The sequence below is a fragment of the Pinus tabuliformis genome, chromosome X, assembly GCF_031772625.1.
Source record: "Pinus tabuliformis cultivar Carrire ecotype Pingquan chromosome X, CPIR1, whole genome shotgun sequence".
Lineage (NCBI taxonomy): Eukaryota > Viridiplantae > Streptophyta > Pinopsida > Pinales > Pinaceae > Pinus > Pinus tabuliformis.
The window spans coordinates 944,106,921-944,179,009 of NC_142308.1; positions in this window are offsets into that span (position 1 = coordinate 944,106,921).

The window sequence follows — 72,089 nt, forward strand, 5'->3', positions numbered from 1 at the left end:
TATGGGAGGAAGAACAGTGCGCAGAGAACCTCTAATATTGGTTGTTTCTGATGAAGCCAGGGAAATTTTAGCTCGAGCCGGGTGGATAGCATACTTTACGAGATTTCAACCACCCAATGAGGAAATTGCCATCGAATTCTTACGAAATCTACAGAATGGACAATCCATGGTAAGGGGTAGGCAAATCACTATATCAGACGTTGTGATAGCAGAAGTATCCAAGTTACCGGCAGAAGGACCAGTGTGGGCTGGTAAGCAGTTGAAGCTGCATGACGCTATCGAAGCTTTCAAGGACGAAGGACAGGAATTGGTTAAAAAGGGCAAATGTGTTTAGCCATCTTCTCTTGGAGAACCATGGGGATAACTAGCAAGAATCATTCAAAACTACATTACATGCGACGAACGCAAAGACGTGGTAAGGCTGCATCAACTCAAACTCTTAGCAGTTCTAAAACGAAAGTGCTCTGTTAATTTACCTGCATTATTGAATTCTTTACTGCATGACACCGCCGAGAGGCTAAGATGGTCCCAACACATAGAAACCATAGTAAGCCACCACTGTTTGATCAGGATAATAGTTAGCTATAACCTCGCCCAGCAACAATCAAGCTAGGATGAACTAATATTAGCTCTCGAAGGAGGTTTAGCCCTACTTGCACCTAACGTTGTTCCGAAAATGAAGAGGACTACCCTTGCTAGGAACATACCTCAAAAGCGCAGATGATCCACAAGGCTGAGGTAAAAATTAGGAGCGGCCAAAGATACTCAAGGCAGTATCAGTCAACCTATAGAATTATCTAGCCCAGTAAGTGAACAATACTTGCAGCTAGAGTTAGAAGGCTAGGATAACCCTGAATCAGACCATGAGGAAGGGATAGGGCATTCTCGAAATGAACAAAGAAATGAATCAGGACTTCCCTCAACACCAAGCACGAGTCCCCAAGGTGATTTGTTGCACGATTTTGAATTGGCCCAGGTCTTGGCCAACATGAATGATTACATGTAGCCTGAAAGCCCGCTCAATCTTAATTTAGGAGAAACCCAATCTCTTGAGAATTCTGGCGATGCCAGAATTCTATCTCCCTCAAAAGATGCAAGCCATGAAGTAGAAACAGATGTAGAGGCCGTTCGGGAAGCAGAGAACCAATCTAGTGACACGCTCCCAGTAGAAAATAGCCAGGTAGGCCTAAGCATAGAGAACATAGGCCAGGAAGAAGAAGTAGAGACAAATTTTCTTTGGGAAGCCAATAATCAATCAGGAGACGCGGTCCTCTTAGAATAGAGCCAGGGTGAGCAACTAGGCTCTTTAGAAGTAGAAACTATTAACGAGACTGTCAGTAGAACAGTTGCTCCTCCAAAATAGTATAGAGCCAAGTTGAAAAAGCTTAGGGAAGAACAGCAGAAGCTTCGCAAAATAGTAAAAAGGCTCAGAAGAAAAATAAAGGAAATCACAGCGGGAAAGGTCCCGGACAAAACCCCAGAGATAGCAAACGTGGTTGTACAGACAGAATCATATGAAGGGAGGGCTACAGGGACTCAAACTGAGCCCATACCCACTCAACCAGTCATCATTCAAGAAGAACAGCATGCAATTTTCATAGATGTAGCTACTCAGACAGAGGATGTACCCTCTTATAGCATGGCTACTCAGATAGAGGCTTGGACCTCCCATAATAAAGAGATTCAGACAGAAAACATCCTTTCTCATAGCATAAGCACTTAGACAAGCATACAAGCTAAAGACATCATGACACCCAATGACCCCATTATACTGAATCTTCAGGAAGAATTAGCATAGGCTCGGCTCGCGTTAGAACGACTTGAACAAGAAACTATTTCCCAGCAAAAATACCAAGAGTTGCAGAGGCAGCTTCGGGAAATGAATGCAACAGAGAGCGAGACCTTTGACAGATACAAAAAAGCAGAAGAGAAAATAGAGAGAATCAAGCTCAAATTAGATAGGGTCATAGCTCAGACAGACACCATATGCTCATTATATACAGATGTCTTGGCATGTAGGGCTCCCGCCACTAATTATGCCTTGTTTTTGTTAAAACGATATTTGTTGTTGAAAATTAAAGCCGTGAGATCTGGAAAACCAATTGAATTAAACATTTGAATATTTTATAAATTGTTGCAAATAGCATGGCGTAAAGGTTCAAAGGTTGCTTTGTGAATTTTACCTACACAATTTTGTATTAGAGGATGAGGTGGAAAAGAACCCTAACCCTTTTGTGGGAGATGTTCAATTCCAAGCCTTTATCTCAATCAACTTAAATGGTTCAAAGCTCATAACGCATTCCAAAGACAAGAGCATGGATTGGATATTTGGGTAAGAAGTGAACCCAAGCACCCTTTGCAAATGCTTGCCAACCATAAGAGTCTGATGACAAGGGAAGGGGTGATTAAAATTTTAGGGCCTATTCATAAGGAGATTGTACAAAATGGAGTATCATATTTTCAATCCATTCAAGAAAGCTCTCTAGCTGCATCCAAGCTCAGGTGGACGGTCTCCACTAGTAGTGTGCAGGATAGGGAGCCATTTAATTACAGAAATTTTAAGGCAGCTGCAGCCCGTTTTGTCACCTATAGCAACCTCATTTTAAGAGAAGGACCCTATTGGTTAGGATGTTAGTTTCATAGCCCCATCATTTGGTATCCTCCTGAAGGTTACAAGGCCATCTATGAATTGCTTGAAGGAAAGGAAGGGCCCACTTTTGCGCTCTTAGCTCAACATCATGGTTTCAGACCAATTTTTGATGCTCCTTCTCCAGCCTACTCTTTAACTGCACTCCATCAGAATTACTTACTTTTCATGAGGACATGAAACAGGGTAAGCAGGGGAGTATGTTGAGTTACGAAATGGGTATGTATTTACTATTAATTTCATCATTGTTTTCCTTGATTCTTATCTTTTTCATATCTTAATGCGCTAATATATTGAGGAATTATGGTAAGAAATGAAGGAATTATTTGCAGTTACAATTTAGCTAACTTTTACCCTTCTTTATGTAGGAAAGCAACAAAAGGAATGATTGTTATTCCCTGACGTTGGAACAGCAAAATCCGACAAACAAAGGAAGGAATGTGTTAGTTGCGGACAAGGATGAGAGCTAATCAGAGGGATTAGAGTGAAATAGGAAAGGTGTATGAAGTTAGAAATTGGTTGCGAATCCCTCATGATCTCCCTCACATTTACCATTTACCCTTTACCCCTTTCTGATTATAAAAGAAAGCGATTGTAGGAAGAAAGGGGAGGAATCTCTATTATTTTTCAAGTTGTAAATTTAATTACAGACTTGCACTGTTGGAGAATGCGATTATATTGTAATGCTACTTAAGTTTGATGATTAATATATAATTGAAGTTGTTGTTCCCTTGCATTATCTGAAGTAGCTTAGCAGTGTTCGTTGGCAGCTAAGGGCCCGGCCTCTGGTGGATTTAACTGCTTTCTTGTGTTATATTTCTGATTCTTCTAAAGTTTGGTTGGTTTGATAATTTCCTGTTTCTGTGAGTTTACTTTATTCACTGTTTATCACTTTCTTGTATTGAAGTAGTGTATGTTCTGTTTATAATTTACAGTGCTGTCATTTGATTTGAGTTATGTTTATTACAGAGTAAATTATCTAGATAGTGCATCGCATTGATTTAATCATCTGTAAGAGTTTGATTATTGCTATTAGACTCTCAGAATTGATATCATTTCCATTTTGATTGCTTTATAGAGATTGAGTATAGTTTAGATTGAATCAGCTAAGAAGAGGTGAGTTATTGTTACTGTGCTCTCAGCTAATGATGTTGTTACTTGAACTGTTGTAAGATTTGATTTCAGTAGAGGATTGAGCTTTGATATTTCCTTTAATCATTGCAATTGGAGTTTATTAGATGCATCCATTTATTCTTGTGTCAAGATCTATACTACAATTTAGGAAACATTACTCTCTGAATTAATAGCAGCCACATACTATGTACACTCTTGAAATAAGAGGACTTGCCTGGGTTGATGATTAATGTGGGATAACTAGGAGTTTTAAAAGGCACCTTTTATCACCCAACAGTTGGTCTACCACTGAACCGGTGTCACATGATCAACTAAACATGTCGTCAGAATTAGGAGTATAATGTTGTCACTTGGTCAGTGTTAATTGTGCTCAATCTACTACTGAAAGTATTCTTACTTTGACAAAACATGTCATCGAAAGACAAACATACATTATTTTCTCTCTACCGACACCCCCAAGGATAGGATTCCAAAGAGAAATGGTAAAGTTAGTGTTGGTAAATTAATGACAGGTGGGTTTTTTGCGACAAATGTGCTATATCTTCAACATTAATAATCATCACAATTTCCATTGTAAAATCAATGAGTAGCATTCAACGACTATCGTAAGACCAATGAGTATATATATATTTTTAAATATTTAAAAAAATTTCTTCCCACATGTGACTTCATATCTCACTTAAAACATCAACAAGACTAATGGAATTTACTTGGTATTTAAATGTGATGATGGTCAAAAATGAAGTGGACATAGGAAATAAGAGAGGCTCTTGCCTCCCTCTCACTTAAGTAGTCCTTGCATCAAATTTTGTCAAGATTTTTCCAGCACGAGGACATCATGCTTATGGAATCCAGTAGCAAGGCGGTGACAATTTGGTGTAGAGGCAAGTCCAAGGGCCTCTAGTGTATCACATGGGTGCAATTGTGAAGGGAGTAATTTAATTAGTAATAGAGGTTCAATATTATTCAAATGAAAAAGTTTTCTAGTCTTGTTTCTGTCTCTAATTTGTTAGATTTTCCAACCTAGATGCCCAATTCCCTCTCTTTAGGTTTGTTGTTTCTATTTTAGCATTTTGAGGTCTATCCAACTTCAAGGATTTCCACCTATTAAAGTCCATAATCACAGCTATTGCATAAAGGCAAGGGCCACCAACTATATGAAACTACTTAGAACATGTTTACGGAGTGTTGACAATAGGTCCAATAGTAGAAGCTTATATAAAATTTGTTCTTTCTCTACTCATAACATTGTAATCCAAGAAAGAAAGAAAACTATTACATTGAAATAGCAAATAATTTACTACAGAGGAATTCTAGTGCCACAATTATATAATCCCATAATAAACAAAACTAGTAAATAATCTTTAGAGAAAACAAAGGAAGAATTGTAGAGGTTTCAAAAAAGAGTTTAAACGAAAATAAAATATCATGGTCTCAAACATTCTAAATTCAATTTGTATTCAAGGGAATATACTCTACAAGTATGGCCAAGTGTGCATACAACTTAGGTAGAATATACAACATGCAAGGAACTTACACCTTGAACCCAGCTTTACATATACCATAACTAAGAAATCACATTGTAGTAGTATTTTTCCTAATTATCACAAGCATTCTATCTAGTGACCTATTGTGGAAAAACAATAACCCCCCATTTATAATAATGGAGACCCTTTTAATTTTCTTTATGAATTTTTATATTATTCTTTTTTTCTATATAAAGCCTTCTTTTATTTGAAAAATCCTTTAAAAACCCAAGAAATTAGAAATTATTTTATTGGCCTTTTATGCTTCTAAATGAATAAAGTCAAAACTTTATAAGTATTGGAAGGCCTAAATGCCAAGAACCATCGGAGGTGATACATTGTAAAAATAAATATATACCTTTTTGTATAAATGAACTTGATTTATTTAAGGTTCTACCTAAATGATTGTCTGGTCCCACTTGACACATAGCCTTGGAAGAATTTCCCCAACGTTTTCACGAGCATATCCTCTCAATTCACCTAGGGTTTTATCTCTGAGATGATCCGAGTTGCCACCTAAAATGTTTTGTGGGTCCCTTCTTCCATGTGGTCTCCCTCTCCTTTTGATTTCTTCTTTTTCTCTTACATTTTAACTCATAACTCCATAATAGGCTTCTCTAGAGATTTATTAAGCCACACCACTCAAAAGTGCCAAGGTTAAACTCCTAGGATAGATTCTTTTCACATTCAAAGATGAAAATTCCCTTCATTAACTATTCTCGTCTTAGAGGTAATTACCCTGTATTTTTTTTCCGTTATGAACTTTTTTATAAACTATGCGACAACTCAGCAATATACAAGGAAAAATTTAATGTGCCACATGTTATATGGGTCCCCCTTGCATGTTTTTTCATTGGGTTTTGGCTTTTCTTAATGTCCACATCACCCTGGAGGTATTCACCTTGGAGGTTTAAGTAGGTGCTTCTTCATTTATTCCTTGGATTTTATTCCTGAGGTGATTAACTTACTTATGTGACATCCCCTTCGTCGAGTGGCTCCTCCCATTTTCCCATGATAATCCCGCATATCATTGACTTCCACATCAACCCGGAAATCCTTACTCCATAAAACTTTATCTTATTGCTTGAAGTAGCTTGTCGAAGAAACCTATTGAGGTGAGGAGGTCTCTTGAAGAATTACTCTTGGTGGAATGGCTTTGGGAGTTGCATTTCAAAAAGAAGCTTTTGCATGGAATGGATCCTAGAATTCTTAATGAATACTTTGTTGAAGAAGCTAAGCTTGTTCTTCTATTGGATTTTTTGTGTTATCATCCTCATCTCGAAGCTCAACCTAGTATGAGATAGGTAGTGCAAATGATTTCAGGTGATAAACCACTTCCTGTCCTACCTTATGATCCTCCCTCAGTAGACTCATCTCCATTCTGCAAACCTTTCAAGGATTTCATTTTTTTATTTTCTTCATACAATGATGGTTCTTTAAATACTTTCACTATTCTACTAACCATGATAAGCTTAAATACCATAGAGCTCTTGTTATACAATGTACCAAGCTTAAGTTGCTTTGGGAATCACATCAATGTATGGGATTCATTCATATTACTAATAGAGCTATAACGTATACGAATCTTAAGCTTCTTTGGGAATCACAACAATGTATGGAATTCATTCATATTATAAACACAACTATCATGTAAGATTCATATAAGTAACTTCTATGATTTCATCTTCTCATTATGTTATTAGTAATAGATAACAATGATATAATTAATGCAGCTTAATATAACTATACATATTCAGTACCCTGCTTGAATTTAGGTTTTTTCTCCTGAGTAACCAAATCCCTTTTTTTCATTGTTATATTCTTCAAAATCTACACTAGTCCAACAACTAAAAAATGTTCGAGATCATAACTTTCTTTCATTTAGAAATGTACACTCATACATTTTAGAAGGCTATTTTAATTGTAAATGTTATTTCCTTAAAAATAATATGACGCTCATAAATACATTGGAAATCGGTGTTAGGTCCCTTTTGAGGATGGGATATGACATTGATTTCGAAGATGCCCATCTACCAAATATAGAAAACAAAAAAAAGTAACAAATATACCATAAACTTTCCTTTGCAAAGACTATGAAAATGAGACCATAGAAGTAAAAAATTCACAAAGCTAAGATGGTGGGTTGTACCTGTCTAAGCATATGTTTTCCATTCTACAAAGAGGAAATAATACAACAAACTGAGGAAGTTTTATTTTTTTCTAGACAGAGACTATAGGGGCAAGTGCTTTGATTTTGTTTTCACGTAGACTAGAAGGGAAATTACGGATTTCCATCATAATGTTCTCAACAACAAAAAAATATTTTAACCCTTGTTTCTAAATCATTTAAGTATTCTTTATTTCTTTCTCTTGTATCTTGCACAAATACTTTGTTCCTAATTAATCTATTCATATCATACATAGGCCAGCTGAATTGAAATGAATTTTTGAGAAGGTATAGAAAGAAAAGGGCCACATATATATTAGGGAAATAAAACATGGATAAAGATGGATATGGATCTTAACCAAACACCAAACTGGGATATCCAACATGGTACTTGATCCAAGAAAATTGGAGCTTCCAATACATTAAGTCTTTGATGTGTAAAAGGTTCAAAAAAGGCCTTGATTGTTGAGAAGAATTTATATTCTTCTATGTAAATAAATTGTAATTTCCAGGTTGGTATACTTCATGAGTTTTATAACCAATGAGACATTGTTTTAGAAAATCTACAAATAGGTGAGATTTTTTCCATAAGGATAAATCTATTTTTCCTTGAAAAGCTTGAGGGATTCTAGGTATAGATTGGGCGATTTTAGGATTTAGGAAAATCTATTTTCTGGAGTGATTTATGGAGTTATTTTAGGATTTATAAACGCTATTTCATTTCTTAATTCTACTTATTGTAATACCATGGGAAGTAAGAACTAATGGCCAAATGAATGTAGAATTAAGCCAGAGGAGAATAGAACAAGATTTTTATTATGTATGTACAATCCTAGTGTTTATTAATGAGAAGAGGAATTAATTAATTGTTGGGCTTTGATTTTGTGTGTTTGTGCATGAATACATGGATATATAGTGGATGTTTAGATTATGTGAATGATTACTTATTACTGTACATGAATCCTGATGGAAGGAAATCAAATTAGTGTGAATGATTGTAAGAGAAATAATGAAGTGCTAATTTGTTTAGCTTCGTATAATTCCAATTAAAATCAAGATAAAATTTGGGTAGAACCTACATAGGTTCCAAATTCTGTAGAAGTCTCCATGACTTAGAAGAATTTGGTGAGGAATTATGGATTTCATTGTGAGTAACTCTAGAGAACAAGTAGGAGACTTGTTTTTTTCAAGAATTATCTATATGTTGATTAAAGGGTTGCAAGATGATAGACTTTTCCTGCATCCAATGGTATTAGAGCAAGATATGTTGTTTGGGAAACATAGATCTAAGTGAGTATGTTTTTTTGTAGCAACATAACACATAGAAGGTTATGCAAAGGATGGAAGAGAATACCTATTGAGATCTAATAGGTTATTGGTCTTGTTTTTTTTTTTACAATTAATTAATGTGCAGGTAGTATCCATTACAATTGTAATATTATGAAAAAGGGAGAAGAAGCATACAAATATCTCAAGTGAAGAAATTTGTGATAGAACCCTAGCAGTAAATTAACATTGCTGAAGAGGAAGAGGACAAGCGAAATTTCTTAATAAGTAAGGTATACGCGACAACCAAGAGAGCAAGGAGTGCTTAGAAAGAAGGTTCAAGTGAAGTGAACCAATGACCAAGTTTAGAGGAGATAACTTGGTGAAGTGTTGGTAGATTTCATCTCACAAGTTGACAAGGAGAGTTCACACAAGAAGTGGCAGTGACTACTGATAGTCATGTCAAGGGTTTAGTGAGAAGTCACAATCAGATAAAAGAAAATGCCAAAGCAGTTGGCATGAGGAAGATGAGGGATGAGGAATTTGAGAAAGAGATGACTAAGATGAAGGAATGGTTGAATGTGCTTATGGAGATACTACAACAAGATGTTGAAGACCAGAATGTGGATGGGTGCTAAGAATAAAGTGAAGTGACACAAGTTACAGGGGAAGCTGAAACATAGGTTAAGTAATCAACAGAGGAGTGAAGAGCTCAAGGAAATTGAGAAGAATGTGTGCATTTGTGAACCAAAGCAAGGACCATTTCTTGGTGAGAATGAAGATGAGGGACATTTTGCAAGTCTCATGAACTACTTGGATAGTTGAGATCAACATGCAGATGTGTTGATAGAGGAGATAAAAGAGGCTGAAAATCTAAATTTTTTGAAACTGATATTTTGTGTATGGTTGCAAGTTATTTTGTGGGTGGTGATGGAGAATCACCTAGAACTATCATGAAGGTAAAGGAAGAAAAATAAATTTCTTCTCAATGCTTAAAGGGAAGACAAACTTAGAATTTCATTCCAATAGAGGATAAGGTAGCATTATCAGATGAAGAAAACCATGATGCAAACCATACATCAATGAACAAAGATATTATTGATAAACAATTAAAGAAACTTGTTGTTGTAAAGGACAAAGAATAATTAGCTCATGGAGATAGTCAAAGGAAGCATAAAGAGGAAGAACAACATTTGGACTTAATGATGACAAATTTTCAAGAATAACTAAGGATATTGGAAGAATGGTTGACCATTCCAAGGATTGGTGGAGAATACTGCATGTACGTTGTAGGCATAGAAGGAGTTATTAAGGCATCATATGAAGAAAAGAGTAAGAATTATGAAGATATAAACCGAGGAATGTTATTTGAAGACGATAATGAATATGAAGTCAGAATTGATAATTCTAAAGAGGACGGTACTGTATCATTTTTGGAGAAGCAAGGGAGAAGACATTCAAGTGTCTTAAAAATCTTGGAAATATGCATGATGATGACGATTTTGAGAAGAGAGGTTATGAAAACAATGAAATGACCACCGAGGTCATAAAATCTTTTAAAATAGAGATTCAGTTACAAGTAAGTGTTGATAATAGCATTTCCCAACAAAAGGAAATTTGGACATGGAAATAGAGTGGACGAGAATAATGATAGAAAGTGCATGCAAAATTGCATACTAATGTAAGAAGGGTAGTAAAGTGTATAAGGAAAATGAATGCATAAGAGTACATCAACAAAGAGAGAACTTGGACAACCACAACATAAAGTTTGGAAACTCAGAAGGTTGAAGAAGACAACAAAAGCAAAAACAAAGCAACACCATGAAGAGGGAGGTGACCAATTACAGCACAAAGTTTGGGATCCAAGAGGATTCGAAAATTAATGCCACATGACCAGAGTCATGAATTATTTCTACCTTAGAAGTTTGATGCAGGAGCATTAGAGCTTCCAAGCCATTAAGTCTTCGATGGGTAAAAGGTTCAGAAAGGGGCCTTGATTTTGAGAAGAATTTATATTCCTCTATCTAAATAAATTGTATTTTGCAACTTGATATATTTTATGAGTCTTAGAAATAATGAGCCATTTTTAGAAAATATATGGATAGGTGATAATTTTTCCATAAGGAGAAAGCTATTTTTCCATGAAAAGCATGAGAGATTCTAGATATAGATTGGGTGATTTTAGGGTTTAGGAAAATTTGACTTGTGGAGTGACTTATGGGTGATTTATAGAGTTCTTTTAGGATTTAGAAAAGCTGTTGTGTTTCTTAATTCCACTTATTGTAGGCCTATGAACAATGAAAACTAATGACCAAATGAATGTATAATTAGGACAAACGAGAATAGATCATCATTATTATTATGTATGTATAGTTCTAGTTTTTATTAATGATAAGAAGAATATATTAACTTTTGTGATTTGATTTTGTGTATTTAAGCATGAATACATGGATATCTAGTGGATGTTTATGTAATGTGAATGATTACTTATAACTATACAATAATCTTGATAGAAGGTAGTCAAATTAGTATGAATGACTGCAAGAGAAATAATGAAGTGTTAATTTGTTTAGAGGAGAGGTTTGTAGAATTCCAATTAAAATCAAGATAGAATTTGGGTAGAACCTACATAGGTTCCAAACTCTGTAGAAGTCTCCATGAATTAAAAGAATTTGGTGATAGATTATGGATTTCAATGTGAGTAAATCCAGAGAACAAGTAGTAGGCTTGTTTTTTTAAAGAATTATCTATGTGTGGATTGAATGGTTGCCCGATGATGTATTTTTCCTCCATAGGTACCCACTATTACTAATTTTGTCATTTTTATATCTTATTCAGTGGCATAGGAACACCCTAAGGATTATGGAACTTGAGACCTATTTTACATAAATGAGGAAAATGGAGATAACAACCCTAGACGATGTTAAAAACTAGATCAATCTACACTGCCAGATTCTATAAATGGAGAACACCATTGCCACAGCAAGAAGTTCTCAGTTCTGACCAATGTGTGGAGGACAATAAGGACAAAATAGTTATGAAATTTATTGATAAACTAATATTTTGTAACATTATTTTATTATTATTATTATTTAGGATTAATTCCCATGTAATATCACCTCGCCTAAATATCGCACAAGGCTATTGCCCCCAAGGGACCAATCGACCACATATATATTTGAATTAGAAAAATGAACAACTACATGATTAATGACTTGAAAAAGATACTTTGTAAAATAAATTAGGTAAAACTGCAAAAATAACAAAATATTTATATTAATGGTTAATTTAAAATAATAAAAATGCAAATTTCTAAGTAATATTTGAACTAGATTGACTCCAATGCTAGGCACTAGATTGACTCCAATGCTAGGCAATCAAGAAAGTATGACCCTAAAATAACAAATAAGTTACCACAAAAGAATTCCAATCCCACTATTTTATAATCCCATAATAGAGAAAACTAGTAAATAATATTTAGAGAAAACAAAAGAATAATTACAGAGATTTCAAAAAAGCGTTTAAATGAAAATCGAATATCATATCCTCAAACATTTCAAATTCTAGGGAATATATTCTTCAAGTATGGACTCAGGTAGAATATACAACTTCTAAGGAAGTCGCAACTTGATTTCAGCTTTATACGGATCATAACCCAACAATCACAAAGTAGTAGTATTTTTCCTGATTATCACCAGCATTTTATCTACTCACCCATTGTGGAAAAAAAACAACTCCATTTATAATAATGAGAACCCTACTAAATTAGTTAAATAAAAAATTAAATATTTATCCACGTACTGAATTTCTTAGTTTTGTGTCTTCTTGACTTCATCAGACACTAGTCTATTTGTTAAATAGTCATTTAATTATTCACATTAAATCCAAACCATTTTTTTATGTAAAAATTTATACATCTTATGAATTTTGGGCACATATCTTAAACATGTTATGTTATATTTATTCGTTTTTCTAATGAATTATAGCATGGTTAATGTAATTTCATTCACATTTTTAAAATAGAATTAGGGAGAAACATTAATCTTTTTCTTGATTTCCATGCATAGGAAAACTCAAAAAACACCCTAAATAATTAAAAAATAACAATTAATATGGCATAGATGTCTTACAATTGTCGTAACATCTCATTTTACAAAGAAATTGTAACATCTTAATAATATGTTTTTGATCTGAAGTTGAGATTCAAATGGTCATAACATCTCATTGCAAATTTTATTTTAACATTTTAAATGTGTTTTTGATGTGAAGTTGAGATTCATGTTCATATTTAGTGTAATTTTTTTTTGCATTGATTTGGTTTTTTTTCACATTTAGAATTTTTTTAAGAGAGTTTTTAGCTGGTTGTTTTAGATTTTATAGAAACCCAACAAATTTATTTTTACAATTTTAATTATTATTAATTAATTCTTGAATTTGCAATGGCTACCTAGATTATTTATAGATATTCCTTGGAGTAACAAGCATTAATTTCAAAGTGAAGGGAAATAAAGAAGGTGACACGGATTACTTCTTAGTATTTTGAAACCATAAAAAATGTTAGAGATAGTTGGGTAATAAAAAATATTGAAGAGATAGTTGGGTAATTAGAAACATTTTGTAGCAAATCTAAGTGATAAAAGCTCTCAAAATTGAAAGACATGTGAAAAAGGATCAACCATGCTCACTTAAATATTTGAAACTTGTTTGTGATTGCATTGAGGCTCATCATTTTGGTTTCTAAATATTTTGAATAAGATGCATCACTTATAAATTATTGGAGTCTTATATGGAAATCAATAGATGTAATGCTTTTCCATAACAATTTTCGAATTGTTACATTGTTGATTATATAACATTTGTTACTTTAATTTAGCAATGTATCCATCAATGTCTTTATTTGTATTAGTGGTAAATGTTAATATTTAAATTTTTTGTGTAACAAAGCTATTGAAGGACCCATGAGAATACTAACATAGACACATCTTAACTTCAAATCTATTATGAGTTGAGAGGGATAAAATCTTTTAAGGTGCACACATTTTTTAAAATAAAAAAGTTTAGGAAAGGTTTGTAGCTAGAGGTATTTGGTTCCTTTCAATGGATAATCAATTCATAATTAAGATGGATCTATGATAGTTCCTACCATAAGGTGCCATGTCAAAACATTACATCATCATTAATATGTATATGCTTTAAATGGATTTGATACTTTAAAATCTACAAATTATCATTTTTAATTTAGATGGTACTATTAAGAAGAATACTTCAAATGTTAAAGGTGTGCAAGTGGAGGTTCATTTACATCATTTGCTATAAATTCTTTCATCTATCTTTATCGTATGGTGTCTCTAAATTGTTAATTTTAGTGTCTTATTTTGTGGTTCTTAATCTTTTGTTGGAACCTAAAATCATGGTTTTTTTTATTTGGATTTTTGATAAATAATGTAATTTACTTGGGATAAGGTTTTTCCTTCAACTAGAAAAAATAACCTTAGACTAAAATAATCTTCCAACACTTTTCCTCTAAGTTACTTTTATCTAATAAAAGATTTAAATCCATAAAAGTTAAAAATATTTTAAATTAAAATATTATGTTACATGATTTAGAAAGTATACATTTTGGTAACTATACAATAAATGTCAAAATATTTGAAATAGCCATATTAAAGTGGTGAAATTCCCGATTAAATGTGTCATGTTTCCTTGCACTATGTAATACATATTCGTAGACATATAGACATATTTGGATAGTACATCAATTGAAGAAACATTAAATATGTCTTTTGCCCCTATATCACCTTGTATGATAAAAAATTATCTCTATACCCCTATGTCACCTTTCAAAGTTCTCTCCACATTTCCTTTAGATGATCTACTAACAAAAATATTACACACTAACAAATACATGGCCTTTGCCCTTTGTTTTTATGGAAATAATCATCTCTATAGAGTTTATATGTTATTACTTTCTATATTTTATTCTAATCTTTAATATTTATTTAGAATATTAAATAAGACTTTTGTTGTTTTAAATTTATGATAATAATGTAATAATAAGTGAGTTTCACAAATATGGAATTATTTAAACTTTATGCATGTAAATGTTTATAATCTCTTTTAATTTTTAAGATAATATTATATATCTATATCTATATATATATATATATAAACATTTTTTTTGTTGGTTTGATTTACAAAGATTTTAATATGGTTTAATTTCATGGCTATATATTTAATTTGAATTTTAAATTAAAATCATCATAACATTTTTTCCCTAATAACTTATTATTATTTTTTTAATATTAAATAGTATCTTACCTTTGAATATAAAAAGAATCATATTTTTTTATTTAATTATAAAAAATACCATTAATTATAAAAAATACCTCAAAAAGGTACCTTTATTATATAAGCAAGTCTAGTTTACTTCGATTCGATTTAATTTAGATATAATGATATAACTTAATCATTATGTGGTTTTATCGTTATAATAGTTTAGTTTACTTCGATTCGATTTAATTTAGAAATAATGATATAACTTAATCATTATATGGTTTTATCGTTATAATGTCGTCATATAATAATTTGTAATAATTTGTAGTGTTTATATTTTAGATTGATGTTTCAAATCTAAAACTAAATTCATTGTTGGTATCAATTTGTCAATAAATTACTGATTAAAGGAAGTAATAAATATAAGGGAATTACAAGAGTGAAACCAAGAGATTAAACCAGCTAAAAAACAAAAGGGCAATAAAACTAAAGAATGCCCCTAAAAGATTGAGACCAAGTCGGCCAAGGAACTTGGAGGGCAATAAAACTAAAGAGAAAGTCTAGAAGATCAAAGAGAAAGAGTATTTTATAGTTAAATTAGAATATAATAATCGGTGAATAATGAAATTCTTATTCCAAATGAAAACCCTAATAAAATACATATTATTGTGGTATAAGACAAACTATTAATGTTTTATTAATGGTATAAAAGGTATAATTATTCGTATAAATTTTAGTGCAAAGAGAATTTATAATATAAAAGAAGAGGGAGAACTAAACAAATTTGTAAAACCTAAGATACTAAATGAAAAAGTAAAAGAGAATAGTAATAAATATATTAAATATATTATTATTTTAAAGATGCGGAAGTATTAATAAAAAATTATATTAATAAGATTGATAAAAAATTAAGAAAAAGAGTATTATGTATTTTTAAAAGTATAAATGAATTAAATATTTTAAAATTTTTGTTAAGTATTTATATAGTTTAAATTTACAACTAAAAAAAACATTTTTTAATTAGATAACATTAAAAAAATTTATTTTATATTTTCAAATATCAAATTTTTGGCTGAATATATATGTAAAATAGCTTAGGACTATAATGCATTTTGTTAAACCGAAAGTCAAAATAGAGTTGTAGAAATACTATGAGAATAAATATGTACATAACTATATAAAAGAAGATTGGTAAAGTAAATATAATATCTATGTTGATAGACATATCTATTTTAGAATAGAGTTTTCAAAATTTAAATTTAATTATTTATAATTATTAAGTGGATGGTAAGAATTTAACTTTGGAATATTCTAAAATTTTCTTAGTAGTATACACAAATCAAAGGTCTAGATTTATTCCAAAGTAGTTATGTTTTTTTCATTTTTAATTAAATTCATTAATTAAAAAAATGTAATATTAACAAGTGTCATGGAAATGAGTTATGATTTTTTTGGGCATGTAGTATTGATAAGCCATGGCATTTACCTGATGGTATTGTAACAAAGCCTATTTACAAATTAAAAATCCTAATAATAAAGTGGGGATAAATCTCCATGCTCAAGAATCTTGTTACATGTTTTTTTTTAAATATATATATGTTTTTATATATTAATTTATTTATTTTTACTAATAATAATTATTATTATTATTTAAACAAAGTCTTTGGGTAGAAATCACATGAGAAAAATTTTTCGGCCGAAAGACTTTGTTTAATTCATTATGGATCACAGAAGCTTGAATACAGATATTATTATTATTTTAAATAAGTCATAGATTCTTATGATTTTTTAAATTTTGGTAACTGCAAATGCATGACCAAGTAAGTGGTTGGATGCATTTCAAAAGATTTGATCTTTCTCTGACCTTGTTAGATCTTTGATACCATAAGTTCATATAAACCTAAAACTCAAAAGCTATCCATAATTTGACCAAATTAAATTTAATTTAAATACCCAACAAAAATTAATAATAAAATAACATAGAATTTTTATTTTAATATTAAATTATTTTTATTTTTATTTAAAATCTACTTGAACTAGAAAAATATTTTTATTTTATTTTCTTTCCACGAAATCAAAATATTTACTGAGAAAACATTATAACTTTTTTACACTCTGCACTGGAGAGCTCGGCGCATTGACTAAACCTAATTATGATATTTTATATTTTATATTTAATTCACAGAATTTTAACATACGAAGACATCGTAAATTGGTTCACGGGCATCGCAGAAGTGCCCCTGGCCCACTGTAGGTGGGGAAAACCTCTATAAGTCCAAATCACTTTTTAAGGTTTAAAACTCACTTATCTTATCTGTGTAAAGATACAGCGTTCGTTAGATTAGAGGTTGAAGTAATATTGTTTGCATGAATTATTTTATTTAAAAAAAAATTGGTAATTTATATTTATATTTATTAAATTGAGAGGTTTATTTAGCAGTTTAGTATGAGGGGTATGTTTAATTTAGAGGCATGTCTAAGTTTGTATATCTGTCTTTCAAATTGATATATGTCTTTTAAATTAAAATAAAATCATATTTTAAATGAAAAAATAATTTTGGCCATAAAAAACAAATGAATATACTATAAAGTAAAAAAAGTATAAGATGTTTTAAGCTTTATATTTTTCAAAAATATTTCAACAAGATCAATATCAACTTCATAGATATCTATAGAAAAAAATTGTTAGAATAAAATATTTTAATGTTGTACATAAAAAATATTTAATGTGGGTTATCAATAAAATATTTTAATATGAATTAATATTAACATATACTTAAAAATATATTAATAATAAAGAAAAATCATTTTAATTTGGCTGATAAAATGTCTCAATCATGTCATGTAAAATATTTTAATGGCAATTATGTATATATTATATGTCATTTAAAAAATTTATGTATATACCATGAAAACAATAAGTTTTATGGTTACAAAGTTTATTTAACATTCAAAAATATAATTTAAGTAACTAAAAATTACACATTGTATTTTGCACTGTAAAGAAGTTTGCACATAAGAAATTTGATCTAACTCAAGTTAGGTTTGTACTTAAGATGAATCTATACTAGTATTAATTAAAAATTCAGCTCTCTAATAAATATAATTACTTTTAAATTTAAATTAATTGTAAATTTCAATATTCAATAAATAAAAACAAAGTTAACAATTAAATTTGCTTTGAAATTATTTCATATGATATGAAATGTGCAATTCATTTATATTATCAAGATACACTTATTTGAGAAAGTAATTTCGGAGTTGTTTTTAGTGTGACTCTTTGGACATTCTGTGCCGGAATATGGGAAAAAAATTGAGGTGAAATTTTCATTTGTGTTATTTAAACTGATTTTTTAACTGTATATATGGATTCAACACCTTGAAAAATCCTTGGAGCATTTCCATTGTGCAGGGGCTCCCCATCAAACTTGTGATTTCAATAAATTCCTGCCAAATTTTAGAGAAATTAAACATAAAAAAAATTTCAAAAAAACCTCACTAAAACTAACTCAATTTAATTAAAATCAAATAATTCATTTTACTTAACTAATCATATTTTATCTAAAATATTAAAACATATCCCAATAAAAATTCCCTAAAAGATATAGACTCACTATATAAGATATACCAGCATAGTTACCAAATTTAACTGTAAATTGGTGTATTCATTAAAAATCCGTAAATGTGCATATTTGGTTTGGTAACCCTGATAATTCAGTGAATTCGAGTTCGGTACGGAATTGGCATGAGCTAAATATTGTGCATGAGGAAAATATATATATATATATTTTGACAAAAAATAAAATTATAAAACAACAAACCTTATATAAAAAAATTTGCGGTTGCAAATGGTAGGTTAAGTTTGAGTTGTGAATAGTATGATAAGTAAATATGCACGTTAAATTTTATATAGAAAATATAAACTCGTATGTTAAAAAAGTATTGTTGCTAATATTATGGTAAGTAAATTTGTGCGTTAAATTTTATATAAAAATAATAAATTGTATATTAAAAATGTGTAGTTGTTAATGGTAGAATATGTGAAGTAAATTTGAATGTTTAATTTTAAAATAAATATGGTAAAAAATGATAATTTTGTAGTTGAGAAAAATGATAAATTTTATAATTAAGTTTTAAATATAATGATGGTTCATTAGATTATTTGTATCATATGTACAAATGAGGGGGATCGTATGTACGACCTGCAATCAGAGAAGGAAACGCCTAACCAGCCATATATAGGGTATTCAATGCGCCGGGAGATGCACGGGAGATACCCTGCTAACACGCGAATTCGAAAACTCGCCACTAAATAAGAAAGGGCAATTCGCGTGTTAGCGGGCTATGTCTCGTGCATCTCCCGGCGCATTGAATACCCTATGTATGGCTGGTTAGGCGCTGCCGTCAGAGAAGCTGCAAGGCTTTTGGATTGGACAGTAATTAAGTGGGACGAGGAAGACGTAATTGATATGACAACCTAGGTTTTCTATTCAGTGTGACTCTTAGTTTAATTAATGCTTAAATATTAGATTATATTAGAATTGTATTGAAATGAGGATACTAGAGGTAATATTGGATTATATTAGAATTATATTGAAATGAGGATTGCTAGGGGTATTTTACTGAGCAGTATAGAAAAGTTATAGCTTTTACACTTTCTTCTTATTCACTATTGAGCAATCAAATTTTGGGTTTGAACTAGCAGAGATACTCAATTGTTTAACAATCGAGCTGTGAAGACTTAGTTTCAGTTGTTTAACATGCTTAATCAAGCATGTAAACTTCATGGTCAACTTGATTGGAAGTAATTCTAGCATATGATCAATCACATATCCACATGGTTGTATTATTTATTCATATATGTTCACCTTTTAATATGTAATGTATTTCCATGATATATGATTGTAAACACGTGAGAGAGATTATGTATTTAGGTCAAGTATTTGTCCTTTCTCTATCACTTTGGTTAAAATTCATTTTTCCTTAGTATTTATTTTCATGTTTTTGTCCCATTTAAGATTTTGGAGGCCATTTTAGCTTATTAGGGTTTTTATTTCAAAATGATTTGGGCCCAGAAAGTTTGGTCTTTGATCTTATGTTTTTCTAATTGTGTTTTCAAGACTAAGAGGGAAGGGTGAAGGCAAGTTTGGGTGTCTATATTTTAGATTTTTGTCATTTCTATTACATTAACTATGTTTTAAATGTATGTGCTTTGTATTATTTGAAGGATTTTTCTGCACTTTCCCCAATAGATCTTCCAGCATCAACTAAGACAAAAATTTCTATAGGGATTGATTTATAACTTGAGTACTTTGGTATCTATACACCTTACTTCATTTTACCTCAAACTCAGTAAAACCCTTTCCTAACTGTATTTGAACTAAGTGATTCTCTTAATTGTTTGCATCAAAGTCATTTTTTCACTTTTATAAGATTGTACTTGTAACTTCAGGCCTATTAGTATTATTGGTAAGTTTCCTCATGTCAAGTTAAAATTGGCATTACTAATTTCTAACTAGATGGTTTCTCACATGGGTGAATTCAACTCATTATTTCATTATGGAGATTCATACATGTTGAGGGTTGTGCATTGTAGTTTGAAGTTATGTTAAGCATGCCTAATGTTCATTCAATGTGAATTTGAAACTTAAAAATGTCGGGGCTTATATCATAGGGAGTTTTGATGGTCCTACCTTACAAGCCTTTTTTCCCAACTTCTTGAATTCTAAACATCCCACAAGGGGATTTCCCCAATTGAAGCTAATGTTAACACTCAAAGTGGAATATTTTAGTGCTTTTCGTATTTTGTTCATGGGTTTATTAGGGATGGATTGGTTGGTCATTCTATTGTCACACCATTCATAGTTCTGGAATGTTTTCTATAATTGGTACATAATCAAACATATTTTTTTACGCAAGGATAAATTGTTAGATAAGTTATTAAATAGGTTATTCATATAATTAAATTCACATGTCACATCATAGGTATAGGGCGGCTGGGGACTTCTAAATATGTATCTTTTTGGAGAAGCGCTCATCTGCAAATCTCTGCACAGGGGCATTTTTGGGAACAGCCCGTGGAGTACCTTGATCAACAAAAAGTACCTGAAAGGAAGGAATCTGGCGTTCTGGCACAGAAGGTCCTCTCTCGGAATCAGGAGTGGTTCCCCTATCTGGCATAGCTTCAAAAAGATCCTACCCTTCTTCCTTTCCAACTTAAAATGGACTCTTTCTACTGGCTCGGCTGTCTTCATTGGTATCGACCCTACCCTACACAACCTTGAGTCTATGATCCCTCCGCCTTTACTCTCCTTTTTTCACTCTAGGGGCCTCTTTACCTGGAACCATCTCATTCACTCTTGGTCCTCTCTTGAGCCAATCTGGAAATCTGACCTTCAGCTTGACATTCCCCCCCCCCCCCCCCCTCCGTCAATTATGGCTCTCCTTCATATCCAGATTCACTCACCGCGGGGTTCTCCAAATTGGCACCAAGGATGAACTAATCTGGTCCACCAGCAACTCTATTCACCCCATCACTGTCCGGAACATTTACTCTGTTTTTTCTGCTGCTTTACCTTCTCTTCCTTCTGTCTTTCCTATCATTCTCTGGAAAGCCCCCTGCCCTCTCAAATCCATTCTCTTTTCTTGGCTCCTCTTCTCCAACAAGAATCTCTCCTGGGATGTTCTACAAAAGAAAGGATGGTCTGGGCCCGGTAGATGTCATCTTTGTCAAGTGGCTTTGGAATCGAACTTCCACATGTTCTTTCAGTGCTCAGCATCCACAGCTCTCTGGTATGAACTCTCCTGCATCTTCGGTTTTCCTCACAAGCTGTTTTCTTCTGTACAGGATGCTTTCTCCTGGTGGGGCACTCAATGCCCAATCTGGCAGGCTCTTTACATTACAACTTGTTGGAATATCTGGAAGTGGCGATGCCGGCGCATCTTTCAGGACTGCCCCCTTCCACTTTTCTCCATTCTTCCTATTATTCGGGGGTCTTTGCCTGATCCGTCCTAGGATGGGCTCTATTGGCGTCTACTATTCTGCTACATTTCACATACAACCTTTTCTATATATATCTGTTTGTTTTTGAATTTTCTCTGCCTCATCCTGGGCAGATCTTATAGTGCTATCGGACTGTTTCGGGGCACCATCTTCCTCTGTTTGCACCTTTGGTTCAACAGTTTTGGTCGACTATATATGCTTCTAATTTTCACGATTGTTATATTTTGGCTTTGTTCAAAATGCTTTGGTTCCTGGCTGAGGCTTTCTGCCTCCATTGTATATCTGGAACAATATTTCATCTTGCCTGTGGCATCTCGCCCTATGTATCCACGATCTTTATATCATCTTAATATAATACATTCAGCTTTTCCTTCTGAAAAGAAAAATAGGAGTATAAGTGATTCAATATACACATATATTGTATGTACAGGAGGTTGAAGATCCTAAAAGGGTATGGTAAGTATGGTTTTTTGCAAGGATATTTCTTGAGAAATAATTATATTTGGATACCTTTTTCGGAGATGTGCGTCGATTTCAACTTTTAAGAGAATTTGAGAAGCTGCGAATTTTAGCAAATTTTAATCTTTAGTCACTATTATTTTCATTCGTTTCTAAAATATGGTCTAATTGACAAGATCATTACATGTTTGAAGAACAAATTGGAAGATTTAATTATAGTTCAAGTTTTAGTTTATTCCAAAGTGGTGTTATTTTTACTTGTTATGTTAACAAGATGACTTGAGTTTCGGATATTTCATACATTGTGTATTTCTAATGCTATATTTCAAGCCATATTGAAAACCTTAAAATTTCAATATCTAACAACATTTTAAAATGCTCAATAGGTATTTTTCATATCACCTTAACTAAGGAACACTTTTTCTATAAGAAATTACATTCTTATTTTTAAAATGTATCTTTCCTAAAAATATTCTAACCTACTATATTGTTCTTTATCCACCCTTTTTCCACAATTTAAAGTTTAATTTTAAAGAGTTTTCTATTTAATGTCAGGCCAGGAGGTAACTCCTCAAATGTAATTGTGTTATTCATTTAGGTTGTTCATTATTATATACAAGAGGGAGTGATTGTTCAGTTCATCTCCCGATGACTCTCCATTTCCTCTATTATTTATTTACACTAATTACAGTTGTTCACCCAATCCCTATGATTAGGTGTCAAAATCCCCCCCCCCTTAATCTGAAGGGATGTTGGTGAGTCCAAGCATCGTTTTGAATCTTTCAAGCTTTTCTCTTCCAAGCGCTTTGGTGAAGATGTCTACAATCTGCTCATTAGTGGAACAACGGTGAAGATGGATTGTTTTCGCCTCAACATGATGACGAATCTGATGATATTTTGTATTGATGTGCTTCGTTCGATCATGGAACTTTGGGTTCTTGGCCAACTTTATTGCCAAGGTATTGTCAATCATGATTGGAGTCGATTGTACTTATTTTACCTACAAATCTTCCAGAATTTTCCTGAGCCACACAATTTCTTTTGTTGCCTCAATTGCTACCACAGATTCTGCCTCTGTTGTGGAATCTGCTAGAACTGATTGTTTGCGTGATCTCCAAGAGGTAGCTCTTGATCCAAGACTCATAGCATAACCCGGAGTAAATACCCCAGTTTCTTTGTCCCCATCGAAGTCTGAATGAGAGTATCAAATCAAGCTGAAGTCTCCCACCTGTGTATAATTGATTCCAAAGTCTTGAGTTCCCTTCAAGTACTTTAGAACTGTTTTTGCAGCAGACCAATGTCCCTCACAAGGTTTTTGCATAAACTTGGAGAGGATTCCAACAACAAATGAAATGTCTGGTCTGGTAGTAGTTAGGTAGTTGAGACTTCCTACAAGTTATCTATACTTTGTTGCATCCTCAAATTCTTTTCCTTCAATGGATGTGAGCTAAGTTTTGTTCCATTGGAGTAGTTATAGGATTGCATTTAGTCATGCCAAACCTGTTCAACAGATCTCCAATGTACTTCTTTTGAGAAAGGAATATGGACTTCGGATGTTGAGTTACTTCAATACCAAGATAGTAATGAACATAGCCCAAATCAGTCATTTCAAAACCTTTCCTCAATTCCTTCTTTATGGATGCAATGTAGCTCTCATTGTTCCCTGTCATCAAAATATCATCTGCATATACCACAAGATATACAACTGTTTTTCCAACCTTCTTGACAAAAAAATTTGCATCATCAAGATCATAATGTTTGAAATTGAGTTTCAAAAGATCCTTAGTTATTTTTTCATACCAGGCTCGCGGTGCCTTTTTGAGGCCATACAAGTATTTCACAAGTTTGCATACTTTATGTTCATGTCCTTTTACAACAAATCCTTCAAACTGGGACATAAAAACATTCTCTTTTAGATCTCCATTCAAGAAAGCAGTTTTTACATCCATTTGATGGACTTTCCAACCATTCCAAGCTGCTAGGGTAAAGAGTGTCTAGATGGTATCCCATTTTGTTGTGGGGGCAAAAGTCTCCTCATAATCGACCCCTTCCTTCTGTGCAAAACCTTTTGCCACAAGCCTGACTTTGTGCTTGTCAAGTGAGCCATCAGCTTTATACTTGTTCTTGTAGACCCACTTGCAGCCAATTGGTTTGGTTCCCAATGGAGGATCAACTAGCTTCCAAGTGCCATTATTTATCAAGGCATCATGCTCCTTTTGCATTGCTTCTTTCCATTCATCATGAGAAGCAGCTTCTTTGAATGAATTTGGTTCAAAATCTGTAGAAAAATTCAATTCAAAATCATAAGAAACATCCATATTAACAGGTGAAACAGAGTCATCTACATCACCTCCATTTTGCTGGGTTGAATTTCTAGTTCTTGTCTTTCCAACCTCATTAGGATGAACACTTTCAAGTGTGTTTTTCAGCCACTTTGGGGGACCTTCTTGAGATGGTCCAAGCTGCTCCTTTGATTGAGTTGGGACTGAATCAAGATTGAGTCTCCCAATTACATCTATCACATCACTCAAAGTATCTTTCATTGTTGGAGTTTCATTCGAGGGAGAGAGTGCTTCAGAAGAAGATTCCACAGGTTGATCTAGTATAGGAATCCCCCCTTCAAGATGTGGAATCTGATTATCAAATTCTTGAAATGATTTTGCATTTGCGAATCTATCCAAGCGATCAAGTTGCCGCTCAACAACTTTGTCAGTTTTGGATGATTCAAGAAAGATTACATCTCTAGATACAACAAATTTTTTATTGACTTCATCATAGAGACTGTATGCTTTGAAGGTGTTTGAATACCCTGGGAAGATACACTTACGAATTCTTGCACCAAGTTTGTTTCTATGTACCTTTGGTATCAAGGCATAACATGTGGAACCAAAGACCCTGAGATGCTTTACCAAAGGAATGTGCCCATATCACATTTCATAAGGAGTCTTGTTTCTAATAGCATTAGATGGACATCTATTCTTTACATATACAACACATAGAACTGCATCAGCCCAAAACATCAATTTTACATTTTTGAAAAACATCATGGAGCGCACCATATTTAAGATTGTCCTATTCATTCTTTTAGGTACTTCGTTTTGTGGGGATTACAAGACACAATTGTTTGATGTTTGATCCCATGTTGGCGAAGATAGTTTTCAAATTCATTTGAAGTGTATTCTTTTCCATTATCAGTGCGAATAGAGCCAATATGAGATTGTGCATCATTTTCAATCCATGTATGAAAGTTCTTGAATGTTTGAAAAGCATCAGATTTGTTCTTCAATAAATAAACCCAACACATTCTGGTGTAGTCATCAATAAATGTCATCATATATTTATTTCCATTTGCAGAAGGAACATGCATTGGACCACATAAATTTGAATGAATGAGTTCAAGTTTTCTATGTGCTCTGGAATGTGAATCATGAAAACACTGTTTTCTATGCTTTCCTAGAATGCAAGCATCACATTGCTTAAGTTTTTGAGGAGTTGTAGGCAAACCAGTAACACCATTTTTCTTCAACAAGCGGAGGTTGTCATAGTTTAAGTGTCCAAATCTAGCATGCCATAATAAACTTGATGGAAATGTACCTTCTTCATAATGAGAATTGTATGAGAAATTTTGTGCACGAGCAGAGGTACCCTGCAGCTTGAGAAGCCTTTCTTCTTCTATCCCCGTCATGACAAGTGAGTGGTCTGATGCTTTTCTCACCTCAAGATTTCCATAAAACATATGAATGGAGTGTCCTTGCTGGCGGATGTGGACCAAGGACAACAAGTTTCTCCTCAGCTGTGGGACATATAAAACATGATGCAGAAGAGAGTCTGGAAGACAAGGCAATTTAAGCCTGATTTTACCAAGCCCTGATGGCTTGAGTTTTGATTTGTCTGCAAAGTATACTGCTCCATCAACATTGTCAGTAAATTCTTCAAATAAGTTACCTCTTTTAAAAGTCATGTGGCAAGTTGCTCCTGAATCAAGCAACCAAACTTTTTCCCAAGAACAAAGTGAAGCATTAAATAAGTCTTCATTTACTCCAATATTACAGTGTGCCACAACATAGTGAACGGATTCAGGTGCTTTACCTTTCTCTTTGTCATTAGTTTTACCTATGGGTTGGTTTCTTTCATGCTCAATTCTATCCCAAGGAAACTTGCATGTGGATGCAATCATGTGATCCATCTCTTTTGCAGTGTATGCAATGCAAATCTAACTTTTCTCCTTGAGAGTGTCTTTCCCCCTGTCTTTGAAATTTCTTCCTCTTCCTCTTCGATCATCTCTTCCTCTGGAAGAATCTTGAGCATGATTCTTCTCTCTATGTGCAAGGCACACAGCCTTTTCAAAGGACCGAGGAGCTGTCTTCTTCCGAAAAGCTTTCTCTCTTTCAACAATTTTTTTTACGAGGGAGTCAAAGGTCATATCTTTGAGGTTTCCATTTGCTTGCAATGACTCAAAATAATTTGAGTAAGTGGGATAAAGTGCCTTGAGAAAAGCTATCAGAGGAATGTGCAGTTCAACATTAGTGACTTTGATATCATGCATAATAGATTTTACTTCTGATGTAAGAGAAAGAGGATCATTATTTTGTAATTCAAGGGTGAACAATTTAATCACGAGTTGAACAACTTCAAGTGCAGAGTGTGATTCATAGAGTTCCTTCAATTTTTGTAAGGCTTTGAAAGCATTTGAAAATGGCGAAATATGGCGACTCACCTCTTCATTTACTAATGTTGCAATCAATGCATAAGCCTTGTTCTTCTTATTTTCCTATCTTATTTAAATTATTATTTTTTCATCTTTCTATATATTGTAGACCCTTTAAAGGTGTAAATGGTCTAATTTTTATGAGTGATTTAACCAATTAGATATTCTTGATTATTGCCTTGTATCTTTGTTGCTTAGTCGTTACTTGAGAGCTAACGTACAGTAGTCTATGGAATTTGGAGACCTTTTCTATTGGATTGTGATTGTATCTATTTCATCTAACTAAGAACAATTATATTTGGAGAGTTACTTCTGGTTAAGGACTTTGTTCTTCCTATAATAAATGATAACGAAACGCTGGGTAATAAATGATAACGAAGCAATTCATTGATGGCTATTCTTATTATTTGACTTTTCTTTGTAGTTTGAATTAAGAATAAAAAATTAGATATTCATCCACCTTATTCACTTTCTTGTAATTTCATTCCTAACATAGAAATAGGAAGAAACCTAAGGTGTTTTCTCTATTTCTAATATTGGAAAAATATGAAAACATAATTAAAAAAAAAAAAAATAGTGAATTTAACCTGGATAATCTAAAATAGTTGTAAAATAGATTTGAAATTTTTATTATGATATTTTATTGACGTGTTTTCCATGTGTACCTGCAGTGGGATTCATGTCTATATCTAGTGTTAATTTTTTGCATTTTTGCATATCTAAAACATTTTTTTTCAGAATTTCTAACATGTTTTTTCCATGTTTTTATATTATATTTTATATAATGCCAACAAATTTACATTGTTAATAAATTTTTGAATTTACATGTACCTGGATTATTTAAAAATATTCCTCGAAATTAACAAGTGCTAACTTTAAAAATGAGGGAAGGGGAATTAAACAAAATGACTAGGCTTATTTTTTAGTGTTTTAAAACTATAGAAAATGTTGTAGAGATAATTATAAATATTTTGCAACAAATCCAATTAACAAAATACTCACTTAAATACTTGAAAAAGAGTTTAAAAAGAGATTGGCCATACTCACTTAAATACTTGAAAGAGTTTGAGATTGCATGGATGCCAATTATCTTGGTTTCTAAATATTTTAAATAAGATGCATCACTTGTAAATTATTGGAGTCTTGTATATCCATCAATAGGTATAATACCTTTTCATGATAATTTTCATGATAATTTTCAGATTATTAATTTGTTGAGTATATATAATATTATTTCCTACTCAGATTTAACAATGTATGTATTAATGTTTTTAGCAATATTAATGCTAAATGTGAATGTAAAGTTTTTTTTATTTTTTCTTGGGTTAGTTATATTTAATTTTTTTAGTATAACATATCTATTGAAGGAGCTATGAGCATACCAATATAGATCCGTCTTAACTTTAGATATATCATGCGCGGAGAAGGATAAAATCCTTGAAGGTGCAAACCATTTTTAGAGAGAAAATTTGAGAAAAAGTTTGTACCTCAAGGGATTTTTGTTCCTCTTAATGCATGATATATTCATAATTAAGATGAATATATGCTAGTTCCTACCACGCGACCATGTCAAAACTTTAGATCATCATATGTGTGTGCATTTGTGTTAAATGAGTTTAATACTTTGAAATCTACTAAGAATCATTTTTAATTTAGAGATTTATATTAAAAATGATACTTCAAAAATTACATTTGTGCTATATGTCCATTAATTTAAAGTGTATATTATTTTAATCCATTTGCTATGAATTCCCTCATGTACCTTTGTTGTAAGGTTTCTCTAAATTGTCAATTCCAGAATCTTATTTTGTGGTTCTTTAATCATCTTGTAGAATCTCAAGTCATGGTTTTGTTTATTTAGATTTTTGATAAATAATATAATTTACTTGGGAAAAGGATTTTCCTAGAACTAGATAAATTATTCTTAAACTAAAACAACATTTTAACAATCTTTCTCTATGTTTCTTGATATGGAACAGAGAATTAAATCATGAAATTTAAAAACATTTTAAATTAAAATATTATGTTTTATGATTTAAAATTGTCCATCTTAGTAAGTGTACAATAAATGTCCAAAACATTCTAAGGTTTAATTGGTCATAGCCATATTAAGGTGAGGAAACTCTTAATGATAACACCTATGTAGACATATTTAAATGGTACATCAAACAAGGATATCACTAAATATTTCTTTCACCCCTTTATCACATTCCCATGTGATTGAATGTTTTCTCCATATTTTCTTTATGTGATATACGAGCAAAAATGTTACACATTACCAATACATGGCCTATTTTTATTTTTTTTAGGCGGGAAATTATATTTATACACTATTTATGTTATTACTTTCTATACCTTATTCTAAATTTTTCTTCTATTTGTTACGCCAAGAGGTGCTCTACACCCCAGTATGGGGGAAATGTTGTAATGTCCGTAAATGAGTGAAAACATAATTTAAATATTAGTTCAATAAAAATATAGTATGGGTGAGATGTTATGGTGTTCGTAAATGAGTGTAAATATTTCAATGTTGGCTCAATAAAAATTTCTTTAAAGATTATAGAAAAAATAAAATGAAAAGATAAATGCACATTGCTAGGATTGACACATATGCACAAGATTTTTCCATTCTTCGATTGATTGCTACAATAATAGGGATAGGAATAATATATAAGTATGGATTCTTTAATGCGCCCATGGCATCGACAATAAAAACATAAAGGTGGTGTTGAATGGCATTAGGACACATGGCCAAGTTCAAGATATTAATGCTTCTACTAATTGGTGAGAAATTTCCTTGGGGTTTTTACATTTCAAGTTAATGTAATTATTCTTAGGACCTTTAAATGTTTCATGTATAATCATTTCACTTAAATATCCTTTCTTAGAGTGGTTAGATTTCATGCTATTTCATGTGATTGTGCTTATGCATAACTTTAGAGGTTTCATGTGATGTAGTTGTTGGGAACGTTTGGAGCTTTCATGCATGTAATAGATATATTTGAAAAAAATACTAATTATATATGATTATTAATATTATTGTTATATGATTATTAATATTATTATTATATAATTATATTCCAATAATAATAATAATAATAAAGAAGAAGAAGAAGAAATATCTTTTCTTAAAGATTTTAGATTTCATGCTATTCCATGTGATTGTACTTATCCATAACTTTAGAAGTTTCATGTGATGTAGTTGTTGGGTATGTTTGGAGGTTTCATGTATGTAGTAGATACACTTGAAAACAAATGCTAATTATATATTATTATTATTATTATATTATAATTAATATAATTATATTTTGAAGAAGAAGAAGTAGAAGCGAATCAAAAAGTCTTGATTATGAGGCCTCGTCCTAAGGGAATCAAAGAGAGTTGATCCCGTGATCAATAACAACTAGCAACAATATCAAAAGAAGTTCAATTTCTCCACATTTCACAGATGGTAAATAGGTAAACTGTGAGCCCTAATTACGGGGTATCACCCTAAGGGAATCAAGAGAGTTGAACCCGTAATCAATAACAACTAGAAACAATATCAAAGAACTTCACGTATAGCTTTAGACCACTTGCGCAAGATGATCGGTAGACATCTATGTTAGGTACATTTGGAGGTTTCATGTATGTAGTAGATATACTTGAAAAAAAATGCTAATTATGTATTATTATTAATATTATTATAATTAAGTGGAGGAAGAAGAAGAAGAAGAAATCGTCATCGCTGTCCTCCACATTTCACATATGGTAAACTAGGTAAACTGTGAGCCATGATTACGGGACCTCACCCTAAGGGAATCAAAGAGAGTTGAACCCATGATCAATAACGACTAGCAACAATATGAAAGAGCTTCATGTTTGGCTATAAACCACTTGAGCAGGATGATCGGTAGACATCTAAATAATATAAAGAGTTTTACTATAATATTATTTAATATTAATATTAAAATTTTAATATTACTAAGTTTAATATAATATGATATAATATTAAATATTAAATTTATTTATTTTTATATATATATATATATATATATATATATATATATATATATATATAGATATATATATTATTATATATAATAATATATTATAATTAATTATTATTATATTATTAATACCATCATAGATCCATCTTATCTTAGCTCTAAAAATCTTTTTGAGGGATCACATCTCTTAAGGTGCAAACATCTTTTCGAGTGTAGAACTTGAGAAAAGGTTTTCACCTCTAGAGTTTTAATCTCTCTAGACTCCTGATAGATCCTATGCCATATATATATATATATATATATATATATATATATATATATATATATATATATATATATATATATATGTATGTATGTATGTATATATATACATACATACATACATATATATATATATATATTCCATGTGTCAACTTGTCAACTTGTTACTGACATAAAAAATTTCAACATCTCTTTTATTTTGGGCAACACACCAATTACTTGTTTTTAATGTAAATTTTATTTTAATTTTTAGTTTCACACACACACACACACACCAACTCTATAGTGGGTTGTAATCTCAATATTATTTTAAATGTCATGTGTAGTCTCCATGTTGTGTAGTGAAAGAATTACACATTTCCCTCATATTAAAATGTAGAAAGAACTTATAATGAATTTGAAAAAAGAATACTATCAATTACGTTATCTCTTTATATATAAAGTTGATGTGATTATGTTATTTCACCAACAGGTGCTATACAACCCAATAGAGGGGTGATGCGTAGGCATTGGACGTTAGATGCAATGTAAGTATGTCAACATTTTTTAGATATCGACTCTATTACACATTACATATGGCAGGGATATATATAAAAATATATAATAACCTTAATGAAAACCCTATGTCGCTTCTATAAAAGTGTGCTCTGGAGAGAGAATTTTATACTAGGAAACCTTATCATTTATGGTTAGTTTTCTACATTGTAAGAGATCTCATGGGAGACTGGATTAGTTGATTCCCTAGCAAAAAGGGTGAAGGTTTTCATTTTTATTCCCTTTATTTTTTCTATATTTTACTGTGTAAATGGTCCTAATAAGAGTACACAATGATTGCTATACAATAGAATTTTTTCTACTGCTTAGGGCCAATAACAATGCAAAAATGATTGAAGATCACATGAAGGTTTGGCAATAGAAATTCTTTTATATCTTTATTTTTGTTTTCCTTTCCTTTAATTTTGATAAGCTATATATTATGAACTGGGGGTTTGTGTATACCAAGGCATTTTTCCCCTTTGCATAGGGCCTAAATTGATGAATTACGTCACTCAATGGGAGGAAACATTTTCTTCTATGGCTTCAACAAGTCCGTACTTTATGATTTTTATTAATATTCTAATGTTCTTATCTGTACAAAACCCTAAATCCCACAACTTCTTCTCTGGTTGTCTTTCCATTGTTTCAAGGTTTATGTTTATTTCCATTTGGTTTACCTTTAGGGATTTTTACTCCTTGCCTCACTAGGGACTATAGAATTCACCTCAAGATCAAAGTCCGTTGTGTCTCCATTATTTTTCTGATTTTTTTCAATTTTAACCAAATTTTTGGAAAAATGCTAAATATTTCTATTTTTTCGTACATTCAAAAAATATCTAATTTCTGGAAATCTTATTTCTAATTTTCATTGGTTGAGCTAGCCTTGATGTGACATAATTCCTCTGGTGTAGAGATTCTTATTTTTTTTATTTTTTAGTGCTTGACAAATCATTTTAAAATAAAAAAAATGGTTAAGTTTGTGAGTGGGCATTCTATCAGTCAGTGCTATGAAACTATTATGCATGAAAGTGGTACTTCTCTACCCTATGATGCCATAACTGATGGGGTTATAGATCCCTTACATAGGTGAGGTGTGTGGGGGATCTATAATATTGATACATTGTAACACCCTCCTCCCACACCTACCCAAGCAACCGGCCAACCGAGGTAAACAAGTGACGAGAGGCCAATATGATATGACTCGACCTCCTAATTCAAGTTAAGGAATTGGAACCGATGGAAAGACACCATACAAATATCCAAAATCATCATTAGGAGCCTTAGGAACCAACTGAACCTTTCTGCCAACCATCCTCTGGGTCCCACTAACATTTTGGACTACTCGACCTTTGGACGCTCTCATGATATGGGCATGCCAGTGTCCAGGGACCTCTAGATGCTCTCACAGGCCTGCAAGGCAGCATCCTGGGACTCTTTTTGTAACTTTTGCGTCAGCGTCCATGGGATTTAAGCCACTTTTTCAGGTCTAGAGCCAAGGTCACTGCCCAGAATTGAGTCACATCTTCATAACAGTAAAATAGCAAGGAAATGAGAGTATAAATGAAATCATTTGAATGGGTCATTGATTGGTCCCCTAGTAGCCATGATGGGCATTTTGTCAAACATATTAAGAAAATTTAATCTACATGTGTAAATAACATATTTGAGCATAGGGGTCTCATATATAGTTGAGAATTGCTAAGTAGCATTGATGCCTCAGCACATCAACTTCCATTTCATCCATTAGGTCATAGATACATTGTCCATTCATTTACAAGTAAAAACATGATGAGAGCCATACATAGCTACTGCCATAAAACATATATATATATATATATATATATATATATATATGTGTGTGTGTGTGTGTGTGTGTGTATATATATATATATATGTATATATGTATATATGTATATATGTATATACATATATACATATACATATACATATACATATACATATACATATACATATACATATACACATATATATATATATATATATATATATATATATATATATATATATATAAACAACATAATAGAAACATAAATACAAATGAAATCATAGCCATATGATCCACATATAAACTGGTATAATACTCATAGAAATATAAGGAGAAATAACCTCTTCTTCATGATAAAAAATCCAAACCCGGGATGGGACTTCCACTTTCCACCTGACCATAGAATGGTTGAGCCAAATCTCTCTTCAGCCATTCACCCCCATTCTATATTCCAAGCATGAATGTGGGATCTCATAGAACACATCAATCCAAAACCATCCAGGGCTTCCAAAGGCCATCCACCTCAACCCATCAAACAATGATTCCACCTGACGGTCGAACATCAGAATGGTCTCTATCCAAGCCTTCCATGGCTCTAAAGTGTTTTTCCAACCAAGGCTCCAGGAATAGTAACTCAACCCACAAATTTTACCAGGCTCCAGAGCGTTTTTCCAACCAAGGCTCCCGAACTAGTAACTCAACCCACCAAGGGCTCCAGAGTGTTTGTACAACCAAGGCTACGGGACTAGTGACTCAACACAAGCTATTACAGGGATCTAGAGCATTTTTCTAACCAAGGCTCCAGGACTAATAACTCAACCCAAGCTAAGAAAACATGAGAACCAACCAAAACAAAACAATGAAAATAAACCCACAATCTGCATGGCTATCCAAGAAATGGCAAGGCTAGGCAATCCACTATCAATCTCGGTTATCCTCCATGCCACTGACATATCACAACCAAAAAACCACAACATATCCCATGCATGCCAAAACTATTGAGAAAAACATGCATGTAACTTGGTATCTGCAAGAAAATCCGATTGTAGCTATTGCTCTCGATGTCCTCTTGCACTTTCCTACTCCTCCTTTGCCTTCTTTATGCAAAAATAAAATTATGCTACACCCTCCAAGTGTCCTCCAAGAAAACTCTAAGTATCCAAGAGTACGAGAGAGATCTAAAATTGAATTGAAAAAGGGTTACCAACTGATCCTCAAAAAGAATTTTTATGAGTGAGGGCTATATTTTCATTCATTTTCCATTATTTTCCTTCAATTTCCTCCTCACATGCAACTTGTTACCTTTCACCTCCCTTTTCTCCTAATTTCCATTATTTCCATAAATAAATGTGCCATAATGCCATTTTTCCTTTCCAAAGCCTTAGCCATTTCCTGTGCCAATTTCCTTAGCCATTAATAAATCACAAGTAATCTCCATCGCTGGGATTTTTTTCCAACATTCAACTTGGAATAAGCGTCCCATCAATCGTGGTTATTATTTTCCTTTATTAACTTTTATTAGATGGAATTTTCACCAGAGTTGTTACAAACCCCCCCTCTTGGGGGAACATCATCCACAGTGTTCAACAACACCTATAATGAGAAAACTGTTGTAAGCAAAATATACTGCTTATGGAGCTTTATAACTTAGCTCGATGCAATATTTACAATGATCAACCTGCTAAGAATCAAACCAACATGAAAACATAACAACGTAACATCATAATGACATGACACCCATACCACTTATTGGAGCTTTATAACATAGATCATGGTGATATTTACATATACATATGTACATATACCAAAATCACCAAACATTTACCAAGACATATACCAAAGCACCATACCAAAACTAATTTGCCTCAACCAACAAACAAGGAAGGATACATAACCCATATTTGATCCGCCATCTCCCATGTAGCTTCATTAGGCCCAAAATTCTTCCATGGCACCTTAACTTGCTCGATTGCTTGGTTTTGGAGCATGAGCACCTTTTTCTGCAATATACACTGAAGCTCTGGTTGGAATTCTCCATCTGGTTCCACCTACAATACAGTCCAGTCAATCACATGATCAACATATTTAACACACTTCTTAAGAAATGAAACATGGAAAACATCATGGAATTTCACTATGAGAGGAAGTGCAAGTCGACAGGCTACTGGCCTAATCCTCTCAACAATATTGAAGGGTCCACAAAAGTGGTGCTAGCTTGGGACATGATCCAATCCATAAGAAGATCTTATTTAGTTTGGTGCACGAGTACACTTGTTCCCCAACCTGGAACTCCTTGAACAACCTATTCAGATCTACATAGCTCTTCTTCCTATCTTGTGCTACCTTTATATTTTTCTTTATAGCCTGAATCTCATGTTCCATGTCTTTCAACATGTCAGGTCCAATCAACACCCTGTTAACTGGATCACTGTAGCTAATAGGAGTATTACAACTCCACCCATACAATGCCTCAAATGGACTCATCCTCAAAGATTCCTGATACTCATTTTTTGTAAGTGAATTCTACCAGTAGAAGGTACTCTTCACACTTTCACTACTGATGCATCACATAAAACCTCAACACGTCTTCCAATATCCTATTGACCCTCTCTGTCTATCCATTTTTCTGCAAATGATAAGTTCTACTGAAGGCCAACTTTGTGCCCAAACCTGCAAATAACTCCTTCCAGAACTTGGAAGTGAACTTTGCATCCCTGTTTGACACAATCGTTTTCAGAACACCATGCAGTCTAACTAGATCTCTAATGAATACTTGTGCTACATCGCTAGCTGAGAATGTAGACTTCACTGGAACACAGTGTGCAACCTTTATCAACCTGTCCACAATGGCCATGATGGAATCGTGTTATCTCACTGTCCTCGGAAAACTTGTGATGAAGTCCACGGAAATGACTTCCCACTTTGACTCAGGAATTGTAATAAGCTATAGCAGTCCATTTGGATGTTTACACTTTGCCTTCACAAGCTGACAATCAAAACACCTAGCGACAAACTCTGCTACATCTCTCTTCAAGTTCGGCCAACAATAAAGTCTCTTCACTATTGTTAGTATCTTCTGATAACCTGGGTGACCCTAATATAGTTTTTCATGAAACTCTCTCAATATCACCTTCTTGAGCTCATTGTTATCTGGCATATATATCTTGTCTCTGAATTTGACCAATCTGTTTACCGTAATGAAATAGTCCACATATTTTGCACCTACAACTGTACCTATACATGTACCACTACCTATACCTGTACCTGTACTGTCACCTGTTCCTGTACCTGTACGTATACTACCACTTGTACCTGTGCCTATACCTGTACTTTGTTGCAACCTAGGTGTAATATCCATATATCTAACATCTTGCTGCCATGCCTGCAAGATACTATCATGTAAGTATGGCCCATAGGAGCTCATAGTTGTTAAGTGATTTACCCGTATCTGCCTTCTAAGACCATATTCCACCATGTTCTCTTTACCTTTGATATATATGATATTGAAATCAAACTCACTCATCGTAGCCAACCACCGAGCCTTCCTACAATTTAGATTCAGTTGGTCAAATAGATACTGCAAACCACTGTGATTACTCATCAATGTAAATCTCCTGCCGAGAAGATAATGTCTCCACATCTTCAATGCATGTATAATTGTTGCCAACTCAAGATCAAGAGTGGGGTAGTTCTTCTCATGCTCATTTAGTTTCTGTGACTCATAGAATAGCACCTATCCATCTTGTATAAGGACTCCACCAAGTACCTTCTTACAAGCATTTTTTCATACTACAAACTCTTCATTCAGATCTGCAATATTTAACACTACTGCATGTGTCAACAACTGCTTGAGCTGCTCAAAACTAGCCTCACACTCCTCTGTCCATTTTAACTTCTTAACTTTCCTCTACATTGATGTGATAGGATAAGAAATCTGTGAGAAGTTCATGATGAACCTCCTATAATAGCCTACCAACCCCATGAAAAATCTCGCCTAATCTACATTCTTAAGAGCTACCCACACCATGATGGCCCTTATCTTTTTTGGATCTACTGCAATTCCCTCCTTGGAGACAACATGCCCCAAGTAGTGTACCTTATTCTGAAATAAACTACACTTGTTGAGCTTAGCATAGAACTGATGCTCTCCCAATAACCTCAAAACTGCTGCTAAATGCTCGGCATGCTCTTCCTCATTTTTTGAATATGCCAATATATCATCAATGAGCACAATAACAAACTTATCCAAATACAGGTGCAACACACTATTCATCAAGAACATAAATGTATTGGAACATTAGTTAAGCTAAATGAAACTACAACAAACTCATAATGCCCATACCTAGTCTATAAAGTTGTCTTGTAAACGTCCTCCTCTTTGATGCATACTTGATGATATTTGGATCTCAAATCAATCTTCGAGAACACTATTGCTCCCTTCAACTAATCGAACAAGTCATCAATCCTCAATAACAGATACATGTTATTGATGGTCACTTTTTTCAACTTCCCATATTCAATGCATAATCAAAGAGTACCATCTTTCTTCTTCACAAACAATACTGGTGCACCCCATGGTGATACACTTGGCCTAATGTACCCCTTGTCCAACATTTCCTTCAACTGTAGCTTCAAATCAACCAACTCAGATGTGCTAGTCCTGTGAGGTGCTTTTGATGCTGGAGCTGTGCCTTACACCAACTCAATAGAAAATTTTACCTCCCTGTGAGGTGGAAACTCTGTAATTCCTCGAGGAAATACATCCTTGAACTGCTGTAAAACTGGGTACCTTCTCAAAACATATGCATCCTCAACTTCGTTACCTTTGTCACTAGAAATGTGTACTACAAATAACACACAACATTTTCTATGGCTGTGCTTTTCTTGCATGGCTGTCACCATCCTAACTTGTGTGGGTCTCTTCTTTCCTTGCAAGACTCTCGGTTCCCCATTTTCATCCAAGCACTCAATAGCTTTGTCATAACAATCCACCTTGTTTCTATGAAAATACAACCAATCCATTCCCAACAACATATTATATGATCCCAATAGTAATACATTCAAATGTGTTGCGGTATGCATACCATTTGAATCAAATGCACAAGATCTTACCCAATGATACACTCACTTCTTGGTACATGTAGCCAATTTCACTAACCAATATTCTACATGCAATTCCTTACTCAAACCACACTTGTAAACCAAGTTAGGATTAACATAACTATAAATAGATCCATGGTTAATCAAAATAGAAATAACTTAATCACAAATCTTACCGTATATCTCAATGATAGATGCCTGATGGTCTACCTATTTGTTATCCAATGCCACATAAATACAGGGAACACTATGACCAACATCCCCAACAGTTTGTGCATCTTGTGCACTATATATCCGAATCCTACCACCCTGACATTTTGGACAATCCATCCTGTTATGATCTCCTCCACAAGTCCAACATTGCACGGGCTCCTTATTCTGCTCCTCAGATAGATGTCCCTTTCCTCTATCTGATGCATTGAAATTCTTAGATGATGCAACATTTTGTTTATTATCTATACCCTGAGGTCTTGCTCGTTTCTTGTCCCATTTTCCTTTCTCTGCATTACCTTTCTAGTCTGGCTTAGTCTCAAGTTTGCGCTTCAATTTCTCATAGCAATGCCTTAGCTTTTGGATGGCCTCCTCCAATGATCTAGGCTCATCGAACTCAATCACGTTTTTGAATGCAACCAATAATCCACTAATGAACCTCTGAATCTTGGCCTTCTCCGTGAGATAAGGCACATACCTTAGTAGCTCCAAGAATCTACTAGTGTACTCCTCATTTGTCATCGATCCCATCTTTAGATCATAGAATTAAGTAGCCCTATTATCAAAGTACCTCTCCGATAGATACTTATTTTTGAATAACCGCTCAAACTCACTCCAAGTCAATTATTTCTCATTAATACATCTGAAATTCTTCACAAGTCCCACCAAATGTCTGCTTTACCTTTGAGACTGAATGTAGCTACTCTGGCTTTCATGTTCTCTGAATAATCATGCAACCTGAAGAACTTCTTCATGCAAAGCAACCATGCCTCTCCATCCTGCAATTTCTTCATCACTCCATCAAAAGTAGGTGGCTTTTCTTTCTTAAACTCATTTGGAATGTATCCCCCATCACTACTATTGTAAGGATGATAACGATACCGATCAACATGCCTATCAGAATAAGAACTAGAATGCTACCCGTGTCTATCCCTCCTCCTATCCGGAGTGTCCAACAATATGTCATCTCTGACCGTGTCACCACCATCTGACCCATGATCACCATGCGACCTACTACCATATGCCTCATTAGTTTTGTTCTCCTACTCATGGCTAATCCGAAGTGGTCGTTGTTGTTGTAAATATGACAAACTCTGAAGTATCACTACATTTACCTCTGCTAGCTTCTCTTGTGCATGTATGATTCTGTCATTATCTGCCTTACAACTCCTTATTTCTTCCTTTAAGATTCTTAGTGCATCTGCCAAGTCGAAAGAGTTCCCAACACCACACTGCTCTTCTGATTCATAGGGAGAGTCTTTGTAGTCTACCATCTTTCTAGCCATTTGATATTTCTTCCTGCAAGGTATATCATGTCAGCTAAACCAAATCACAATAAACCAACGTACCTTAGTATATCTCGGGGAGGATACCTTGTCTACAAGATCAACAAATCAACGTGATACATGTATAACATAATCATGACATCATATAGAAACATAACACATAATCATATGACCATGCAACCATCATTCTAGCTAGGGTCCATTCATCAATGCATGATCTTAATAACAACTCATACCATGACCTCATGCATGAAAACAACCACTACATCATTGTACACTTGACCACATGCAAACATTAACATGCATAAGAAATGTGTAACCAACCATGCATATGCATAAACACATGTAATCAAGCATAAATGAACAATACTTGTAACCAAATCTATAGGAATGATACATGTAACCAAACATACAAGAATGTAACCAAGTGACATATAACAACATGTAACTAGTCATACACTCATGATGATGCACTCCACAATAACAACATCAAGTTCCTCATGACGACATCACTACAGCCATGATCAACCTTATGCAAATGCAAAAAGCATATGGAATGCAAGTGTAAGAGAAACACATGCAACTAACATGCATGCATGACCAACACACAACCCATCTAGTCCGAGGGGTGAACCATGCTCTAATATCACTCTGTAACACCCTCCTCCGACATCTACCCAAGTAATCGGGTAGCCAGGGTAAACATGCAACGACATACCACTATGATATGATTCGACCTCCTAAGTGATGTTAAGGAAGCGGAACCGATGTAAACACACCATACAGACATCTAACATCATCATTAGGACCCTCAGGAACTAACCCAACCTTTCTGCCAACCAGCCCCTAGGTCACACTGACATTTTGGACTACTTTGTGTTTAGATGCTCTCATCCTATGGGCATGCTAGCGTCCAGGGACCTATGGACGCTATCATGTTATGGGCATGCCAATGTCCAGGGACCTTTGGACGCTCTCATAGCCTTGCAAGTCAACGTCTAAGGACTCTTTTTGTCAGTGTTGTGCCAACGTCCCCAGGATTTGAGCCACCTTTTCAGGCCTAAAACTGAGGTCACTGCCTAGAATTGAGTTACATCTTTAGAACAGTAAAATAACAAGGAAATGACAATTGAAATTCATTCACTTGAATGATACCTTGACTATAACCCTACTTGATCCGGATTTAAACATGAACACAACAAATTACAAAGATAACCATAAACACAGATATGCAGCGGAAATAATACTTCATTTCATTAATGTAAAATACTGAAATACGCTTACAACAGTAATGGAAATAAACCAGCTAGGGCGATGGTAGCTTATCTCTGAGAAGAGATGTGGTGGCTACATGCCTCTGAACTGTTCTAAAACTGTGTTACAATGAGGCTCGAAGGCCTATTTATTGTTGAGAAATAATGGAAAACCCTTCACATCCCAAAACCTAACCCTAGAAGATGAAATGCCAAATTGTGGGCCCCGTTTGGGTAAATTGGTACATCAATTTCCCGGGGTCGTAACTTTGGCATACGATCTCCGTTTGACGCGTACAATAGCTCGTTAGAAAGATCTATTCGAGCACTACAACTTTGGGTAGGGAAACATTAGTCCATGGACCCATGTTGCCCCCATATTTCCCAAAAAACGTTTTTTAGGGCCTCAAAACAGCTCTAGAAGTTTAGGACCCGAAAAACTGCTAAAAATAGTAAACTGTGCTACAATTTAGGAAACTGAAAAAATAAAAGAGACAGTTGTGGGGGTCCAAATGGGATAGGTGGGTGGCCACCAACATCCACCTGGATCATTCCTCCCACCTTAGGAAGCAATGGTCCCCATTGCGTTGAGTTCCTCCATCTGCTGAACTTGGTCCCTGGTGAGTTGTTTTGCAATCTCAGATGTGTCCAGTAATGGTGGGAAGCATGGTCGAGGGCAGTACACATTGAATGGAGGAATGTTTTGTTTCAAAGCATTGTTTCTCGTAGCCTTGGTACTGCTGCAAGGACCATGTTGGAGTGGTCTGAGTTTCTGATGGGTTCGGTAAGGCGTTCTATTTGCAGATGTAACCAAACTTTGTCGCCCACCTGAAACTTGTGTGGTACCCCTGTGGGTGAGGAGAAGTTATTCCTGTGTTTTGTCATGACCATATCCCTTTGCTGCTGCTGTTGTTGCTGTGTTGAGGAACCCTTCACAGGGGTCATGGAAGTGGCAACGATCTTCCCCTTACTTTGGGAGTGAACCAAACAAAAAATAAATTTCCTAGTTTGTGAGATGAGCTTGTTGCCTTTCTTAGCAGTGATCAAAGATGTGGCGGTAGGTGGGGCTACCTCTGGTATCCTATATAATGAATTATTTAAAGAAATAATGACAGCACGAGGCCTTGACTCATACATAGCATGTCGCCTCCACAAGTATGGCTGGCCTAATAGTACATCACAAACATCCAGAGGTGTAACATCACACAATACCTCATCTATGAAGGGCTTGATGCTGTAGGGAAGGCAACACTGCTGGCAAACTTTGAGATCTCGTCCCTCATGAAGCCACCCAATATTGTACGGTTGTGGGTGTGGTGTAGTTGGTAGGCCCAACTGCTTCACGACCTCTGCTAAAATGAGGTTCTTTTGGCTACCACTGTCGACAATGAATTGCAGCGACGAACCCTTCACCCACATCTGTGAGTGGAAAAGACGTTCCCCCTTCTTTGGATCTTCAGGCTCATTTTTCTGGATCTTGGTGGTGGCAACAGTGGCGCTAGGATCCACATCAATGATTTGCTTCCCTTTGCCATTCCCCTTGTCAGGTTTTGGCTCAGGGTCAGAACATGCATCTGATTCGAAAGCCTTCAACTCGGCCACCAGCGACTGCTTGGTCCGACACTCACTTGTGTTATGAGTGGGACTCTTGTGGAACTCACACCACTTTCATGTTTCCTTCTTTGGCTTCGTGGTGGTGTTCTTTTCTTGCGGCTTCGAGGGATTGTCTTGGGTCAACCCACCTTGGCATTGTCCTGTGGGCTTCGGATTTGCAGATCCAAAGTCTCGCTTCTTCTGTTTGAACTTTTGCTTGATTTTGACAGCGTATCGATCTGCTGTGCCGAGTGAGGAGATGTTCAAGAACTCCATCTCTTCCTGGATGTATTTGTGTAGGCAGCGAAAGTATTTGAGTACCAGATGCAGCTCAGAATCTTTGATACCCAATTGTGTGCAAAGGGTATGAAAAATGTTTGTGAACTCTGGCACATCTTGGTCTCATCCCTGCCGCAGTGTGGTCCATTTGATGTATTTCTCCTCATAGCTTTTGACAGGGTAGTACTGCTCCTTGATGGCATCCCAGAAGTCATTCCAAGTGGGTGCGGCTGAAAACATTGAGCCTATACTTTCATCCTTCTGCTCGCAGTAGGTTTCTCACCAGTCCTTGATGTGGCGGGCTGCTTTGAGAAGAGAAAAAACAATCTTTTCCCGACTCAAAAATTCATGAACAGAAAAATAACCCTCTAGCAGATTTAACCATTTATCTATGGCATCTGCGTCTATCTGACCCTCGAATATGGGGATTTCAAAATTAACTTGTACCTTAAAGGGCGTGGCATTTCCAGAGTAGCTGCTGGAAGCCGATGCATCGCTTTTGGGTAGCCGCTGAAGGATCTAGGCAAAGTTGTCCATCATCGCATTCCGTTGTCGCTCGAGGGCTTCTTCGAGCAATATTTTGATAGGATCTCCTGCCCCCTCGTCTTTCTTCTCATCCACCATGGGAGGCCGTCGGGATTTGTGAGGCTAGTCTTGCAAAGGTTCAACCAGTTCAAGCCCTAACTCCTTATATCCCGACCTCGTTGGGGACATGCAAAGAAAAACAGAGAAAAAGCAGACCGCTCTCATACCACTGATCCATATTTAAACAGGAACGCAACAAATTACAGAGATAACCATAAACACAGATATGCAGCGGAAATAATACTTCATTTCATTAATGTAAAATACTAAAATATGCTTACAACAGTAATGGAAATAAACCAGCTAGGGCGATGGTAGCTTATATCTGAGAAGAGATGTGGTGGCTACATGCCTCTGAACTGTTCTAAAACTGTGTTACAATGAGGCTCGAAGGCCTATTTATTGTTGAGAAATAATGGAAAACCCTTCACATCCCAAAACCTAACCCTAGAAGATGAAATGCCCAAATGTGGGCCCCATTTGGGTAAATTGGTACATCAATTTCCCGGGGTCGTAACTTTGGCATACGATCTCTGTTTGACACATACAATAGCTCGTTAGAAAGATCTATCCGAGCACTACAACTTTGGGTAGGGAAACATCAGTCCATGGACCCATGTTGCCCCGAAATTTCCCAAAAAATGTCATTTAGGGCCTCAAAATGGCTCCGGAAGTTCAGGACCCAAAAAACTGCTAAAAATAGTAAATTGTGCTACAATTTAAGAAGTTGAAAAACTAAAAGAGACAGTTTTGGGTGTCCAAATGGGATAGATGGTGCCACCAACACCCACTTGGATCATTCCTCCCCCCTTAGGAAGCAATGGTCCCCATTGCATTGAGTGCCTCCATCTGCTGAACTTGGTCCCTGGTGAGCTGTTTTGCAATCTTGAATGTGTCCAATAATGGTGGGAAGCATGGTCGAGGGAAGTACACATTGAATGGAGGAATGTTGTGTTTCAAATCATTGTTTCCCGTAGCCTTGGTATCGCTGCAAGGAGCATGTTGGAGTGGTCTGAGTTTCTGATGAGTTCTGGTAAGGCGTTCTCTCTGCAGATGTAACCAAACTTTGTCGCCCACCTGAAACTTGTGTGGTACCCCTGTGGTTGAGGAGAAGTTATTCCTGTGTTATGTCATGACCGTATCCCTTTGCTGCTGCTGCCGTTATGTGGAGGAACCCTTCATGGGGGTCATGGAAGTGGCAACGATCTTCCCCTTACTTTGGGAGCGAACTAGACAAAAAATAAATTTCCTAGTTTGTGAGATGAGCTTGTTGCCTTTCTTAGCAGTGATAAAAGATGTGGTGGTAGGTGGGGCTACCTCCAGTATCCTGTATAATGAATTATTTAAAGAAAGAATGACAGAACGAGGCCTTGACTCATACACAGCATGTTGCCTCCACAAGTATGGTTGGCTTAATAGTACATCACAAACATCTAGAGGTGTAACATCACACAATACCTCATTTGTGAAGTGCTTGATGTTGTAGGGAAGGTGGAATTGTTGGCAAACTTTGAGATCTCGTCCTTCATGAAGCCACCCGATACTATACGGCTATGGGTGTGGTGTAGTTGGTAGGCCCAACTGATTCACGAAGTCTGCTGAAATGAGGTTATTTTGGTTGCCACTGTCGACAATGAATTGCAGCGGCGAACCCTTCACCCACATCTGTGAGTGGAAAAGACGTTCCCCCTCCTCTAGATCTTCGGGCTCATTTTTCTGGATCTTGACGGTGGCAACAATGGCACTGGGATCTGCATCAATGATCTGCTTCCCTTTGTCATTCCCCTTGTCAGGTTTTGGCTCAAGGTCGGAACATGCATCTGATTCGGAAGCCTTCAACTTGGCCACCAGCAACTGCTTGGTCCAACACTCACTTGTGTTATGAGTGGGACCCTTGTGGAACTCACACCACTTCCCTGTGTCCTCCTTCGGCTTCGTGGTGGTGTTCTTTTCTTGCAACTTCTAGGGGTTGTCTTGGGTCACCCCGCCTTGGCTTTGTCCTTTGGGCTTCGGATTTGCAGATCCAAAGTCTCGCTTCTTCTGTTTGAATTTTTGCTCGATTTTGACAGCGTATCGGTCTGTTGTGCCAAGTGCGGAGATGTTCAAGAACTCCATCTCTTCCTGGATGTATCTGTGTAGACAACTGCGGTATTTGAGTTCCAGATGCAGCTCAAAATCTTTGATACCCAATTGTGTGTGAAGGGTATGAAAAATGTTTGTGAACTCCGGCACATCTTGGTCTCATCCCTGCCGTAGTGTGGTCCATTTGATGTATTTGTCCTCATAGCTTTTGACAGGGAAGTACTGCTCCTTGATGGCATCCCGGAAGTCATTCCAAGTGGGTGCGGCTGAAAACAGTGAGCCTGTACTTTCATCCTTCTGCTCTTAGTAGGTTTCCCACCAGTCCTTGACGTGGGGGGTTGCTTTGAGAAGAGCAAAAACAATATTTTCCCGACTCGAAAATTCATGAACAGAAAAGTAACCCTCTAGCAGATTTAACCATTTATCTATGGCATCTGTGTCTATCTGACCCTCGAATATGGGGATTTCAAAATTAACTTTTACCTTAAAGGGCATGGCATTTCTAGAGTAGCTACTGGAAGCTGATGCGTCGCTTTTGGGTAGCCGATGAAGGATCTGGGCAAAGCTATCCATCATCGCGTTCCGTTGTCGCTCGAGGGCTTCTTCAAGCAATATTTTGATAGGATCTCCTACCCCCTCGTCTTTCTTCTCATCCGCCATGGGAGGCCGTTGGGATTTGCGAGGCTGGTCTTGCAAAGGTTCGACCAGTTCAAGCCTTAACTCCTTATATCCCGACCTCATTGGGGACATGCAAAGAAAAACAGAGAAAAAGCAGACCACTATGATACCACTAATCCATATTTAAACAGGAACGCAACAAATTACAAAGCTAACCATAAACACAGATATGCAGCGGAAATAATACTTCATTTCATTAATGTAAAATACTGAAATACGCTTACAACAGTGATGGAAATAAACCAGCTAGGGCGATGGTAGCTTATCGCTGAGAAGAGATGTGGCTACATGCCTATGAACTGTTCTAAAATTGTGTTACAATGAGGCTCGAAGGCCTATTTATTGTTGAGAAATAATGGAAAACCCTTCACATCCCAAAACCTAACCCTAGAAGATGAAATGCCAAATTGTGGGCCCCATTTGGGTAAATTGGTACATCAATTTCCCGAGGTCGTAACTTTGGCATACGATTTACGTTTGACACATACAATAGCTTGTTAGAAAGATCTATCCAAGCACTACAACTTTGGGTGGGGCAACATCGGTCCATGGACCCATGTTGCATGGACCGATGTTGCCCCCAGTTTTCTCAAAAAACGTCATTTAGGGCCTCAAAACGGCTCCAGAAGTTCAGGACTCGAAAAACTGCTAAAATAGTAAACTGTGCTACAATTTAGGAAACTGAAAAGCTGAAAGAGATGGTTGTGGGGGTCCAAATGGGATAGGTGGGTGGCCGCCAATATCCACCTGGATCATTCCTCCCCCCTTAGGAAGCAATGGTCCCCATTGCGTTGAGTTCCTCCATCTGCTGAACTTGGTCCCTGGTGAGCTGTTTTGCAATCTCGGATGTGTCCAATAATGGTGGGAAGCATGGTCGAGGGTAGTACACATTGAATGGAGGAATGTTGTGTTTCAAAGTATTATTTCTCGTAGCCTTGGTACTGCTGCAAGGACCATGTTGGAGTGGTCTGAGTTTCTGATTGGTTCTAGTAAGGCGTTCTCTCTGTAGATATAACCAAACATTGTCGCCTACCTGAAACTTGTGTGGTACCCATGTGGGTGAGGAGAAGTTATTCCTGTGTTCTGTCATGACCGTATCCCTTTGTTGTTGTTACTGCTATGTGGAGGAACCCTTCACGGGGGTCATGGAAGTGGAAATGATCTTCCCCTTACTTTGGGAGCGAACCAGACAAAAAATAAATTTCCTAGTCTGTGAGATGAGCTTGCTGCCTTTCTTAGCAGTGATCAAAGATGTGGCGGTAGGTGGGGCTACCTCCGGTATCCTGTATAATGAATTATTTAAAGAAATAATGGCATCACGAGGCCTTGACTCATACACAGCATGTCGCCTCCACAAGTATGGCTGGCCTAATAGTACATCACAAACATCTAGAGGTGTAACATCACACAATACCTCGTCTGTGAAGTGCTTGATGCTGTAGGGAAGGTGGCACTGCTGGCGAACTTTGAGATCTCGTCCTTCATGAAGCCACCCGATACTATATGGTTGTCGGTGTGGTGTAGTTGGTAGGCCCAACTACTTCACGAACTCTGCTGAAATGAGGTTCTTTTGGCTGCCATTGTCGACAATTAATTGCAGCGGCGAACCCTTCACCCACATCTGTGAGTGGAAAAGATGTTCCCTCTCCTCTGGATCTTCAGGCTCATTTTTCTAGATCTTAGCGGTGGCAACAGTGGCGCTGGGCTCCGCATCAATGTTCTGCTTCCCTTTGCCATTCCCTTTGTCAGGTTTTGGCTCAGGGTCGGAACATGCATCTGATTCGGAAGCCTTCAACTCGGCCACCAGCAACTGCTTAGTCCGACACTCACTTGTGTTATGAGTGGGACTGTTGGGGAATTTAGACCACTTTCCTGTGTCCTTCTTTGGCTTCGTGGTGGTGTTATTTTCTTGCGGCTTCGAGGGGTTGTCTTGGGTCACCCTGCTTTAGCTTTGTCCTTTGGGCTTCGGATTTGCAGATCCAAAGTCTCGCTTCTTCTGTTTGAACTTTTGCTCGATTTTGACAGCGTATCGGTACGCTGTGCCGAGTGAGGAGATGTTCAAGAACTCCATCTCTTCCTGGATGTATCTGTGTAGGCAGTCGCGGTATTTGAGTACCAGATGCAACTCAGAATCTTTGATACCCAATTGTGTGTGAAGGGTATGAAAAATGTTTGTGAACTCCGGCACATCTTGGTCTCGTCCCTGCCGCAGTGTGGTCCATTTGATGTATTTGTCCTCATAGCTTTTGACAGGGTAGTACTGCTCCTTGATGGCATCCTGGAAGTCATTCCAAGTGGGTGCGGCTAAAAACAATGAGCCTGTACTTTCATCCTTCTGCTCGCAGTAGGTTTCCCACCAGTTCTTGACGTGGGGGGCTGCTTTGAGAAGAGCAAAAATAATCTTTTCCCGACTCAAAAATTCATGAACAGAAAAATAACCCTCTAGCAGATTTAACCATTTATCTACGACATTTGCGTCTATCTGACCCACGAATATGGGGGTTTCAAAATTAACTTGTACCTTAAAGGGCATGGCATTTCCAGAGTAGCTACTGGAAGCCGTTGCGTCGCTTTTGGGTAGCCGCTGAAGGATCTGGGCAAAGCTGTCCATCATCGCGCTCCGTTGTCGCTCGAGGGCTTCTTCGAGCAATATTTTGATAGGATCTCCTATCCCCTCGTCTTTCTTCTCATCCGCCATGGGAGGCTGTCGGGATTTGCACAGCTGGTCTTGTAAAGGTTCGATCAGTTCAGGCCTTAACTCCTTATATCCCGACCTCATTGGGGACATGCAAAGAAAAATAGAGAAAAAGCAGACCGCTCTGATGCCACTGATCCGGATGTAAACAGGAACGCAAAAAATTACAGAGATAACCATAAACACAGATATGCAGCGGAAATAATACTTCATTTCATTAATTTAAAATACTGAAATACGCTTACAACAATAATGGAAATAAACTAGCTAGGGCGATGGTAGCCTATCTCTGAGAAGAGATGTGGTGGCTACATGCCTCTAAACTGTTCTAAAACTATGTTACAATGAGGTTCAAAGGCCTATTTATTGTTGATAAATAATGGAAAACCATTCACATCCCGAAACCTAACCCTAGAAGATGAAATGCCAAATTGTGGGCCCCGTTTCGGTAAATTGGTACATCAATTTTCCGGGGTCGTAACTTTGGAATACGATCTCTGTTTGACGCGTACAATAGCTCGTTAGAAAGATCTATCCGAGCACTACAACTTTGGGTAGGGCAACATCGGTCGATTGACCCATGTTGCCCCAGATTTCCCAAAAAACGTTGTTTAGGGCCTCAAAATGGCTCCGGAAGTTCAGGACCCGAAAAACTGCTAAAAATAGTAAACTGTGCTACAATTCAGGAAACTCAAAAACTGAAAGAGACAGTTGTGGGGGTCCAAATGGGATAGGTGGGTGGCCACCAACATCCACCTAGATCACTACTAGCCATGATAGACATTTCGTTAAACATATCATGAAAATGTAATCTACAGGTGTAAATAACATATCTGAGCATAGGGGTCTCATACTTAGCTAAGAATCGCTAAGTAGCATTGATGCCTCAACACATCAGCTGCCATTTCATCCATTAGGTCATAGATACATTGTCCATTCATTTACAAATAAAAACATGATGAGATCTATACATAGATATTGTCATAAAACATATATAAAACCAACATAATAGCAATAGAAATACCAATGAAATCACAACCATATGATCCACATATAAACCAGTATAATATTCATAGAAATATAAGGATTACTGATGGAGTAAAATCCAAACCCGAGATCAGACTTCCACATTCCACTCGACCATAGAATGGCTGAGCCAAATATCTCTCGAGTCATTCACCCCCATGCCATATTCCAAGCATGAATGTGGGATCTCATAGAACACATCAATCCAAAACCATCCAGGGCTTCCAGAGGCCATCCACCTCAACCCATCAAACAGTGATTCCACCTCATTGTCGGGCATCAGATTGGTCTTTATCCAAGCCTTCCAGAGCTCTAGAAAATTTGTCCAACCAAGGCTCCAGGATTAGTAACTCAGCCCACCAAGGGCTCCATAGTGTTTGTCCAACCAAGACTACGAGGCTAGTAACTCAATCCAAGCTATTACAGGGCTCTAGAGATTTTTTCTAACCAAGGCTCCAGAACTAATAACTCAACCCAAGCTAAGAAAACATGAGAACCAACCCAAAAAAAGAATGAAAATAAACCCACAATCTCCATGGCTATCCAGGAAATGGCAAGGCTAGGAAATCCACTATCAATCTCGATTATCCTCCACGCCAATGGCATATCACAACCAACAAACCATAGCATATCCCATGCATGCCAAAACTAGTGAGAAAAACATACATGCAACTACCTGCAAGAAAATCTCATTGTAGTTGTTGATCCTGATGTCCTCTTACGCTTTCCTACTCTTCCTTTTCCTTCTTGCTTCAAAACCCCAAGTATGCCACACCCTCCAAGAGTGCTCCAAGAAAATTCTAAGTATCCAAGTGTATGTGAAAGAGAGAATAATGAGAGAGCTCCAAAATTGAACTGAAGGAAAAGGTTACCAACTGATCCTCAGAAGTCTTTTTATGAATGAGGCCTCTATTTTCTTCATTTTCCATTATTTGGCTTCAGTTTCCTCTTCACATGCAACCTATGATGTTTCACCTCAATTTTCTCCTAATTTCCATTATTTTCATAAATAAATGTGCCAAAATGCCATTTTTCCTTTCCAAAGCCTTAGCCATTGCCTTTTCCAATTTCATTAGCCATTAATCAATCACAAGTGATCCCCATCACTAGGATTTTGCCCAACATTCAGCTTGGAATAAATGTCCTATCAACCGTGGTTGTTATTTTGTCTTTATTAATTTTTATGACATGGAATTTTTACCATGGATGTTACGTACATTTTGTAGAGTGTAGAGGTGTGGGGGAGCCCACACCTCCTCACTCCACACAATGTATCAAAAAACTACAAACAATGTATAAATGAACAATAATAAAGGACTACTAATGTCCCAAAAAATCTTAACTTTCTTGCTAGTGTCTCGAAAAATATTTACAAAGTGTTGCTAAATGCTACAAGGTCCAAGTTCTACCCTTTCAAATATGATATGAGTAAATGGTCATGGTTGCAACCAAATTAACAATTTCATCATCTTATGGGTATGTTACATTGCTTGATTCTCTATGGTACTGAGCAGGAAGACCAAAATGAACCCAATGATCCTAAAAGAGAAGCAAATGATGTCGGGTGCATCCCTTGTGTAATAGAAATAAGAAATCTTGGGATCAAATTCAATCAATGTGATGGAATCATTAGGAAAATTAAATTTGAGCCTAACAATGCCACAATTTGTCTTCCTCTGATCAATATCAGAGACCACATAAAGGTACTCTTTTGTAACCTAGTTTCCTTTGCGGTTTACAAGGCATCGAAAATAAAATATGTGACGTGTTGCCTGAGTTTGACATACGAGTTGATCAACTCTAAAGAAGCCTTAGTTGTGCTAAAAAAAGTGACATCATTACATATTACCTAGGGAGTAATGCAGAGGTTATAGATCTCTTTAATGTTTTATGCAAGGGAGTCACCATGAGTCAAATCGATGTATTCGAACAACTGAAACAAAAAGTGGATGTTCACTACACTAAATCAATTTCTTGTACAAAATTTTACAATTGGAAAAAGTGTGGGGGTGCAGAGAAGTGTGGAGAAATCACCATTCTCTTCACTCCTCCACACCCTTAAATAATTAATTATAATATGCAAACTAAAAATAAACAATCACGTACATCTTGTAGAGAATATGAGGTTAAGGAGGATCACTTTAACTAAATGCAATAGCCACCACTAAAGTTTTGAATATAATGATTGTTGTTAAATTTAATGGAGTTTTATGGAGGCATGGGATTGTGTTTAGAAATGAACACTCTATTCAATAGAAGCACATGACCTTGCACTGGATGTTTTCTGGAAAATTGAAATCAAGTGTTACCCATTAACAATCATAATTCCATACCTAAACTCTTCCTTTATGATTATGTTAATACATTGTGCAGAGTGCCAAAATATGGAGGAGACCACCTCCACCCCCTCATTTATTCTTCCACACAACATATCAAAGCACCATGCACAATATATCAACTAACCGTAATGAAAGATCACTAATGCCCCGAAAAAACTTAACTCTTAATGTCCCAGAAAATATTTGCAAAGTGTTGGTAATTGCTACAAGATCTAAATTCTACCCTTTCAAATATTGTATGAGTAAATGGTCCTCACTATATCCAGATGAATAATTTCATGATCTTCTTGATCGGCAGCACTGGTTTATTCTGTATGGTACCAAGCAAGCAGACTAAAAGAAACCCAATGATCCCGACGGAACAGTGAATGATGTTAGGTGCATCCCTTATTCAGTAGAATTAGGAAACATTGGGATCAAATTGAAGCAATGTGATGGAGGCATTAAGAAGATTAAATTTTATCCTAAAAGCACCATAATTTGTCTTCCTCTAATGCATATCACGTACCACTTATAGGTACTCTTACGTAACCTAGTCACCTTTGAGGTGTGCAAGGCATCAAAAATAAATTATTTGACCTGTTATGTGAGTTTGATGGACGAGTTATCAAATCTGAAGAAGACGTAGTTATGCTGAGAAGAAGTGGCATCATTACAAATGACCTTGAGAGTAACGCAGATGTTGCAAAGATCTATGCAGGGGTGTCACTATGAGGTGGAGCGATGTACCAACTGAAACAACAAATGAATGTTCACGAGAATGAATCATTATCTTTTACAAAATTTTACAAATGGCAGAAGTATGGGAGTGCCGAGAAGTGTGGCGAAATAACCATTCTGCACACTCTCACACACCCTTACAATTAATTATAATATAAGCACTACAGATAAACACTCACGTACATCTTGCATGGCATTTGAGGTTAAGGAGGATCATTTAACTAAAAGTAATAGCCACCATTAAATTTCTCAATATCGTGGTTGTTGTTAAATTCGATGGAGTGTTATGGAGGCATGAGACTGTGTTTAGGAAGGACCACTCTATTCAACAGAAGCACGTGATGTTGCACTGGAAGTTTTCTAGAAAATGGAAATCTATTCCTACCCATCAACAATCATAATTCCATGCTTGAACTCTTCCACTTGATACTTTGTGCAGACTATGGAGGTGTGGAGAAGGTCATCCCCACTCCTTTGTTTCTTCTTCCACACCTCCTCACTCCCCACAACATATCAAAACACCACACACAATATATCAATGAACAATAATGAAGGATTGCTAATGTCCCGAAAAAAATTTGTAAAGTGATGGTAGATGATAGAAAGTCCAAGTTCTACCCTTTCAAATATGATATGAGTAAATAGTCTTGGTCGCACCCAAATGAACAATTTCATCATCTTATGGGTCTATTGCACTGGTTGATTCTCTATCGTAGTGAGAAGGAAACCCAACGATCCTGACTGAACAATGAATGATGTCAGGCGCATTCCTTGTGCAGTAGAAATAGGAAATGTTGGCATAAAATTAAAGCAATGTGATGGAGGCATTAAGAAGATTAAATATGAGCCTATTAATGCCAAAATTTCCTTCCTCTGATCAATATCATAGACCACACAAAGGTATTCTTCTCTAACCTAGTAACTATTTATTGCTACTTTGACTTCCTTGATGGGGTGGTGGGTTGGTGTAATTGCATAATCATATATTAGAATTACGTTTCTAGGGTGATATACGATAAAGAGTGGACAAAGATGCTCATATTTGAATTGAAACCAGGAACAAAAGTTTGATTTCATCTGTCAGCTCTAGTTATACCCCAAGATATAGGGCTCCAATATCTAATATTCCATTCCGCTAATATTTTCTAGAGGGTAGTGACCAATTGGATGACGCCCAAGCTAAAAATAACTGTCACCACAACCGCTGTGCCATCTTCCAAATGGATAGCTGAAACTGAAGTTATCACATCTTTTAACGGAACTAGAATATTTCCATTTACTGGTTAAACATGATATTGAGCAAAAGATGACGAGGAGAGCACACATTAAGGCATGATAGAGAAGATAGAGACATTACATTGAACCTGGAAGAGGAAAAACATGTCTCTCCTTAGATTTATTTATTTTAATAAATATCACTGATGAGTCTAGAGGAAGGCATCAACGACCAACTTTATATGACAAAAGACGATGTGCAAAAGCATTAGGACTGGACGTGAATGGGCATGGACACTTCTGTGGGATATGCGACATTCAATTAGCTCTGTCAATATTTTGGCTTCCAACTAATGTAATATAATTTTGGTAAATGATAAGAAGAGTTTTTTTTGGCTTCCTGTTAAGTCCTTGTGAATGTCGATATGCATTTGTTGCTGCTTCAAGGAATTACGAGTCGATATGCATTTGTTGCTGCTTCAAGGAATTACGAGAGATGTAACAATAAAAATATCAATCAGCAAATAAAACAATAATGATTTAAATAATAATAACAACCAAAAAAAAACTATTGAATTCTTGTGACATATTTAACACTTCAAGATGCGAAATGGCACTAGCAAAGCAAGATAAGAGACACTTTTCATCAATGGTATTATCTAGCAGGCACATCTATAGAGAAATAAATTCATTATTGATGTAGGAGCAGCTAAGGGTATTTTCAAAAATGAAATTATCCAAATTCTTGCAGAAAATTTTAGAACTTACAAAAGTTAGAAAAATCTCTAAGATTTTTAAATTATGTAAAAGCCCTAGAAAAACGTGGTAGTTAGGATAGGATTAGTTTTGGAAATATGGAAGGTGTGATAAAAATCTAGCTTCTTAATTTTTCCTTTGTACAAGTCCAATAGATATTAACTTAGTGGATCTAAATCCATGAGGTTCATTGAATGTAATCTTTGTTTATACTAGTCATGAAATGCATAATGAAAGAGTGTATGCGTGTATGGGAGAAGTGTGGAGTATAAGAGTAAATTCTCAATGATAATCAGGCCAATATTATATTGTAAATATTTTGGTCTTAATAAAATATATTTGAGTTTTTTTAGTGTAATTGCTATGTGGGTTTTTAAATTTTTTATTAGAATTTGCAGGAAGTTGCAACTTACATCATTTTTTGGTATCATAGTTGGTTAGCTCTTCAAATAAGAGAGTGAGAGATGACTATGTTTTTTGATATTGAAAGAAAGGATAGTTGGTTATACAAACATTAGAGTTGCAGCAGAAGAAGGTTGGAGAATTGCTACAGTGCAATAGGTAAACTAGTCTTTATATTTTTGAATTGATTTGTGCATAGGAATTGATGTTTGCAGGTAGCAGCCACAGAAAAGAAGTGAAGAAATAATCATGGCAGAAGAACCTTGTAGTAGAGTTAGCAGGGAACAAGTAGAAGCTCTCAAAAGAAGTAAACCGAGTAAGTGAACCAACCAAAGGAGAAGAGGAGTGCTTGAGAAGGTTCTAAGTAGAGAACTAGAGAAAATATCAAAAGGTCAAGCTAGTGAAGAAAGATTGATGAGGTATTGAGTAGAAAGAAGAGAAGACTTTGTACAGAGGAGAGACTTGGTTGTAGTTCACTTTTGAACATGGAAAAGCTCACAAAGTTAGAGAAAAGGATGACCATAGAGGGTCATTACAAAGGTTCAGGAGAAGGAAAGAAGATGCCAAGGAAAATGACATAAAGAGGAAGTTGAGTGATGAGGAGTTTGATAGGGAACTCACTAAGATTAAAGTATAATTGAATGTACTTATGGAGAAGCTACAAAAATATGAGGAAAACCATAAATGTGGATGGATTTTTAAGAAAAAAGTTAAATGGTCAGATAAAGAATTATTTGCAAGAAAGTTGTGGAAGAAGATGAAGCACATTATAAGAACATGGTTGAAAGAAGGCAAACTCAATGCAATTGAGTTTGAGGAAGAAAAAGTGCACTATTGTGACCCAAGGAAAGGGCCATTGCTTGGAGGGAATGAGGATGAAAGAAGGCAAACTCAACGCAGTTAAGTTTGAGGCAGAAAAAGTGCACTATTGTGACCCAAGGAAAGGGCCATTGCTTGGAGAGAATGAGGATGAAGCAATGGATGAGATCCAAGATTCTCATATTTTTAAAACCAATGAATTTTATGTGGATGCAGGTATGAAAGATGGTGGACTGTTACTTACATCTGTAACAAAATTAGAGGAAGAGAAAAATGAAAATTCTGTTACAAGTAATGAAGGTGAAGGAGGACATAACTCTTACTCTGTTCTAATCCAAGAACACTTAAATGCAACACTTATGAAAGGAGGTACAAAGAGGAATGATGAACATGAAGCTGTGATTAGGGAGATAGAATCTATGTTATTTCCTAAAGATGAAATCCAATCTTGCGTACAACATTCAAAACAATTTTTTAGATATTTTAAGGAAGAGATAACATTTTTAGAAAGATGGTTGGCAAGAGATGAAGGTTGCATAGAGGTGGAAAATTTAGTTGGTTTGGAGAAGAATAATAGTGTTTCGTACAACAGTATCATACCTGAAAAGAAGATGCAACCAACAGAAGTTGACAACAAGCTTCAGTCAAGAAACAAATTTGACAAAGAGATTAATGAGTTGTTGAAACTTATGAAGCAACATTCCAAGAGACTGTACAAAAAGGAGAAGAAAACATTCAGTCAGAGAATGTAGTTTGCTGAGAGAAATTATGTTAGCAAATTAAATGGACAACAACAAAATAATGTATGGGACAGAGGAAGAATGAGTAAAGGTATTTTTCCTCGGAAATGATAAGTTACAATTTAAACTTTGGGATCCTAGAGGAGTTGATACATTGTTACAGAAAACGGACAGACCTCATAGGTAGGAGTCTATCTTGGATCTCTGATGCAAGAGAATCTAGGGATATCTTCAAAAAGGAAAATTTCGAAAGTCCTGCATAAAAGTCTGAAACTTATAAAAGCTAGAAAAACTATAAAACTTCTAAACTATGTAAAAGCTCTAGAAAAGTGTGGTAGTTAGGATAGGATTAGTTTTGGAAATATGGAAGGTGTCATAAAAATCTAGCTTTGCTAATTTTTCACTTATACAAGTCCAATAGATCTTAACTTAGTGGATTTCAACCCACTAGGTAATCTCCATATATAATAGTCATGAAATGTATAATGAAAGAGTGTGTAAGTGTATGAGAGAAGTGTGGAGTATGAGTGTAAATGACCAATAATAATCAGACCAATATTATATTGTAAATATTTTAGTCTTAATAAAATATTTTTGAGTGTAATTGTTATATGAGTTTTTAAATTTGTGGATTAAAATTCGCAGACAGTGGCAACTTATATCAGTTATTATCTGCTAGTACGCCTTATCTATACCGTATGAACTTGTGCCAAAATTGTCGAATTAACTGTAAGCAAAAACATCAAGGTGCCAACATTTTACATACAAATATTTGAGAAGACCAATCTTTTCCAATTTTGGCTTCATCAGAACTCACCGCACACCATGAAATGGAGTTGTCTTTAAAGAGACATTTTGGAAGCTTTTACGGTCAAAATGCGGCAGCAATTTATTGAAATCGCAAGTTTGATACCTAATTTCTGCACAATCAAAGCATCCCAGGGTTTTTCAGGGTGTTGAATCCACATATGCAGTTAAAAAACCATTTTAAATAATACAAATCAAGATTTAACCTCAATTTTTCCCGCCGGATTCTGTCACCAGAATCTCCAAAAAGTCGCACTAAAGACAACTCCCCATGAAATATGGTCTTAATGCATTTAAGAAGCAAAATACAGACACACAACTAACTCTCGTTTGCAATGGAGTTCCGCACACCACCCAACATTTCATGAGTCCCCCTCTCAAATCTCAAGAAACATCTTATCCATTGTGTGCGAATATCTTTTGCATGTGCACTACGAGGCGGCTACTTCCACTTCCACTTATGGTAGCGAATATTCAGACAAATAAACCTTGTTTAGACTAAGCTCAAACTTGTGTGGCTGATTTGATCATGCTTGGATAGATAAATGAATATATATAAACACAAAAATATTCATTTGCAAATAAAACACTAACAAACTCTGAAAAGTTAATGACATGAATGATGTAAAATAGCAATTTCTGCATTAGACCTTATTCGATAAAAAACCGTGCAATTTAACCCCATTGTAATCCTGGAATTTGATGTTTCACTTACCTCCTTTCAGTTTTTTAAACCATGATAATGTTGTAAATGATAATGGGTCGTATTTTCAGAGTTGCTACTTTGTTTTTTCGTCATCTTCTATTTATGGCTATCTTTTCGCCTATTTAAGGCTCCTATATTTATTGGGCCATAAGACTAAAAATTACATGTCTTCTATGCCATGATTGTCATTACTTTCATCTACTTGATGTTGACCTTATCTCTGTGGACTAAAAATTACATGTCTTCTCTGCCATGATATTTAAGTCATTACTTTCATCTACTTGATGTTGACCTTATCTCTGTGGCAATGTTTCTTTAACCTGAAGGCCAATGCGAGAAAGGAATAAGGACCCTGTCCTGAATTCAATTTTGCTCTAAGTAAGAAAAGGGTTCCAATAGAATGTTATGTGTTGTAAAAATTCTCTGCACTTATTTTAGTGTATTGTTTTACATAGTGGGAGATGTAGTGTGGAGAAGTTTTCTTCCTCTTTCTTCTACATAATGTATATTTTAAAATTTTAATAAATTAAAAGTTTTTCAGGGAGAAGTGCATTTTCCTGAGGGAGCAACATATATAATATATACATCATTTGTACATCAGAATTGTAGCCAACATTTGTTGCACGCAGGCAACAAGCATACTGAGGCGCTACCATATAATGAGAATCGATCACAGGTGAGAAGCGAGAAAGTCCTCCGCCCCACCATGCGAACCGTGCGCTCATGCTTAATAAGAATTAAGATATTTTTCTCACCAACACCAACGGATGTACTTTATTTTTACCACGTGACCCGTGCGCTCATGCTTAATAAGGATTAAGATATTTTTCTCACCAACACCAACGGATGTACTTTATTTTTAGTTATTTCATATTGGACTTGAGGCAAAATAATGGTGAAAATGTTTCATTCTGCAGAGTGTAGATAAAGTTTTTATTGTGCTTTCTCCACACTCTTGTGTCTCCACAGTCTGCAAATTGCAATGTGAAATTTTTGTTATTTATTTTTGAATCTCACACAATGATAGTGATGTATATTTCTTACAGAGTGTGGGATGCTGAGTCCATAGTTAATAAATTTATTACATGATTATAACTATTCTAAAATTTTAATGCACAAGTAAGTTCATACTTAATAAATTTAATACATGACTATAATTATTCTAAAATTTTAATGCACAAGTTTTCCACCAAATAGTTAATAAATTCATTACATGACTATAACTATTTTAAAATTTTAATGTGCAAGTTTGCTACCACCTATTGATGTCTCTCTTAAAAGGTATTGGTTTATCATGATTCTGTTTTTTTAGTTGTGTTATAGTGTTTTTTCGGAGTTGTCCAGGAATCTTTGAGTGCAGAAGTGTTTTTCATTGTAAAAGGAGTAGAGTGTGGAGGTGGTTTTCATTATGCATAAGGCCAAGGTGCAAAGAAATGTGTGTGGAGATGAGAATAATAATAGATTACAAAAATAAATGTGAAATTAGAACATTTTCCAATAATAACAAAGTATAGACCTCACACTTCCTTAATTAATTAATTAAAGATAAAAACAAAAACTATGCTATATTGCAACCATTAATCTTATTTTTATTAAATTTTAATCAAAAAAATTTATTTTCTATATATAAATGATATATATAAAAAATATATGAGTTCCCATGAATCCCCTCTGGTTTGCGTTGTTGTAATTTCTACGTTTCTATGTTGTACAAGGACAATTTATCATTTTTGTTCAAAATTCGGCATCATATTTAAGGAGACTCGAGGTTTTGCGTCATTCTTAAAACTGGGAATACGAATGTCGTTAGAAGCTCTTTTTATATCACTATATATTACAACCAACCCTAATTTCGTCTTGGCCTGATAAAGAGATACAAAGTGTCTTCAGGGGATGGAAAATCTCGATCATCTGAAAAATAGTGTAATAAAATGACACAGAAATATTGTTCCATTCAACACTAGAATTGGCACATTTATTTAATAGGATTTTGATTTTACCGGAATTTTTTAGATACATTATTCAGTTTAGTGTGGTATTTTGTAATATTTAAAACTTTTACTAACTTAAAATAAATTAAAATTAAAATGAGAAAATAAATAATGATTTTAAGTATAAATAAAATAGTTTGGTTCACTTAAATTACATAAAATTAAGATAAAAAAAATAGAAATCATAAAATTAATAGTTATATTTATAATTATAATTATAAATAAAAAACTAGCTTAGGTCCATCTTAATTGTGAATCTATCAAGTTTGATCAAATATATTGAGATGTAAAACTCTTTAGTTAAGATGGATCTAGACTAGTTTAAAAGTTCACATCTCCTTCATAGTGGATTGTAATATTAATATTATTTTAATTATCATGTCTATTTTTCATGTTGAATAGTTCAAAATAATCCATAAAATTAGAATTTTTTTTAATATCCATTACTTATCTCACTATATAAAAAGTTGATGTAATTACATTAGTTATTTATGTTGGACAAATGTATTGTTTATGACACACATCAAAAATGTATAAAACACTTATTGATGAAAATAGATTACTTTATCTTTTTATATATAAAGTTGATGTAATTATGCTAGTTATGGTGGACATTAAAATGTTTTTGTTTATGACCAACATTGAAATATTTTTGGTGAGGGCGTGTATATTTCCATGGTTATTCATATTGAGAGATTTTTTTTAGATAAAAATCTGTGTCCAACATATCGAGTGGACACTCCTCCCATTCTTAGGGACTTTGAGAATAGGATGATGAAAGAGACATCTCGAAAAATGATATTAAAATATTAAAAGTAGTTGTTAAGGAATAATTTATAATTAATTGTTAAAAGAAAGGGTCAAGTCAATAGATTATGAAGACCAAATATTTACATAAATAAAGATTAAATAAATTAGATTAAAAAAAAAAACATAAATGGAATGGAGGTTTTGAAGAAAAAATAAAAATAACGAAAATGAGAGTAAATAATATTAAATTATATAATTAGTTGTTAAAAGAAAGGTTTCGAGCCAATAAATTGAATAAATCATTGTTAAAATGAAGAGTCAAGTCAAAGGATTTAAATAATTAAAGATTAATTATATTAAATTAAAAGAGAATTAAAATAGATAAATGAGACGAGGGCTTTAAAATTGACAATAGATGTACATGATTAATCAATTTATTAAAATGAAGAAAAATAACATAACTTTTTTTAGAAAACATAGATAAATATCTAGAAAAATATATGGATTAGATAATAAGAGGGAAAATATTTTAATTAAAAGAAATATAATAGCATAAAATAAAATTATTTTTAATGAGTAAGATTGTGGATAATGAATTGCTAAGAATAGCTTAAATTATAGTCATCCTCTCCATTAAATTTATTCCTGTATTTCTCTATTTCAAGAGTTTCTCTTATAATTCTCTAATTGTAAAAAAAGACAGAGGAGAAAATTTTGGTTTATCAAAGCAGATTAGATGATTCATGCTCAACTATAGTTGACCTCGATATCTTAAAATGATTAATTTTTTTTAATAATATTTATATTTATATCGAATTTTTTTTATTGTTAATCTCTTTTAATTTTTTAATATAATTATTATTTTATTTCTTTTAATGTTGTTCAAAAATAACTTCTTTTCTATATTAAACTATAAAACTATATAACAACAAAAAAATTATACCTTTTCTTTTATATTAAGAAAACCCTCCTAACTCACCAAAATATATACCCTTATTGTATTGAAAGGGTATGATAAAGTGTTGAATATCATGTAATTCATATCACTTTTCAAAATTTAAACGTTTCACAACTCTCACTTGTGTAAACTTTCACTTATCACTTCCAAAAGTTTAAGACTCTCACTTACTTGTATAGAGACAAAAGTTCAGAATAGATTAGAACTCTCGCTTTATGACTTGTGTAGGTTTACAACTCTCACTTATCTGTGTACAGATAGAAAGTTCATACTATTATATTGGGGTAGTTTGAATATTTTTATTTTAAGTTGCAACAAATAGCATTTTAATTGTAGATTTAGATATGGTATATCCAATAAGCAGCTGATTTTCTTTTTTTGGTTTTTACTTCATATTCATTAAGAACATTTAAGGATTTATAATATTTTTGTGGATGTGTTTGGAATTAATAAGTCTAGTTCATAATTCAAACAAGTTCGAAATTTCCGCCAAAGAAATCTTCTCAAACACTTCATATAAATCACAGAAGTTTAAATTAAATATTTATGTTTAATATAAAAATGACCGTATTATATAATATTAAGAAATCAATATATATCAGGCGATGATATTAAGGATTTATGCTAGGTATAATGAACAGTCATTATATAATATTAAGAAATGAATATATATACGAGGCACGGTAGGCTTTGGCCAGTTCAACAAAGTTCATTAAAAAATAAAAACCGTATCATGTGTACAAACAAGGTATCGTATCTACAAATTGCAGTAAGAGATGCCACGAGGCTTTTGTATTGGGCAATAATTAAGGGCGATTCTTATTTCCATCACCACCGGCGTGTTATATATGGTTATCTCGGGCGCGTGTCAGGGCGCAATAAATTTCCTATGGGATTGGAAATAGGAATCGCCATAATTAAGTGGCACCAGGTAATTTCCTTGTCGGGGTTGCAATGATTCGGCCGAAATCGAATCATAGCACCAACAAGCTCCTCTGGGAACTGCTGTAAATACTGTAGCTTGGATTGATGACTTCATTCAGCAGAGTTTTGAGATTCCGATTAAATATTTAGTATTTATTTTAATTGCCACTCTCTTCTACAGAAATTGACGATACTTACGCTCCACCTGGCAGCTCTAATAATTAGTTTGGCTTTGAGTGAAAAGGACAAAAGAAGGGTACCTTTCTTTGCAGAATAACCCCTAGATAATTTGAGACATCACCTAACTTCAAGTATATACGTGCCCCTTATTTAGATCCTCATGCTAACTTCCCTGGTTTTCTGGATCTTTCTTACGTGTACTTTACCGTACACTGATTCAGTTCTTTATTTACCACAGATGCGTCATTAGTGACTTCATACACAGTAAGGCATATCAAGAGGGTTGAAAATGGTTCTCCACCTTATGTACATGGTTCGCCTATATCCAATATGGTGCAAAGCCGTGAAACATTCTATTAGTATCAACATTCTATTAAGTTTTATTGATATGATTATTTTGAATAAGTTTATTATCTATAAAAAATGAATTTTATTAAAAAAAAACAAAAAAAAATTATTTATTTAAAAGCAAGCATAGATCTATCTTAAATAAAGTTTAATTTTTTTTAATGTAAATGTTTTTAGAGTATAAAATACAATGTGTTATTTTTTATTGTTGAAATTGTATTTTTGAATTCTAAATATATATAAGACTAAATAAAAATTTTAACCATAAAAATTTAATTATTTTTTCTATATATAGATATATATGAAGTTGATATATATAAATTAGTTAACAAAGATTTTCAAATAATTTATTTGAATTATTTTTGAAAAATATAAGATTTAAACATTTTATTCACACAATGTTTTTATTTCTAATTACCTCACCACATATTCATTTTTTTTGGCCAATATTATTTCTCTATTACCTCTACTCAATTCAATAATCAATTTCTATACCCACAATCTCCAAAAATAATATTAAAAACATCAAAATTTAAATAACCCTTCTTCTGAGCTATTCACTTGAATTCAACCAATTATCATAATTAGAAGGGTGGAGTGTAGCCGTTGTTAATGGCTGTATAAGAGAAACCTCAGAATTTATTGAACATATGAAAGCTGAAGTAAATGAAGTCAACAATGCAAATTATATGATAAATTCTTCAATCAAAGAGGCACATAGGGCCGTGTTGGCTTTTTGACGCAGGAGAGGCCATGCAGGAGATAACAAGATATTGAGCAAAAGATGACGAGGAGAGTGCACACATTAAGGCATTATAGAGAAGATAGAGACATTACATTGAACCCGGAAGAGGAAAAACATGTCTCTCCTTGATTTATTTTATTTTAATAAATATCACTCATGACTCCAGAGGAAGGCATCAACGACCAACTTTATATGACAAAAGAGGATGTGCAAAAGCATTAGGATTGGACGTGAATGGGCATGGACACTTTTGTGGGATATGCGACATTGAATTAGCTCTGTCAATATTTTGGCTTCCAACTAATGTAATATAATTTTGCTAAATGATAAGAAGAGTGTTTTTGGGCTTCCTGCTAAGTCCTTATGAATGTCGATATGCATTTGTTGCTGCTTCAGGGAATTACGAGAGATGAAACAATAAAAATATCAAACAGTAAATAAAACAATAATGATTTAAATAATAATAACTAACAAATAAACCACTGAATTTTTGTGACATATTTAACACTTCAAGATGCGAAATGCCACCAGCAAAGCAAGATAGAGACACTTTTCATCAATGGTATTATCTAGCAGGCACATCTATAGAGAAATAAATCCATTATTGATGTAGGAGCATTTAGGGGTATTTTCAAAAATGAAATTATCCAAAGTCTTGCATAAAATTTTAGAACTTATAAAATTTAGAAAATTTTAGAGCTTATAAAAGTTAGAAAAATCTCTAAGATTTCTAAATTATGTAAAATCTCTAGAAAAACGTGGTAGTTAGGATAGGATTAGTTTTGGAAATATGGAAGGTGTTATAAAAATCTAGCTTTGTTGATTTTTCCTTTATACAAGTCCAATAGATATTAACTTAGTGGATCTAAACCCATGAGGTTCATTGAATGTAATCTCTGTATATATTAGTCATGAAATGCATAATGATAAGAGTGTATGAGTGTATGGGAGAAGTGTGGAGTATGAGAGTAAATTCTCAATCATAATCAGGCCAATATTATATTGTAAATATTTTGGTCTTAATAAAATATATTTGAATTTTTTGATTGTAATTGTTGTGTGGGTTTTTAAATTTGTGGATTAGAATTCACAGGAAGTTGCAACTTACATCAATTTTTGGTATCGTAGTTGGTTAGCTCTTCAAAGAAGAGAGTGAGAGATGACTATGTTCTTTGAGATTGAAAGAAAAGATAGTTGGTTATACAAACATTAGAGTTGTAGCAGAAGAACGTTGGAGAATTGCAACAGTGCAATAGGTAAACTAGTCTTTATATTTCTGAATTAATTTGTGCAGAGGAATTGATGTTTGCAGGTAGCAGCCACAAAGAAGAAGTGAAGAAATAATCGTGGCAGAAGAACCTTGTGGTAGAGTTAGCAGGGAACAAGTAGAAGCTCTCAAAAGAAGTAAACCAAGTAAGTGAACGAACCAAAGGAGAAGAGGAGTGCTCAAGAAGGTTCTAAGTAGAGAACTAGAGAAAATACCAAAAGGTCAAGCTAGTGAAGAAAGATTGATGAGGTATTGAGTAGAAAAAAGAGGAGACTTTGTACAAAGGAGAGGCTTCGTTGTAGTTCACTTTTGAGCATGGAGAAGCTCACAAAGTTAGAGAAAAGGATGACCATGGAGGGTCATTACAAAGATTTAGGTGAAATCCACAGGAAAGGGAATGGATGTCAAGGAAAATGACGTAAAGGGGAATTTGGGTGATGAGGAGTTTGATAGGGAACTCACTAAGATTAAAGTATAATTGAATGTACTTATGGATTGGCTACAAAAGCATGAGGAAAACCATAAATGTGGATGGATTTTTAAGAAGAAAGTTAAATGGTTAGATAAAGAATTATTTGCAAGAAAGTTGTGGAAGAAGATGAAGCGCATTATAAGAACATGGTTGAAAGAAGGTAAACTCAATGCAGTTGAGTTTGAGGCAGAAAAAGTGCACTATTGTGACCCAAAGAAAGGGCCATTGCTTGGAGAGAATGAGGATGAAGCAGTGAATGAGATCCAAGATTCTCATATTTTTAAAACTAATGAATTTTTTGTGGATGCAGGTATGGAAGATGGTGGACAGTTACCTACAACTGTAACAAAATTAGAGGAAGAGCAGAATGCAACTTTTGTTACAAGTAATGAAGGTGAAGGACGACATAACTCTTACTCTGTTCTAATCCAAGAACACTTTAATGAAACACTTTGAAAGGAGGTACAAAGAGGAATGATGAACATGAAGCTGTGATTAGGGAGATAGAATCTATGTTATTTCCTGAAGATGAAATCCAACCTCGCGTACAACATTCAAAACAATTTTTTAGATATTTTGAGGAAGACATGACATTTTTAGAAAGATGGTTGGCAAGAGATGAAGGTTGCATAGAGGTGGCAAATTTAGTTGGTTTGGAGAAGAATAATAGTGTTTCATACAACAGTATCACACTTGAAAAGAAGATGCAACCAACAGAAGTTGACAACAAGCTTCAGTGAAGAAACAAATTTGACAAAGAGATTGATGAGTTGTTGAAACTTATGAAGCAACATTCCAAGAGACTGTACAGAAAGGAGAAGAAAACATTCAGTCAGAGAATGCAGTCTGCTGAGAGAAATTATGTTAGCAAATTAAATGGACAACAACAAAATAAAGTATGGGACAGAGGAAGAACGAGTAAAGATATTTTTCCTCGGAAATGATCAGTTACAATTTAAACTTTGAGATCCTGGAGGAGTTGATACATTGTTACAGAAAACTGATAGACCTCATAGGCAGGAGTCTATGAATAATTTGTTATCTTGGATGTTTGATGCCAAAGCATCTAGGGATATCTTCAAAAAGGAAAATTTCGAAAGTTCTAAAAGTCTAAAACTTATAAAAGCTAGAAAAAACTATAAAACTTCTAAATTATGTAAAAGCTCTAGAAAAACATGGTAGTTATGATAGGATTAGTTTTGGAAATATGGAAGGTGTCATAAAAATCTAGCTTTGCTAATTTTTCACTTATAAAAGTCCAATAGATCTTAACTTAGTGGATTTCAACCCACTAGGTAATCTCCATATATATTAGTCATGAAATGTATAATGAAAGAGTGTGTGAGTGTATGAGAGAAGTGTGGAGTATGGGTGTAAATGACCAATAATAATCAGACCAATATTATATTGTAAATATTTTAGTCTTAATAAAATATTTTTGAGTGTAATTGTTGTATGAGTTTTTAAATTTGTGAATTAAAATTTGCAGGCAGTGGCTACTTATATCAATTATTATTTGCTAGTATGCCTTATCTATATAGTATGAACTTGTGCCAAATTTGAAATTAATGTGAATGTGAAATTAGTACATTTTAGAATAATAACGAAGTATAGACCTCACACTTCCTTAATTATTTAATTAAAGATAGAAATAAAGACGATGCTATATTGCAACTATTAATCTTATTTTTATTAAATTTTAATAAAAAAATTATTTATATATATATATATATATATATATATATAATACCAGAGTTCCCACGAATCCCCTATGAATCCCCTATGGTTTTGCGTTGTTGTAATTCTAAGTGGACAATGGATCATTTTTGTTCAAAATTCAGCATCATATTTAAAGAGACTCGAGGTTTTGCATCATTCTTAAAATTGGGAATACGAATGTCGTTAGAAGCTCTTTTTATATCACTATATATTACAACCAACCCTAATTTCGTCTTGGCCTGATAAAGAGATACAAAATGTCTTCAGGGGACGAAAAATCTCGATCATCTGAAAAATAGTGTAATAAAATGACACAGAAATATTGTTCCATTCAACACTAGAATTGGCACATTTATTTAATAGGATTTAGATTTTACCGGAATTTGTTAGATACACTATCCAGTTTAGTATGGTATTTTGTAATATTTAAAATTTTTATTAAGTTAAAATAAATTAAAATTAAAATGAGAAAATAGATAATAATTTTAATTATAAATAAAATATTTTGGTTCACTGAAATTACATAAAATTAAAATAAAATAAAATAAAAATCATAAAATTAATAATTATAATTATAAATAAAGAAATAGTTTAGGTCTATCTTAATTGCGAATCTATCAAGTTTGATCAAATATATTGAGATGCAAAACTTTTTAGTTAAGATGGATCTAGACTAGTTTAAAAATTCACATCTCTTTCATAGTGGGTTGTAATATTAATATTATTTTAAATATCATGTATACTTTTCATGTTGAATAGTTCAAAGTAATCCATAAAATTGGAATTTTTTCAATATCAATTACTTATCTCACTATATAAAAAGTTGATGTAATTACGTTAGTTATTTATGTTGGACAAGTGTATTGTTTATGACACACATCAAAAATGTATAAAACACTTATTGATGAAAATAGATTACTTTATCTCTTTATATATAAAGTCACTTATTGATGAAAATAGATTACTTTATCTCTTTATATATAAAGTTGATGTAATTATGCTATTTATGGTGGACATTGAAATGTTTTTGTTTATGACCAACATTGAAATATTTTTGGTGAGGGCCTGTATATTTCCATGGTTATTCATATTGGGAGTTTTTTTTAGATAAAACTTTGTGGAGGACGTTTAATTATGTCCAACATATCAAGTGGACACTCCACCCACTCTTAGGGACTTTGAGAATAGAATGATGAAAGAGACATCTCGAAAAATGATATTAAAATATTAAAAGTAGTTGTTAAGGAATAATTTATAATTAATTGTTAAGAGAAAGGGTCAAGTCAATAGATTATCAAGACCAAATATTTACATAAATAAAGATTAAAAAAAAATACATAAATGGAATGGAGATTTTGAAGAAAAATTAAAAATAACTAAAATAAGAGTAAATAATATTAAATTATATAATTAGTTGTTAAAAGAAAGGTTCAAGTCAATAAATTAAACAAATCATTGTTAAAATGAAGGGTCAAGTCAAAGGATTTAAATAATTAAAGATTCATTATATTAAATTAAAAGAGAATTAAAATAGATAATTGGGATGAGGGCTTTAAAATTGACAATAGATGTACATGATTAATCAATTTATTAAAATGAAGAAAAATAATATAACTTTTTTTAGAAAATATAGATAAATATCTAGAAAACTATATGGATTAGATAATAAGAGGGAAAATATTTTAATTAAAAGAAATATAATAGCATAAAATAAAATTATTTTTAATGAGTAAGATTATGGATAATGAGTTACCAAGAATAGCTTAAATTATAGTCACCCTCTCCATTAAATTTATTCTTGTATTTCTCTATTTCAAGAGTTTCTCTTATGATTCTCTAATTGTTAAAAAAGACAGAGAAGAAAATTTTGGTTTATCAAAACAGATTAGATGATTCAAGTTAAAAAAATGCTTAACTATAGTTGATCTAGATATCTTAAAATTATTAAATATTTTTGTTAATAATATTTATATTTAATATTGAATCTTTTTTTTATTGTTAATCTCTTTTAATTTTTTAATATAATTATTATTTTATTTCTTTTAATGTTGTTCAAAAATAACTTCTTTTCTATATTAAACTATAAAACTATATCAACAAAAAAAATTATACATTTTCTGTTATATGAAGAAAACCCTCCTCACTCACCAAAATATATACCCTTATTGTATTGAAAGGGTATGATAAAGTGTTGAATATCATGTAAATCATATCACTTTTCAAAATTTAAAGGTTTCACAACACTCACTTGTGTAAACTTTCACTTATCACTTCCGAAAGTTTAAGACTCTCACTTACTTGTATAGAGACAAAAGTTCAGAATAGATTAAAACTCTCGCTTTATGACTTGTGTAGGTTTACAAGTCTCATTTATCTGTGTACAGATAGAAAGTTCATAATATATTAGGGTAGTATGAATATTTTTATTTTAAGTTGAAATAAATAGTATTTTAATTGTAGATTTAGATATGGTATATTTAATAAATAGTTGATTTTGTTTTTTTTTTTTTTCATATTCATTAAGAATATGTTGCACTAGTATTAAGGATTTATAATATTTTTGTGGATGTGTTTGGAATCAATGAGTGTGGTTTATAATTAAGACAAGTTCAAAATTCGACAAAAATATTATAAAATTATAATGTTATTTCTGCCAAAAAAAATCTTCTCAAAAACTTAATATAGATCACAGAAACTTAAATTCATAAATATAAAAATGACCGTTATTATGTAATATTAAGAAATCAATATATATGGGGCGATGATATTAAGGATTTATGCATATATGAGGTGATAGGCATGGTAGGCTTTGGCCTCTTCAACAAAGTTCATTAAAAAATAAAAACCGTATCATGTGTACAAACAAGGTATCGTATCTACAAATTGCAGTAAGAGATGCCACGAGGCTTTTGTTTTGGGCAATAATTAAGTGGCACCAGGGAGAGGAGAAGTAATTTCCTTATCGGGGTAATTTCCTTATGATTCGGCCGAAATCGAATGATAGCCCCAACAAGCTCCTCTGGGAACTGCTGTAAATACTGTAGCTTGGATTGATGACTTCATTTAGTAGGGTTTTGAGATTCCCATTAAATTTTATGGCGGCAAAGATTTAGTATTTATTTTAACGGCCTCTCTCTTCTACAGAAATTGACGATACCTACGCTCCACCTGACAGCTCTAATAATTAGTTTGGCTTTGAGTGAAAAAGACAAAAGAAGGGTACCTTTCTTTGCAGAATAACCCCTAGATAATTCGAGACATCGCCTAACTTCAAGTATATACCTACGTGCCCCTTATTTAGATCCTCATGCTAACTTGCCTGGTTTTCTGGATCTTTCTTACGTGTACTTTACCGTACACTGATTCAATGCTTTATTTACCACAGATGCGTCATTTGTGACTTCATACACAGTAAGGCATATCAAGAGGGTTGAAAATGGGTAGAACTCATCAATTCATTTGAAATGGTAACAGAATTGATCGAACTATAGGAAAGAGAGAGGGTGATTTAATTGGTATTAATGATAATGAGGGAAACTTGATTATAACATGTATATATCAAAGCTAATGTTGCAATTCCCAGTTGCGAACACACTGGGGCAACTGGATTATAGCATGTATATACCAGAGCTAATGTTGCAATCACCAGCCCCAGGCACACTGTCTTCGTCCATCATGCATTCGAAAA